Source organism: Pistacia vera, unplaced genomic scaffold (assembly GCF_008641045.1).
Source record: "Pistacia vera cultivar Batoury unplaced genomic scaffold, PisVer_v2 Contig836, whole genome shotgun sequence".
In the NCBI taxonomy this organism is placed as follows: Eukaryota; Viridiplantae; Streptophyta; class Magnoliopsida; order Sapindales; family Anacardiaceae; genus Pistacia; species Pistacia vera.
In genome coordinates, this window is record NW_022196708.1 from 14126 (window position 1) to 83571 (window position 69446).

The window sequence follows — 69446 nt, forward strand, 5'->3', positions numbered from 1 at the left end:
CCCACGCCTAAAACAAGTTTGATCCTCGCAAGCTTGCGAGATGAGTTATGTGCGCCAATCTAGCAATGACCGACGTTTCGATTATAACCAACATCATGAGCAACACACCGACGAGCATGATAGCACCTATCAGCCTAGCCATCATGACTCAACTTCGCACATCAATACGTATAACGAAGGGGGCTCTTAAGCAGCAACTTTAAGAACTTACCTGCTCGAGGTAAGGCTGAACAGAGCCAGCAAGGAGAATCACAACGAAGACATGATCAGGTGCAGAAAATGCTCGACGATCTAAGAGTCTGCCAGAACAATGTAGCGAAAGAAATAGTGAGCTCTCCCTTCACAGAGGAAGGTCACTAGGCCCCCACTTTCCCAAGGATTTAGGACGCCAAAAAGCAAGTTTGATGGGAAAGGAGATTCTAGAGACAACCTTGATACTTTCAATGACCTAATAGAGCTGCACTAGGTCTGTGACTTAGCAAAGTGTTGTTGCTTAGCGGTCACATACATAGGGGATGCCAAAAGGTGGTACAAAAGACTTAAGGCAAACTTTATCAGTTCTTAGCAACAATTCTCCTCACTTTAATTGCAACAATTCCAAGCGAGGAGACACTTCGCAATGTCGCTCAGTTACTTGATTAACATTCGTCAGGAGAGAGACGAAACACTGACTTCATATTTAACAAGGTTTCAAAATGAGCAAGCAAAGGTCGCAGATGCACCCAAAGAGTCAATTCGAACTTTGCTAATTGCAGGCATCAGGCCGCAAACGGAGCTTTGGAAAGAGCTCTAAAGTGAAGCTCATGTGAACCTGGCAAAGTTTTACCAGATGGTTGCAAAGCATTAGCGAGTAGAAAGTTCGCTAGCAGCCTTAGCCAGAAGCTCGCAACGAAGAGCCCTGGATAGGTGATAAGGTTGTCCATCAGACAAGCAGAAGGGCCAAGCTACAATGACAGAGATCAGAATAGGTCCCAAAAGAGATAAAGTACAAATAGCCGCAAGGACAGGCTGCCTTTCCCGCAATATGCAGAATACACTCCCCTCACGCAAGATATAACCCATATATATGAAGTCTCCTGTGGGATGAAGAGACTGCCCGCTCCAGATAGAATACGGGGGGCTCTAGGTAGAAGACATCAACAAAAATACTGCCAATACCATGGGACATTGGGCACAATACCAAAGATTGTCGAGCCTTAAAAAATGTCATCGAAGACCTAATACAAAAGGGCCACTTAAAGGAATTTGTCAAGGAGACATTGGCTAGTGAAAATGCCGGCGAGTAAAATAACTAGGTCTAGCAAGACTTGACCAACGCCAACAACGAAGTCCTCGCGGGGATGATCTAAGGGGGTCCCAACATAGCGGGAGCTTAAGGCATGCTCGTGAGCAATATGCTCGAGAGGCTAAAACAGACTTAGTCCCCTGAGTAATGAACTGTGAACAGTAACCGTCGAAGCGACCCAGACAAGCGAGCAAGGTTGTAGGATTCACAGTCAAAGAATGTGAAGAATCCCCTCACCATAATCATTATGCGATTATAATCGCAGCTAGAATTGATAATGCTAGGGTACTAAGGGTGATGGTCGATAACAGAAGTATAACGAATATCATTTTCTTAGGAGCTTTCTAAGAAATGAGGTTCACGGAGAGAGACTTGAGAGCATGCCTATCGTCACTCTATGAGTTCACTAGGGATATCTTGGTCCCTAAGGGAACGAGCAAGCTGCTCGTGACTTTAGGGGTAGAACCCAAAATCAGGACGGTGACGACATAATTCTTAATGGTGGACTGCTCGACCACATATAATTTCATTCTCAGAAGACCGATCCTGGATGATTTGAGCACAATCACTTCAGTGCGCTCCAAGCAATGAGGTTCCTGACTCTTGGGGGGTCGTGACGATTAGAAGCTGTAGAAAGGAATCTGGGGAATGTTACAATCAGGTCATCAATGCTGCACTTAAATAATCACTCACGAGGACCATGCTCATTGCAGAGTCTGAGCCACACCCTAGACCTCTCGAGGATACAATAGATCCTCGTATCCATAGGGAAGAGCCTGTAGTAGGGCCAACAAAAGAGTTGCGAGAGATATCTATCAGCGAGGAAGATCCAACTTGCGTATTAAATGTCGACAGTAGTTGGGTAATGAAATGCTCAACAATTTGATGGGGTTTCTAAAGAAAAACCTCGACGTATTCGCATGGGTGTATGTTGATATGGTAGGGATTAACCTCGACGTCATGTGTCACAGATTGAACATCGACCGCACAACTCGACCAATAAAACAAAAGAGAAGATCTATAGATGCAAAACGATCTAAAGCGCTCAAAGACGAAGTTGACAAGCTCCTGAATATTAACTTCATAAGAGAAGTGAAGTATCTGGACTGGCTCGCCAACCCAGTTTTGGTTAAGAAGTCAAATGGCCAGTGGCGGACTTGCTTTCCGCTACCTCGGATCGACTTCATAGATTTAAATAAAACTTGCCCCAAAGACAGCTTTCCGCAACCCTAAATCAACCCGTTAGTAGATGCAATAGCCGAGAACACACTACTTAGTTTCATGGATGTATACTCGGGATACAACCAAATCTCGATGTATGAGCTCGATGAAGAATACACCTCCTTTATTATTGACCGGGTACTTATTGTTATAGGGTTATGCCGTTTGGCTTAAAGAATGCTGAGACGACCTACCAACGCTTGGTGAACAAGATGTTTGCTGACCACATTGAGCACTTGGGGGAGATGTTTGATATCCTTAGAAAATACAGAATGAAACTCTACCCTCTGAAGTGTGCTTTTGAAGTAAGTTCAGAAAAGTTCTCGGGGTTCCTCGTAAATCAACGAGGTGTTGAAGCCAACCCAGAGAAGATTCAAGCTCTCCTAGATATGAAAAGCCCAACTAGGATAAAATAGGTACGAAGCTTGACAGGGCGTGTGGCTGCACTTAGCAGGTTTGTTTCCCGAGCTGCGGACAAGTGCTTACCATTCTTTCAGACTCTGAAGGGGAAAAAAAAATTTCAAGTGGACTGAGGAGTGCGAGAAAGCTTTCTAGGAATTGAAGAAACATTTAAGACAACCTCCTTTATTGTCAAAGCCCATCCAAGGTGAGCCACTACTGTATATTTGTTGGTATCTAAGTCTGCAATGAGTACGGCTTTGGTTCGTGAATAAGGGGAAGTGTAGTGGCTAGTGTACTATGTGAGCAAGAGGTTGTTCAACGCAAAAACAAGATACCCCGAGATGGAGAAGCTCTCTTATGCCCTTGTCATTGCTACCAGGAAACTGCGGCCTTACTTCCAGGCGCACTCCATTCATGTGTTGACAAACTTTCTGTTGAGGAAGATAATGCAAAAGCCCGAGGCATCAGACAGATTGATCCAGTGAACAATGGAAATGTTTAGCACGATATCAATGCATCCCGAGGACAACAATTAAAGGTCAGGCTTTGGCGGACTTTATTTCAGAATTCTCCTATCAGCCAGAAGGGGAAATATGCCTGCCAAGGGCAAGTAACTTAGAAGAAAGTAAACAGCAGAAGTCAAAGTTTGACAAACTATGGAAGTGGACTCTATATGTAAAAGGGTCCTCAAATGATAAGGGGGTAGGAGCTAGGCTCTTGCTCAAAAGTTCAGAGGGGAACCCGATCAAGGCCGCAGTCAGATTCGGGTTTGTCACCTCTAACAACAAGGCTGAGTATAAAGTATTACTCGCGAAGATCCACCTTGCCAAGGAGATGGGGGAAGAGTCCATCAAGATCTATAGCGATTCCCAACTCGTAGTCCATCAGATTAGCAGTGAATATCAGGCGAAGGAAATCCGAGCTTGAGTTTTTCAAATCATTCACTGTTCTTCAGATCCCAAGGGAGAAGAATTCAGTAGCCAACGCTCTAGCTCGTCTAGCCTCTACAATGAGCCAAGAGAAGACAATTCAATACCTATTAAGTTCTTTCTAAGTCCAATCATCTCCGCTTCACAAGAACTAGTATTAGTGACAAGTCAGAGGTACAACTGGATGGATGTAATAATTGCCTACCTAAGAGATGGAACAGTACCTGAAGGGAAGAGTGAAGCCAGAACGCTCAACGCAAAGTCAGCTCGATACATGCTCATCAATGACAACTTATATAAGCATGGGTTTAATTCACCATTATTGCGGTGTGTTGACGATAAAGACGCGAACTATATTCTAAGAGAGATCCATGAAGGCATCTATAGGAACCATGCAGGAGGCAGATCTCTAGCATATAAAGTGCTTCGTCAGAGTTATTACTGGCCAATAGTTTTTGACGATGCAACAGACTATGTGCGTAGATGAGACAGATGTCAGAGGTTTGCAGATGTTCTACGAGCTCTATCCTAAGAGTTAAGTACTTTGACAAGCCCCTGGCCATTCGCAATCTGGGGCATTGACCTAATAGGTCCCTTACCTCAAGGAAAAGAGGGCATTAAATTCGCAGTAGTTGTTGTGGACTACTTCACCAAGTTGGTAGAAGCCGCGCCTTTAGCCACCATCACGTCGAATAAGCTAAAGGATTTCGTCTACAAAAACATCATTTGTAGGTTTGAAATCCCCTATACTATAATAACCGACAACAAAAAATAGTTTGACAGTGAAGACTTCAGATATTTTTGTGAATAACTTGATATTAAAAAGAGCTTTGCCGCTGTTTATCGGCCTCAAGCCAATGGTCAAGTAGAGGCTGTGAACAACGTTATCAAACACACCATCAAGAAGAAGCTCGACGCCCTGAAGGGAAGATGGGTCGAAGAATTGCCCGAGGCTTTGTAGTTTTATAGAACGATAGCCAAAAGCTCGATAGAAGAAACTTCGTTCTCTCTAGTGACACAATGGCCCTAGTTGAAGTGGGGATTAGTTTTTTTCAAAGGAAAGTTTTCAACAAGGAAACAAACGAAGATTTTCTCTGCCTAAGGCTAGACCTAATCGAAGAACATTAAGCGAAGTCTCAGTTAAGGCTCACCTCGTATCAGTAGCGAGCCAAACGATACTTCAACACCAAAGTCAAGAACAAAAGTTTTGAAATGAGTGACCTAGTCTTCAGAAAGGTCGTCCAGGGTACTCAAAACCTAAACTTGGGGACACTTGGGCCCAAATGAGAAGGACCATGTTAGGATTTACGAAAAGCTCGCACTAAGAACCTTCCACCTATAACGCCTCAATGGCGAAGCCATATTGCAAGCCTGGAACGTCGAGCATTTGCGAAGGTATTACCAATGAGCAGCTCAGGTTACACTCATGTTTTGTTTCAATCATTTATTGTAAGGTCGTTTATGACCAAAAAGTTCTATTAATAAAAGAGGAATTATTCATAACTTTTCTTTGTTCGTCATATTTATTTACTTGTTGTTTAGTATTTCGCATTTATTGTTTCAAAAATCGCGACCAACATGATCGCATCCAAAAAACTCAGAGTCAAGAGTTCAGAAAAAGGCAGCTTAGCTCGATAAACCATGCAAAAATCCAACTCATTAAGGGTGAAATACACCAAATCGACGAAGTTACATTTGGAAAAGTTCAAGTAAAAACATGTCGAGGGAGATTAGTCATAAGCCGACGACCAAAACTAGAGACGGACAATGAATCCGAAGTCGAAGTTGTGATATAAGATTTTCTTGCATATGTTCGAAAAGTTCCTCAAAAAGTGAGCTACGCATGACTTGTAGTAAATTCGAATTTTTTATTATAAGTCCGATTAGGACGATCGAAACGATTTTGCAGAACTAAAAAATTGCTTGACAGAGACATGCAAAAATATATTTCATTGATTATAAAGTTTGGTTAAAAACTTTACCAAAAAAAAAAAAAAAAAAAAAAGATACAAAAAAAATTCTTCCTAACTAGAAGGAGTGAAGGCATCACTATCAGCCGGACCATAAAGCTTGTCGCCAACTGGAACAGATGGTTCCTCAACGGTAGGAGTGACGGTGGCCTCTTCAAGGTTGGGAGCTGGCACATCTTTCGGAACCTCGCCCGAAAGAAGATCGGCAATAATGGGGGGAAGTGTGGCCAAAGGAGTTGGATCCTTGACCTCTTGTTTAAGGCCAGTTTCCTCCTCGCCTTTCTTGACTTCCTCCTCGCCTTCATTTTTAGGCTTTAAATCATTCGAGTATATATAGGCCATTCCCTGAGCTTCGGTCCCATCCTATCAACCTTTTTTTGATAAGCTCGTGGAAGAAAGGATTCTCACTGTTTTGCACAAGAAAGACCGATGTCTCCCAAGTCCGATTGATGATGGTTTCATTCAGCTCCCTAATCTGAAGCCTGAGCTGCTTAGTCTTAGCCTCGGCATTTTGTCAACCTTTCACTTCTTGGGTAAGGTCAAGCAAGGCTTGTTTGAACTTTGCCTCCCAATTCGAGGTAGTCTTCTATGTTGAGGTGAGCTCGGAGTTCAGCTTATTATTGGCACCTCATTGTTATGTCCAGTTCTTCTCAGCCTCAACCACCTTGGTTTCAGCTTTCGCCCGAGTGGCCACTTACCTTAATCTTGTCAAGGAACTCTCTCTCCTTGACCCCGAAAATCACCACCTCTTCCCTAAGCTGCTCGAGCTCAGTTTGCTTCACTTCTTTCACCTTCTTCGCAACTTGGGCCCTAGCCAAGACATCCTCCTTCAGCGTCTCCGCTAGCTATCATCCCTGATGAGTGCCCTCCAATGTGAGATAACACTCATCATAGAGAAGCCTCCCGGAATCCTTAAGTTGAGTTAAGGCGTATAATCTTTTTTATGCGCCTAAGATCGTTGATATCAATCGAGGATTACGGTTCCTTCCGTGGCATGTGAACTAGAGACCGCCTTGACTGAGCCAACCCCATAGAAGCATGATTAGATGAGCCCGTCACATTAGGATCCGAGCTCCGTGTGACCACCTCCTTTGAAACCTTGGGGATTATGCCCTTAAGGACTGCCGAGCCCGCAGGGGAATCGAACATTCGATCAATCGTGTGGCTACTTGACGAAGACATGACTATAACTTGCCTCTAGGTTCTTGAAACAGAAGCAAACATGTGTTAGAGTTCGAAAAACTCGATGACCTATCCACACTTTGCTTTCAGTTCAGGCCCCCGAAATAGCTCATGTTGGACAATAGACACACGCGACCTACCAGGAATTCTGGCGGCCGTTATGGTAAATCCTCTTTAAACCTAGGATCACTAAAGACACACTTAAAAACCCTAATAAAGCCATAAAAGACTCAATGCAGTCACGACAATGGCCACCCTTAGTCACGAAAATCAAGAAAACAACTAAATGAAGGAAAAAGAAACCTTATAGCAATAACAGAATAGGATGAACTCGTCGGAAAAAGCACCGTGAAGACAAAGAAGTAGCGATGGAATGAGCAAGAACATCTGAGAGTTTTTGTAAGGTGAGTAAGCTTTTTGATGAGTTCGCCCGCCTTTATAATGGTTTCCATGGGAGATGAAATGGTGGGATTTGATCATAGCCGTAAATTTACAGTGAATCTTGACCCTCCATTCGTAGAGTGATTCGGCCCTTGGACGTGGCCATGTGTCAATCATCCGCGAGGGGCGATGAACCATCAGGCTACCATAATAATAACCTTCACCACACGTCGCCTTAACTCCGCACGTGGACAACTATAGTCGCCCATGTGCGACGAAAAATAATTGCCAAAGGCTGCCGCATTTAATGCGATATGACTGTGTGGAATTTACACAATTATCCTTTCTTTTCAAATTCCGAGTTTGTCAAGAATGTCGCATAAGAGAAAAGGTCCTAGTGTGGAGTAAGTCGACTGGGCATGAGTACGACTCTCAAAGCTCGACCGAATCTGCATCCAATGCCCTACTGATGAATGTCGAGCTTGATATCAAATCAAGTAATAGTCTTTGAAGCTCGAAACAAGCATCGAACACTAGGGGGCAGATGTTGTGTGTGATTTTTTCACCAAGCTCGGAGTGCTGCGAGGTTATAGCCAGATCCAGAACCAGCTCGACTCTACTGATTGTCCAACCCATCATAAGCTTGTTGAGTTATAGCTCGACCTAGCACAAACTAGTCGCGACCAATCCTTTTAGTTGTTCAACCAATTCATAGATAACTTCAAATCCCGGATATCTCGGGAAGGATCAGATCGACAATAATCTTTGCGCAATCACAGCATCCAATCGTGAGAATATCGGAGTTGCAATTCAAACTTACTTGTAATCCCTTTATGTTCGCTATTTCCTTTGTACAAACTCTGTATATAAACCCCCTTCAACGATGAGAAAAGGGTTAGCAAATTATTATAGGATTGTCATTGTAAGCTCTCACAGGAAATACAATAACAATGGACGTATGCTCAAGAGTTCAACTCGGCGAACCACTTTAAAAATCTCTTTTCCATTTACTTTACTGTGCTGATTATTTATTTACTGCTGGTTATCCATAATCATATACCTATCAGTTCTGATCACGACTAGGTCGATCATATCACCCAAGTTAGTGTAATTCTTGCAACAACATGTAAAAGCCATTTAAAAGAAACAAAAAACTAATAAAAAATATTTTCTTAATTTTTTTAATCTAATATACATAGTATTGAATTTGAGGTTTAAAAAAACTTGTACAATTACTTAATTTATTGTGATTTATTTATTTTTATTTTGGAATTGGAAAAAATCCAAAAACAAAACTCAATCAACTAAATCTTTGGTTAAAAAAAAAAAAGGTAAAATAGTAGAGTAGGTTGAAGGTGTGTAATGTATGCATAAGTATAANAGGGGATTCTTCTAGGAGAAGCCTCTCAGAACCCTCAAATTGAGTTGAGGCGCATAAGTCTCATTTATGCGCCTAAGATCCTCGGCATCAATCAAGGATTGTAGTTCCTTGTGCAGCCTATGAATCAGAGACTTCTTCGACTGAGCGACCTCCATAGAGGCGTGGTCAGAAGAGCTCGCCACATCGGGGTTCGAGCTTCGCGTAATGACATCCTTGGAAAGCCCATGGACTATGCCCCCAAGGACTGCTAAGCCCGTTGGAGAATCAAACATGTGATCAATGGAATGGCTACTTAATGACATTACAATAGCTCACCTCTGGGTACCTAAAACAGAAGCAAACATGTGTCAAAACTTGAAAAATCAATGACTAATCCACACTTTTACTTTCAGTTCAGACACCCAAGGTAGCTCGCATCGGACAACAGACATACGTGACCTACCAGAACTTTGGTGGCCAGCACCACCATAAATCTTCCTTAAACCTAAAACTGTCAGAAACATACTTTAAAACCCTAGCAAAACCCTGAAAAACCTAATGTGGCCACGGCAATAGCCACCCACAACCACGAAAAGTGGTAAAAACAAGTAAAGAATGGGAAAGAAGTCTTACCGAATTGAAAGATGAGATGAAGTCGCCGAAAAAGCGCAGTGAAGATGAAGAAATAGTGACTAAATAAGTAAGAAAGCCTGATAACTTTTGCAAAGTGTGAAGGCTTTTTGACAAGTTCACCCATTTTTATAGTCATTTGCTTGGGAGACGAAAGGGTGGGGTTCGATCATAGCTGTTGATCTATAGTGAATCGTAGCCCTCCATTCATCGAGCAATCTTGGCCCTTGGATGTGGCCATGTGTCAATCATCCGCGAGGAGAATCAACCATCAAACTGCCATAATCATAACTGTCATTGCACATCGCCAAAACTACGCTCGTGGACAGCTGTAGTCGCCCACGCATGACAAAGAGTAACTGCCAAAGGCTGCCGCATTTAATATGACAAGACCATGTGGAATTTACACAAATACCCTTCCTTTTCAAATTCTGAGTTTGTCAAGAATGTCACAGAAGAGAAAAGATCAAGTGTTAAGTACGCCGACTAGGGATGAGTCCGACGCACGAAGCTCGACCGACTACATTCAGTGCCCTACCAATGAATACTAAACTTGATATCAAATCGAGCGATAGTCTTCGAAGCTCGAAACGAGCACCGAATACTAAGGGCAGATGTTGTGTGTGATTTTTCTTTCAAGCTCGGAGAATTGTAAGGTTATAGCTCGACCTAGAATCAACTCAACTCTACTAATTGTCCGACCCAGCATAATCTCATCAAGTTGTAGCTTGACCTAGCACAAGCGAGTCGCAACCAATCCTTACAGTTGTTCAACCAATTCACAAATAACTTCAGATCCCAAGTATCTCAAAATAGATCAGGTCGACAATAGTCTTTGTGCAATCACAGCGTCCAATTGCGAGAATATCGGAGTTGCATTTTAAACTTATTTGTGATCCCTTTTTTTTTTTTCTCTTTCCTTTGTACAAAATTTGTATATAACCCCCCTCCAACTATGAGAAAGTGGTTAGCAAATTATTTTAGGACTGTCATTGTAAGCTCTCACAACAAATACAAAAACAATGGACGTAGGCTTAAGAGTGCAACTCGCCGAACCACTTTAAAAACTTTCTTGCCATTTATTTTACTGCATTTTCCATTTACATATTGTTGATTACTTGTAATCACGCACATATCAGTTCTGATCCTGAAAAAGGTCGATCGGATCACTCAAATTGGTGTATTTTTGCATCAACAGTCCTATTGACATGTTGAGAGAAGATTTTAAGTTAAGAAAGCATAGTATTAGACAAAGTAATTAAGAACTCGCACTGAAAAGTATGCCTTGATATGTTGTCTTTATCCTTAGCTTCATGAGGTCCTTGGTCTAGAAAAAGTCTCTCATATTTGCCAAATTTAGATTGATCAATAAACCTACAAAATGCCTTATTTGTCTCCCTATTGAAAAAAATGGATAAAAACTGGGCTTGTAGAGTGTTTCATGGCCTTAAGGATTAGGCAAACTCGACTGGCAATTGTGTTTGGATACCTCAGTTAGAAAATATGTAACATTGTTAAAAAATTATTATTAGTACTTAAAAAGAGATTGGGTGGGGCTTAAATAACACCACTCATATATTTAATCAAAATCATGACTCCATCCGTCTTTTATCTTAATCAAATTCTTGCATTGGTTGATCTTTTCAAATTTGAAACTGAAACTTGATCGGCTAATCCTACAACCTTCAAGAGAGGCAAAAAAATAATTCATGCAGCCTTGTTAGTATCTTCAGAAAGTGAAAAATAATGCTCTCTAACCATGTAAGTGTTCATCAGAGACTCAAACCCTAAACCTAATGAAAGCAAACCAAAAGTCAGATAATCTGGTTAACCCCTCATAAATATTATACTAAACTTACTGGTGAGAACTAAGTTCCTCCATCTGTTAAGCTTCAAGTTGTCCCAATCAAAAATTCATTCATGAGCTCCAAATCATGGCTACCTAAGGTTCACTAGTTCTAGGCAGGGAGCTTATATATATTACAAGGAAAAAAGATCAAAAAAAATTAATATACAACGAAATATCTTTCAAAGATTTTCTCACACATTTAAATTGATTGGTGAATGGTTTTATGAGTTATTTTATTTTGAAAATAAAAAGAAGATAAAATGGGTAGTTGGCATAATAGATTTGGAAATCCTATTTGCTGGTTAGTTTTCTCATCCAAATTACCTTATGTTAGTAGAATTACTTTTATAAATAAAAATCAGTTCCCTATTATGATAAGATTCTCCTTACGTTTTCAGGTAGTAGAGATTAGTATAAATAAGGGACAATATTTTATTTTCTTGTCATCTTCATAATACGTTTATTGGTTACAAAACAAACAAGTACAACCAAAAATACGAAGGATGAATTCAATGTTCAGTTTATTTGATGTGTTCTATGCAGGTTACCTGAGCCTAAAGCAAGAGAGAGCCTCATGGAATTGTGCAACCAAGGAGAGTAACAATACGCAAAAGATTATTCAAGTTTAATCCAACCTATAATTCTCAACCACGGTCTACTACATTTAATCCACAAGTTTCTTCTTCAAATGTTGGTGCTGAAGGACTTACAGATTCTGCTCAAGCCTTGTTTGCTTATTTTTTGGGTTTTCATGACTATTCAGTACCTATGGTTTCAAACCACCTCATTATTCAACTAGAAACACATTTTACTCTCCTCCAGGAACTCTTCAAAATTCACCTGGTCCTGTACATCACAATAATCCTAGCATTGATTCTTTTGTTGTTCATCAATCTAGAGTTGGTAATGATAGCTCTCTAGCTTCAATGGCTCCTGGTAAAGTTGTTGCCACACCGCAGACTCTTTAGGATCAGTCTTGGTATATGGACTTTGGGGCATCAAATCATATGACAGCCAATGGGTCTAATTTGGTCCTCAACCTACTCATCCAGTTACACAAATTGTGACACTATTCTAAAGCTTGGGGTTCATTAAGTCTTCCTATTTCAGATCTTCTTTTGCTTTTTGGACATGAAATATGTAAATGAGAGAGGAGGCATAGCAATTCTCGTCCAAATAAACACGGCGTGTTACAAAAATTGTGACACCATTCCTAAAGCTTCAGGTAAACGAGTCAGCTACAACACTGCCACTACATGGTCAATACGTATAACGTCTAGTATCCATTGTTTATGGTTAGGACTATTGGAGTACCTAATTTCATTCGCTCCTCTAGCTTTCGTCTCTCTGTGTCAATGTCGGCCCAATAAAGTGTTTTCACCGTCAATGATTTTGTCAGTCTCTACATATTTCACTGCTCCACTGGAAATTCCCTTTGCCCTTACTGTGCTTCAGCTTGGTAGTTTCCATCACGAGTCTAGAAACACAAAGATTGAGCTAAAAGTGTTAACTATAACACTAACACTGCATAATCAATACGTATAACGTCTAGTATTCATTGTTTATGGCTAGGACTATTAGAGTGTCTAACTCCATTCGTTCCTTGAGCTTCTATCTCTTAGTGTCATTGTCGGCCTAATAGATTACTTTCACCAACCGTTGGTGATTTTGTCAATCTTTACACATTTCATTGCTCCACCAGAAATTCCTTCTACCCTTATTGTACTTCAACTTGGTAGTTTCCATCACTTGTCTAGAATCAGAGTTTTATCAATTGTGACACTATTTCAACAAATTTATTTATTGAAGAAACTCAAACTTATAAATTGATTCGAGCTCTTGTTTGTTATAACATAGAATGTAACAATAAAGCTCTAATATTTCATAATGTTATTGTTTCCTAACATATTGTAAAGTCATTTTAACTTAAATGCAGAACACCAAGACTAATTTGATATCATCTCTAATATTGTGATAAATGTTAATAACCTTTTAGTACACATATCCAAAGATACGGAACTGGGGAAAATAACAATTTAGTTCTTGAGGTTTGGCTTAAGTAACCTTTAGTCCATAACATTATGGTCTTTAATCTTTATTTATAAGTACCGTATTTGGGTTATTAGCAAGTTTTTGAGGAGCAAAATGATATTTAATAGGAATGAAATTGTTATCATCCCGACAGTAACAAAATACTTTTGGTTATGCCACATGTCCATTCTGCTTCTCTTTATGTAAAGTAAAGTAATTGTCTTATGTTTGATTTTGTCTTGTTTTGTTGATTCACATTAAATTTTTATTATTAGATGTTATAAAGACCAAATTAACCTTTGTTAATTCTTTGTGAAAAGCTTATATATTGTGTGGATGCTTAATTTTGATATCAATTATTCGCATGTGAAAAATGTTGAGTAGACTCAAAAGTCACGCATGATTATGGATGGATTTAGTTAATTGAAGGGAAGAACAATATTTAAAGTGGTTCGGATGCTCACAAGGCGAATCCTATGTCTACTAATATTGTATTAATGAGTGAAATTAGGTCGTGCTCAGTGAGCTGAATTATAATTTGGAGAATACAAAATTACAAATGAGAGAGAGAGAGAGAAAGAGTATGCTATTCCAGAGTGAAATTAGCTAATCCCACAAATGAGAGAGAAGTCCTCTATTTATAGTGTGATGAACCAAGGTAATGATTATCAAATCTGCGAGTAGGGTAGATGCAATGCAAATCCATTTTTGCGTCCTATTGTTCACTTGCCCGAGTGATTTCCTCGACTCGTGCATGGATTGGACATTTGGATCGTTTCCCACCATTCGCCAACTTGGCGTACACCTACTACACAGGCAGGAGCATGCCGCTCACGTCATCACGCGACGTGGCCGAATCTGAACGGTCGTAGAACCTTCTTAAGCTCTGACCATTCATGCTGACAAGGCTTTGCGCCAGCCCTACTTTTCTAGGCATAACATGTTGAATCAAGATAAATTTACTAAGTAAAATGACCTCCAAATTTTCTTGAATTATTAATTAACGTGGCTAGACGGTGTTATCTTCTTCATTTCTATTTGCCGTTATTACGGTACAGGTGCGTTTGTTTGTTTGTTTGTTTTTTTTCAAAATACTCTATTCCTATTCTAAAAAAAATACATGTTTGTTTCTTTATTCTCAAAATCATATCTTATAATATTCAACTATTTTAAACCTCCATAGGTTTGTTAATTTAACTAAATACCCTAAATAAAAAGTTTTATAAATTAATAAAAACACTTTACCCATCTACATTTGTTAGATTCCAATAACCATCGTCGAAAGGTGGTCGAAATCTAGCGTAATGGTGCACTATCGACTCGATTTGGCATTTTCCAGTCAGATCCATCACGTGTCTGGCCAGAAAAGGCCAGATCCATGGCCAAAGATCTGGCTGTTGACGGCCAAATCTTTAGCCACATCTGGCCATCAATGATAGCTAATATATGGCCGTCGTTGACTATTAATAATGACCATATCTTTGGCCATGGATCTGACTTTTTCTAGCCAAATTCGTGGTGGATCTAGCTGAAAAATGCCATATCGGCGTATGATCGACCAGATCTGACTAGTCGTGCACAATGACATCAGATTTCGGTGATGATAGCCGAAATCTAATAACTGTTGATAGGTGAAAATATTTTTATCAATTTATAAACTTTTTATTATTAGAGTGTTTAACTAAATTAACAAATTTAGATATTTTTTTAATTTTCAAATCTTAACAGTAATATTAAAAAAATACACTTAAAATAATAAAACAAACACAATATTTACCTGTTGAAATCTGTTAAAATCCGAAAACAAAATAAAGAAAAACGGATCGTCTTCTCCGTGAAGGAGAGCCGGGCAGGAAGAGAAGGAGAAGGGGCCTTCGCTCTAAACAAACAGATAAGAGCAAGAAAATAATTTCGGGCAAGAAAATAATTTCGGGCAAGAAAATAATTTCGGCGGCAAAACAAAATCTTGAGTTTTATAAGATTGTCAGCTGTTTCGGCAACTTAGGTCAGTGAGTTTCTCTTCGTGTTGATTATAATTCTGTTTCAGATCAAAATCCACCTTTAGGTTTTTGGTTTTTTCCAATAAATATAATCTTCTTATTCTTCTCGTAAATAGTGTAGTTTTACTGTTATGCTAGGAAATTTTGAAAAATGAGGAGGATTGATTTATTAGCTATCAATGTAGTTTGGAAAATACGGTCGCTTTATTGATTTTAGGAAGTTAAAAGAGTACAAAGGAAGAGGAGGCTTAGAGGTTACCATAACATGATTAGTTGCACATGTCTATACGGTAGGAAATGAATGTTAGTATACTGAATTAGCTTAAAATAAGGGTCCATTTGGCTTTGAATTCCATTACAATTCCTTGTTTTTGTAAATTAGGGATAAAATTTTTTTTAAGAAAACGATTTTGGTTGAAATGTTTTTAACAATAGTTTTCGAGTAAGAACCCTAAGAATTAGGGTAAACTCTGAAATTTTTGCTTTGTTTTTTAGTTGACCATCGTTTTTAATATTATATCAAACATGTTTTCAAGGGCACCATAGGCTTTTTAATCATCATCTTATTCTTTTTCACAATGGTTTATGTAAATGCTGGTGGCTTCATTTAAATGATTCTACAATAGAGTGGGGTTTCCCTTAGCTTCTTATATTTCTTGTACACCTTTTGCTCATTGGGCATGCTTAGTTATGCTTTAGAGTAGTGCAAAAAGAAAATTGACATGCCTGTCTTCTTTTGACATAGTGCCTTCATACCAAGAAATTTACTTGGTTGTCTTACATGTTTATTCTGGTGTATAAAAAAATTAGGTTAAAGTAGGTGAGTCCCTTTGATTTCTTGTAAGATATTTTGCTTCTCTTGCTATATTCTTTAAATCTAACTTGTGTTGACGTTTGGTTTAATTCAAATTAGGTTCTCAATCTGCTCATATAAATATTGACCATTTGATTATCATTCATTCAAATGATGGTACCTATTTCTGTGGGTGAAATGTGGTTGTTATGTGCAGGACTGCTGTGGCCTTCTCAGTTATGTCAGAAGCTCCTAAAAGTTTTGCTGCATCCAGAGGTCATGGTAAAGTAGGACCAGATTACTTTGGTTACTATACATGTGAAGTAAAAGAGCTCTTATCACAAGATGAAGATTTCCTGCCTTTTACTGTACAAACCCCTGAAATGAGTAAAAGAAAATGTGGCGAGGTCAGAGGCCAGGATACAATTGATGGTAGAGGTAGTGGTGCTAGTTCTTCTTTTAGTGACAGCATTGGAGCTGGGCTTTCAGATTTCAAAAAGGAAAGATTGAAGTCATTACTAAGGCAGGGTGTGTTTGATCTCACACCGGAAGTTGATGAGGTATTTTCAGCTTTCTACTCCTTTTTATACCCACAATTGGATTGTGGAAATATACTTCTAGATTTTGTTTTTGCACTTATGATATTAGTTCAACACTAATACTGATATATTGTATGCAATACTATTAGGTTGCAATGATTTTTACTTTGGTCCATTTGAAATAGAAAGATCAGTGAAGTTTGTGATTTGATTGAGAACCATTATGTAAGTTATTTTGACCAAGAATTATTGATTGAATTATTAGGAATGAACCTTGGCTGTGATTAGATGATGTTTATTGATTGGGGTATACTCCTTGGCTTGGATTGGTTTGATGTCAGTCTAGTCCTTAAAAATGTGTACGTATTTGTAATGATCATTCATGCACATTTGATGAGACCTCAAGGAGACAAAGTTTATTTCCTTTGTAGTGAGCCAGGGTCATGGCTAGCCTGTTAACTAAATATATTCCTTCACAATTTAAAAGTTTCAATAATTGTTTAACATGTTGAATGCAGATGTTGGATCCTGTTATAGCCATGTGTCAGTTACAATCTCAAATCAGAAATAAGAAGTCTTTATCAAGTGATATTGGTACAGCATCCAAGGGTCATGCAGTGGAAGTTCCTTTTAAGAAACATAAGACATCTTCTTCCTTCTCCTCAACCAGCATCCCTGCACATCCCAATCCCCTCAATTCTGAATCTTGTAAAGAGGTTATTTTGCTTCTTGCTTTTTCATGGTGTTTGGTACTAATACTTTTACTGTTTTTACATGGTTGGCATTGTGTTCTTGGTATTATATCTTGAGAAATTCTCGTTGAGGTATCTTGTTTCCATCTTCTTGTCTTCTTTCTAGGTGGATGGTGATTTGCAGTTCCTTCTAGAGAATGACAGCTTGCAGGTTGAGGAGATGTTGAAAAAATATTTTGATGAACTCTCAGCAACAGTAGGCTTCTGAATTTTAATCTAATGTTTTGCAAATAGTATAATATTTCTGTATTTAGCAATGCGTCTATGGCTCAATTTCAGGACTATCTTTTTAACTTTACGGTTCCTATAGTATGAACAGTGAGTCATTTGTACATTATAACTAAACTGAAGTTAAATTATCATTTTCTAGCTAGGGCACATGGAACAACAGCTTGAAGAACTTCTTAATGCTGTGGTGTCAAAGTGCAGGTATTTTTATTTTTATTTTTTTCACGGAATTTGTTTAAATGTAAGTTAATTATGTGTTTTCCAAAACTATATTGGCTCATGGGATCTATTGGTTTCAAGAGTCAAGAATTAAGATAAGATCAGATCAAATTGCAATTTAAATGTATATTTACTTCTAAGATATGGTCACTGATGCTAATGACTTCGTACAAAACTTGTGTGAAGAAATAACACTTAAGGTGCTCATGCACATGCATTCATACCTAATAATAAGATATTTATCTGGTTTCCTTCACCCATGTCATCTAAAAGGCTAAATGTTATGTCTCATGTCTTATGTCAAAGTTTTCGCCGTAGGCGATGTCTATCTATCTGTTATTACCATATCCTTCACATCACATGTCACTCTTACATTGGAAGAGACATCTGGGTAAAAAATTTGGGATAAAACTTAAGATGTGTAACATTACTTCAACTATTAACAGTTAATTGATCAAAGATTCGTTTGGGGAGTAATTAAAACAGGAGCTTAGGACATTCTAACTTTCTCCAAATTTAATTATCCCAGTCTATTTTATATTATACGGAAAACCAGTTTAGGATAATGCTTGTCCTCTCCACTTTTTCTTTTGAGTGCTAGTATCTGAGTTTTTAGTTCCTGCTTAAATTGGTTAATAGTAAAAAAGTGGGTATCTTTTTGTGTTTTATGTACCGTGGTTTTATGTTTAGTGTTTTGCCTTTACTTAGCATGTTAGGGCATTTAGCAATCTTAGCTGTATTGTTGTGCTGTCCTCTTGTTTTCCTGTTGGATACATATAAAATGGCATATTTTAACACCTTTTTCTGCTTGACTCAAATTTTGAATTCCAATCTACAGACCTATGACACTTTCTGAGAAGCACGAGCTTCGGAAAATGATTCAAAAGCTACCGCCGAATAACCTTGACCGTGTCGTTGAAATTGTCCGACATAATAAATCGGCAGAACCCCAATCTTCTGATGAATATTTTGTTGATTTAGAAAAAGAGGTAAAGAACCAACAACATGACATCAATTGTGAGTCTATATAGAATTATTAATCCTTTGCAAAATATTGTTTTTCAGGATAATATAACACTTTGGAGACTGTATTACTATGTTAAAGCAGTTCAGAAAGCTAGGGAGCTCTTAGCGTAGCTAACTCTCTTAATAGCGATGTCATATTATTAACAAGAATGTTGACATAACTTCGCAACACCAGTGCAGTTAGTTGATCAAGACAACATCAGCTTCTCACACTCTTAAAAGTAGCTGTCTGGACTTCACAGGCAATTGTTGTTTTTCTGAATTCTTCAAATGATTTCTCTGGAGAGTCCTAACTAGAGTATACATATTGAGTTCGTGTTTTGAGTAAATACAGAAAAGAGGCGTTACACCTCACCATTATCTGTTACCGAGAGCAAGAACATTCTTTTTGTAGTGCCTACAGCCTTGGTTCGATGATTGATTCTAGCATTATACTCTGGATGGTATAGGTTGAAAATTTGTGTTTTCGTACATTACGTAAATTTTGAAGATGATATACATTTAGTTTTTAGTCTAAATTTGTTTTTCCGTAATGTCAGTACTGATGTTAGGGTTGCTTGTACATCAAGATTACACCTTGAGTTGTATAACATTTACAGCTCCCAACGATTTTCTTTGTCCTGCTGTTAATGGTATGAAGATCACTTAATTTGAGTTCTTGTTATTAACTACTTATCTTTTCATATTCATCTAATTTTAGATGCTGANTGCCCAGGGCAACAGTTGCCATCCAATTTGCTTCTAAATATGTTGACCAGACAAGGACTCTTATCCAGCTTCTTACTATATATTTTCTTCGGAAACCATATATGAGGAGTATGATTTGTAAACAAAGGGCAAGTACAATGAATACTTGAACTTCCAATCTGTACCAATTAGTTTTTAAATCATTTGGATTTGGAGATAGTTCCACCCCAACTTTCCTCTCAAAGATAAAATTATCTGCAAGCAAAAATTAATTAAAAAGGAAGAATCAGTATACCATATTACCATGTACATTTGATTAGTCATTGGAATTTATAGTAGAAATTAAGAATAATATCATCTATATAAAGTATGTATGGAAACTTTTATGAAACTTGGGGTGTGTTGGGATCAGGGGCATATATAATAACGGGGTAATCTTTGTTTATTTTGTAAGATTTCGGTGTTTGATTTTCAAGTAATATAATATTACGAGTATCTTTTATTACAAATAGTGTTTACTTTTAGTAATGTAGAGGGTAGTCAGATACCCTCCCTAGGGGCTATTATTAAGGGTGTGTTTGGATCGGGGACATATAAGATAACAGGGATAATCTTCGTTTACTTTGCAAGATTCCGTGTTTGGTTGCAAGTAATAATATATTATGAGAATCTTTTAATACAAATAGTGTTTACTCTTGGTAATGTGAGGGATAATCTGATACCCTCCCCCACCCTTGGAATTAAAACATTATCGGGTAATCTGATTTTTATACCTATATTGCCCTTAATTAAAAACCATTTTGGACACAATTGCCCTCAAATTTTTATCAAATAACGATTACCCAGCACTCCTATATTTGAGAAATTAGCTAAAACACTCCAGCCACAAAAAAGTTTAAAAGTTAACAAAATACCCTTAATCACCCAAGACCACCGTCGACCGTTACTCACCACCGTCGACCGTTACTCACCACCGTCAGCCACTGACATCAGTCGTCGTAATGGTGTACGACTGTCGAGATCTGGCCAGTCGTGCGTTAGTAAGGTCTTTTCTAGCCAAAGATGACCGTTTTTGTGGCAGTTTCACGGCCAAAGAAGTGGTCGTGAATTGTGTCTCTTTTCTAGTCAAGAAATTGTATTACAATAGCTTGACCCTCAATTAATAATCTCATCCAATTTGTCTCTTTTCTAGTCAAGAAATGGAGCTATATATAATTCCTAATTTCAAAGTTTTTTCTTTTTTTAATTATATGGAGCAATTGATACCATATTATATTTTTAATATAGAACCTTATTGTTATATTGTTATATATAAGTTAAAGAGAATATAGACCAATCTAAGAATTATTTCCTTAATTTTTTTGTCAATTCTGTTGAATATATTTACATTTCCAAGTTGAAACCCCCTAAAGCATCATTTGCCTGGTCGATTCAATCAGTGAAGAAAATCCAAATCCTATGGGGCAATCTTTTGTCTTCATATAGATGTTTATAAGTTGTTATATTAAAATATTATGGTTAATTATATGGGTTGTTCATAAGCTGTTTTCAACTTGTTTTACTTAATGTGTTTATCATATGGTATTATAGTTTCCTTCTTATCCGTTTTACTTTAAATCCTTGAAAAAATATAAAACAGTAACCCAACATTATTATCGACTTTATATATATACTTCATGTTTGGAAACAAGTCACAAGTACCAATTGGGTTACATGTAACATAAAAATAATAGCAAGGTGAAAATTATAACAAACTTAATGAAAAATCTATTGATTGTTAATTGCGTAGGTCTGAATTTTTTTTTTTTTTTTTTTTTTAATTTCCTCTTTTCCTCATCTAACCTTATACATAAATAAACCTCTTTAGAATTTCAAGCCCGTATTAGAAAATGTTACAACATCAAGCATGGTTTTTTTAAGTTCTTGTGAAAAATTGACATTTAATGTTGACTAATAACACACTAATGAAAGACTAGACTTGTAAAATAAAATCTATAACAACGAAACAGACTAAGATGAAAATAATTGAAGAAAATGGTGGAGAAAGTAGAAATGCAGAGCAAAGAGAATAAAATATTGGCAAGAAAGCTCTTGGGCAGTTCTGAATTTTGTTCCACACAGCGTGTTTAGACTAAGCGCTTAGAATATCTAAATTATTCAGAAGTTCTTGATTTTGAGCTTATCATCTTTATTTGTTCATTGTCTTCCAATACAGTTATGATCATTAAAGAAATTGCAGTGGAAGTAGTAAATATTTATAGACCGATGGTGGAAATCAAGGTTTATCGTAGATGTTTATGGTCTGAATTTGATGCAGTAATGGTAAATCTCACCTCTAGAATCATTTCTGTCTTAATGCAAAAAGCTAAGAGTGCGTTTGTTTTGTTATTTTGGATAGAATTTTGAGAATAATATTAGGTAGTTGAATATGGTGAGTGTTACGAGGTAAAATTTAAAAATTAACAAAAAAACTCATAGGTTTGCTAATTTAACTAAACACCCCAACATATAAAATTTTTGTAAAATAACAAAAACACCCCCACCCACCCACAGTGCTAGATTTCGGCTACCACTGTTGGAATCTGACTGAAAAATGGCGTTACGACGCAGACTAGTCAGATTTGGCTGATCGTGCATCCCAGATCTATGGCCAGATCTGGCTGTTGACAGCCATAAAAGGCCAGAACGACGACCATTTCTTTGGCTGTCGCTGACGGCCAAATCTAGCCATTTCCAGCCAGATCTAGTGTGGATATGATCGGAAAAGGCTAGATCAGCGAATTACCGGCCAATTCCGGTCATTTTTACGCCGTTGTGACAGATTCCGGCAACCACTGACGGTGGTTGTCAGAATCTGGCAACTATGGATGGGTGCGGGTGTTTTTGTTAATTTTTAAACTTTTTTTCTAGGGGTGTTTAATTAAATTAATAAATTTAAAGGGTTTAAAATAATTAAACAAAATAGAATAGTATTTCTCAAATAATAAAACAAACAAGTATTTTGGGAATATGATTGAGAATATGGATATGAATAACAAAACAAACTCACCCTAAGTTTTTAGAACTAAAAAGTTGTTCTTAGCAGAGATGTAGTCTAAATGATTATATGTCCCCATTTTAATTCATTTTCTTTTTGATTAGTGAAAAGTAGGCAGCCGGTAGGCAGAATTAGGTAAATGTATGTATTTTCTCCTTGCATTAAATTAATTATGTATTAGGTGGCTAATAACATTTCCAAGTGGAAACCCCCTAACCTAAAGCATCATTCGCCTGGTTGATTCAAACAACAAAGCAAAATCCAAATCCTACATTGTGATAAACTTTATATATTTATATATTTCATTATTAATTTGTTAGAAAAATTGACATTAATGTACTTAATGTTGACTAATAACACAATAATGAAATACTTGTAAAACAAAATCTACAATAACGACACAAACTGAGATAAAATAAAAATAATTGAAAAAACGGTGGAGAAAAATGAAATACAGAGACTAAGAATATCTCCAAATGACTCTTTATATGACTCAAACTCTTTATTATAAAGAGTCTATCCATAAAAATAAGAGTCCAATATGCTCTTTATCTTTAAAATATAAATTAGAGAGTGAGTTTGACTCTCCACATTTAGAGAGTCAAATTTCACTCTCTATCTTAATTTTAATTAATAAATTACAAGCTCTTATGCATTTTATTTATTAATTCTCTCTCCCATTAAGTCTCTTTTTTAGAAATAAAGAACATCTTCATTAAATTTAAAGAGTTTATTAGATTTGAATAAAAATTGTGTTATTTATATTTAAAAATTAATGAAGATACTCTTTATTTATATGAAAGACGCTCTTTAAAATAAAGAGCACCATTGGAGATGCTCTAAGAGAATAACATATTGGCAATAAAGTTCTTAGAAACTTCTCAATTTTGTTCCACACAACGTGTTTAGGCTTTAGACTAAGGGCATAGAATATGTTTGTTTTATTATTTGGAGTAGTATTTTTGAAAAAGTAGACTTAGGTTATTATTACAAGCTAGGGTTTGAAAATTACCAAGGTTTAAAAATTACCAAAACACCCTATAGGTTTGTTAATTTAGCTAAATACCCCCAACAATAAAAATTTTATAAATTAACAAAAACACTCCCATCCATCCACATTTGCTAGATTTCGACTACCATCGTTGTCAGAAGGTGGCCGAAATTTGGCGTAATGGTGCATGACCAGCTAGATTTGGTTGGTAGTGCACCGATATAACCTTTTCCAGACAGATCCACCATAGATCTAACTAGAAAAGATTAGATCTATAACCAGATCTGACTGTCAACGATGGCCATATCTTAGCCGTGGTTGTAGATTTGGCATTTTCGACCAGATCCATAGTGGATCTGGGAAGTTCAGTGCACTACTGATCAGATCCAGTCGGTAGTGAGCTATTACACCAGATTCTGACCACCTTCCGATGGTGATGACCAAAATTTGGTAAATGTGGGTAGATGAAGGTGTTTTTGTCAATTTATAAACTTTTTTATTGGGGTTGTTTAGTTAAATTAACAAACCTATGGGGGTTTAAAAATAGTTGAATATAATATGATTGAATTTTGAGAATAAGAAAACAAATATGCATTTTTGGTAGAATAGGGCAAAAAAAGTAAAACAAACGAGCTAAATTTTTAAGAAGTTCTTGAAATTGAGCTTATTGTTTTTATTTATTTATTGTCTTCCAATAGTTATGATCATTAAAGGAGTTGCAGTGAAAGTAGTAAATATTTATAAACCGATGGTAGAAATCAAGATTTATTGACGATAATATACATTAATAATTTGAGATTTACTAAATATATCGTCATAGAAATATCAAGTAAAGTAAGGTTGTGTTTGGGGACAGTACAAAGTAAGTTTGGACTATTTTAAATAATTTTTGTCCCAACCCTTTTTGGTGTCTTTCTAAGGGATTGGAGTATTGGACTAGCAATCCCAAATCCCAAAATTAACCCTAATGTAGTGGGATTACTACTTCCAGCCATAAGAATGAGTTAGCTTGGGATTGAACTAAAGAACTCTTAAATTAAGCATTGTGACTATATATAATTGACTTGAAATCATTGTTTTTATTTATTTTTTATTTTTTATTTTTGGTTATCTAATGCAAATAAATAAATGTTTTATTTTATTTATAGTATTATTTTATTAATGCACGGAACATTGAATTTTTTTTTTTTTTTTTTTTTTCATTCTCTTTTATCCAGTTGAATATGAAAATCCGAACTTTAAAAATTTGGTTCTATTTTAAGTTGTCATTCCACTTAAAAATTTAAACCAATAGTTAGGTGATGATCTAATATTATATCAGTCCAATACGGTTCTATGTCATATCTCATAGCTTTGTAATACAATTTTTGACTTAATATTATACATAATTTACAGAATCTATTACTACTAAAATCAGAATCACCAAAACCTTTAAGCCTATATACAATTTTCGATTTCAAAAATTTCAATTAATTAGGAGAAGATAATTGCTGACTGTCGAAAGAACATTGAGATCATGAAAAAAGGAAGTTCAGGCTCTTATTCTTGCAAATTTTGTTCTTCAGTATCATTTTGCTTTTATGATGTTAATCTACTGGTTAAGATGTTAGATAACGTTTTTTTTATTATTATTATTTTTTTATAACATAATAAAACTTTTAATTAAACTCATATTTTTCGTGATGATTTGCACGACTTTTAGTTCCACTATTGTATTTTGCTTGTGTAATTAGAAATATTGATTTGAGTCCATAAACTATCGTTAAAATTGAAAAATTGTATCCCGTCGTCCAATCAATGAAGCTATGTAATCTATAAATGATTGGACATATACACATGCAACTATACCCTTAAAAATTCTTATTGGCAAACAAAAAAATTAGTTCTCAAATAATCTATTAACCAATTTCTATATATGCCTTTTTAATTACTTTATAATATCATCATATAAGGCCTAAACTTTAATAAATAATTTTAAAATACGGTATAATTACATGTGAAAATTTTAAAACATTGTCACATATAAAATTAAGTCTGACAATAGTAGGTAAGATATATTATTTTACCAATTTCAAATTTAATATCAATAAAATTAATCATGTTTTTCATCCCATTTAATATTAATTTGATATATATAAATATCGATTGTCATAAAAATAATTTTAATATTTTCTGAATAAAATGAATAAATTATACCAAAGCAAGGGGAAAATGAAATAAATCCGAGGGATTTATGTTGTTTCTAAAATGTTAAAAGAAAAAAATTGTAATTTGATTAAACCTCGGAACGGATTAAGAAAATAAATTAAAATTTGATAAAAAAATTAAAAAAAAAACAAAATTAAAACTTTATTAAATATTCTACTTCAAAACCCTTTCCCGCCTAAACCACCCATCTTCGTCCCACGAACTCCGGCAACGATCTCCTCCTCCTGTTCTCAGTAAACTGTGCATTCGATTCCGATTCCGACTTAGATTTCGATTTCACTTCCGATTTCTATTTCGCATTCGATTTCGCGTTCGAGTTCGACTTACTGCTGGAGTCGTAATAGTGTAGATAGTTCACTCTGCTTCGGGATTAAGAGCTTTAATATCTCCTCTTCGGCGGTTTCTGCTCTGGATTTTGAGGTGAGATTTGAATTTCGAGTTGGTATAGTTCAGTTCTTACTCGGCGTTTTCTGAATTTTTATTGTTCGGAAAACCCTAGGTTCCTAATAATTATGGAGATTAAACTATCGTTTGCTGCCGATAGCCCTCCGCTATCGGTTATTTCTGTTGCGTAACTTGCCGGCGTCTCTTTACTGACTCAGAATTCTGGTTCTGCTCCTACTTTCCACTTCTCTAATGGGTAGTTTTTTTTGTTCTTCTTGATATGTCTCTGTTTGTTTTGGTTCTTCATATGTTGCTTAATCTCCGATTCATGATTGTGATTTATGAAGGAACTATATTAATTTTTGTTTGGTATGGGGTACTCTGTTTAGTAGCTTGATTTTTTTACTGTTTTGTTGTATTGCCTATTGGTGTATGAGTTTGAAAATATTCCCGATTCTAGGTTGAAATTCAATGACAAATATGTTCTTCGTCGATACATTGATTGAGTAGCCAATTTGTATGGGCAGAAGGCATACGAATCTGGCGAGGTAATTATCTTTAGTCTGTTTCTTTACTCCCTCTCTAACCTGGAATTGTATTTGTTATGAAAATTTGAGTTTGACAGTGTAAATTTCTTTTATATTTATGGTTCTTAGCTGGTATCTTTTGTTATGAAAATTCACGTTTAGTTGTATTTGTTATGCAAATTTAAGTTTATCTTTGTAAACTTGAGAATGCATGTAGTTACGTGGACTACTATCTTGAGAAGCTTACTTTGTGGTTGGTGATTGTTTGTCAATAGCAGATATAGCAATCTGGTCCACTCTTGCTGGTAAATGTTTCAGATTTTTCTTTTTAACTTCTAAAGTTTTATATCATGTCTCTTCATAGATGCTTAATTCTTTTATACTTTGCAGGAACTGGGCAAAGATGGGAAAGTTTAAGGAAATCAAAAAAGTACCAGAACCCGGTAAGGTGGTTCAACTCTGTAGCCACAGAATATAGTGACTCCTTGAATGAAGTCACAGCCATGTATGTTGGTAAAAGAGGTGTCAATCAACAATAAGTGAATGCAGATGTTTCTGAGAAGGGAAAAGCTTTGAAGTAGATCTTCCTGATGCTGAAATTGGTAAGGTGCGTTTGTGCTTTGCACCAGAACCAAGTGTTTATCTTCACATTGGGCACTCAAAAGCAGCAATATTAAATCAGTATTTGCCCAGAGGTACCAAGGTCAGGTGATTGTAAGTTTTGATGATACAAACCTCCAAAAGAAAGCAATGAATTTGTTGATAATCTTTTGAAAGACATTGAGACATTGGGAATCAAGTATGAAGAAGTTACCTATGCTTCAGGTTATTTCCCAGAGTTGATGGAAATGGCTGAGAATTTGATTCGACAGGGCAAGGCTTACGTTGATGATACACCACGTGAGCAAATGCAGAAAGAAGGGATGGATGGGATTCGATCAAAATGTAGGAGTGACAATGTTGAGGAATTTTTGAAGGAAATGATTTCGGGATCTGAAAGGGGTTTGCAGTGCTATCTTCGTGGGAAGTTACACATGCAAGACCCTAACAAATCTCTTCGAGATCCAGTCTATTATCGTTGCAATCCACTTTCCCACCATCACATTGGGTCAAAGTACAAGTTATACCCAAAGATATTATTTTGTATGTCTTTTGTTGATGCTAAAGGAGGAATAAAACATGCACCTTGATCTAGCGAGTATCATGACCGCAATGCTCAATATCATAGAATTCGATGGAGCCTCCTGTAAAATAGAACCAAAAAACCAACCGCAATACACACAAGAACAACAGCAAGCAAAATACACACTCTAATAAGAACTGTATCAGTATTAATAAAGAATTGAAATAATAATTGAAGAAGCAAAACACTCAAACAAATAGATTTCCAGCAATTCGAGGAGCTGGGGAGCCTCCCTTAATGACCTATGAAGAATTAACTTGATAATCACCTCACTCTCTCTCTCTCTTTACTATATACTAATTATTCTATACTCACTGACATCAAAACTATCCTCTAAATATCAACCACGTGTATATTCTTTTAACAAACTCACTCACACTCTCCACACTCACTGCCTCTTCACACTCTTTGCCCTTAATGCCTATTCTTACCTTTCAACTTACAAACCTCGCTAATGGGTGGTCTATCAATACCCCCCCTGTTAGTATAAGGAAGTATTTTGTTATTGTTAAGTACTTTGGTTTAAGGGAGAATATTGAGTATAAGAGTGAATGAGAAGAGTGTTTTTGTAAAGATTACAAATAGTGTTAGTGTTAGTAGGGTTTGTTTTGTAAAGTTCAAAAGTTGTGATTAAATGTTGGCGTTTTGTAGACTTTGTAGCTGTTATATAAGAATAGAGTGTTCTATTTTGTAAGTCAGTTATTTAGTTAATAATACTTACTCCTTTCTTCAGCTCTTTAGCTTGAGCTTCTTCCCTCGCAAATACTTTTCTGTTTTGCATTTTATTTTCAATTCTGTACTAAAATCTACATGGTATAAGAGCTATAGACAAGCGTCAATGGCTAAATTGAATCCTGGATCTTCCAATTTTACTTTGAAACCAGAAATGGAACAAGCTGGATGTGCAAATGCAAACAATTCAGCTGTGCATGCAACACTTCCCATGATTTTGGTGAAGCTTGAGGAGAGGAACTACAGTCACTGGCGATCTCAGATTTTTCAAGCTCTAGCATCTCATGAACTTGATGGTTTCATTACCGGTGAGAATATCTGTCCACCTATATTTCAAGTTGGAAAATCTGTTGAATCTGAGGAAGTAGTCAAAGAACCAAACCCTAAGTATTTTAATTGGAAAAAGACAGATCAGTTTTTAGTAAGCTGGCTTTTATCTTCAATTTCTGAATCCATGTTTAGACATGTTGCTAAGTGTACCAGTTCATATGAAATTTGGAACACCTTGGAGTTACATTTTCAATCCTATTCTAAAGCCAGAACCCTACATCTTAGAAATCTATTACAAACCACTAAGAAAGGTGATCTGAGTGTTAATGAGTATGTACTAAAGATGAAAGAGCTAGGAGATGAGTTAGTGGCTAGTTGTGTTAATCTTGGAGATGAGGAATTGTTGTTGTATATTCTGGATGGTTTAGGACCAGAATATGATGTAGTGATCGCAAATCTGACTTACAACAATAGTAATGCAAGCATTCAAGAAGCTCAATTCATGATTCACAAGCATGAAATAAGGTTAGAACGACAACATAATGCTGTGTTACATTTCCACGAGCACTTTAATTCTGCTCTTTTTGCCTCAAAACAAGAGAATGCTAACTCATTTGCATCACCTTTGCTTAATGGTTCACTTGGTCTTAAAATGCTAGTACAAAATTTTCCAGCTCCTTCTCTTGGCTATACTTATCAGAATAACCCTAACATTGGTGTCCCTACTTCTGGTATTGTTCATTCTACAACTGGTAATGTTGATTTTGAAAACAATAGCTATCAAGGAGCAACCTTTAGTAGACCTGGTTACCTGCCTAATACACAACCCTTCAATGCTAGAGAATTTTAGTTTAATAACAGTATGATTAAAGGCAGAGGTAGAGGTCGGGGTTATTTTAAGCCAAGGTTAATTTTCCAAGTGTGTGGCTAACCAGGACACTCAGCCATACAATGTTACCATATATTTGATCAAGAATATTAGGGTTTTGTTCCCTCTTCCTATAATCCTCAAACACAGCCCAATGCCTAGAATTCATAAGCTCCCTTTTCAAATACGTTATCTGAAAGACCTGTTGAATTTGCTTAGGCCTTGTTTGCCAATCACTATACACCAAGTCATAATAACTTTTCCAACCATACACCAAACAGTTCCAATTTCCTTGTTTCAAATAATTCCCTCATTGGTTTCCATGATTACTCTGTTCTTGCAGCACCAAAACACCCTCATTACTCAAGTGCAAGTGTACCCTTTCCTTCTCCAGTAAATCATCAACATCATTCTGGTCCTACTTATCAACACAATCCCACTGTTGATTTTTCTGTTTTTCACTTATCAAGAGCTACCAATGACACATCTCTTACATTAGTAGCCTGTTACCAAGTTGTTGCCACACCTCAAACTCTTTAGGATCAGTCTTGGTATTGGGCTCTGGGGCCTCAAATCATATGACAACTGATGGATCAAATATGGTGCTCAAATCTGCTCATCTAGCAGACTCTAAAGTACAGGTTGGTAATGGGGAATCCATTCCCATCACTCATTAAGGTATGATGCTAATACACTCTTATGATGCAAATAGACTTATTCATCTTAGGGATGTATTATGTGTTCCTAGAATTGCAAAGAATTTGCTTAGTATTTCACAAATTACTAAGGACAATACTGTGATTGTGGAGTTTCATTCCAGTCATTGCTTGGTAAAGGACAAACACATTAGAGATGTTCTGCTTCAAGGCACGGTTAAGGATGGATTCTATTAGCTTGAATTCACACACACTGGTAACTCACCCTTAGATTCTATCTTTTGTCCCTCTACTACACTATTGTCATTAGAAAAATCTACTTCTCCTGCCACAGAAGTTGCTACTACTGGTTTTTCTATTGATTGTCACTTTTCTAGGAATTTAAATAAAGCTGCAAATGCAGATTTGTTCATGCTATGGCATTCAAGATTAGGACACCCAAATGTTAGAACTCTTAATGTTGTTTTGAACAGAATGAATGTAAAACATTCCTTGATTGGAAATAAAAATTTATTTTGTGAAACATGTCAATATGGTAAACTGCAACAATATCAATTTCCCGCTTCTATTTCTAGTGCCAAAGTCTTTTTAGAGCTGGTGTATTCAGATCTGTGGGGTCCAGCTCTAGTTAATTATAGGGAAGGTTTTAGATATGATATCATTTTTGTGGATGATTTTAGTAGATTTGCTTGGATCTACCCATCGAAACTTAAATTCGAGGCTTATTCAACATTTGTCCAGTTCCATTGCTTTGTAGAAAAACAGTTAGGATATAAATTGAAATGTCTACAAATCGATTGAGGAGGAGAATATATGACTTTTACTGGTTATCTACAGTATAATGGAGTTATGTTTAGGTATTCATGTCCCTATTTGCACCAACAAAATGGGAGGGTTGAGAAAAAAAACATAGGTCCATTATAGAGTTTGGATTGTCCCTCTTGGCTCATGCTCATATGCCTTTAAAACATTAGTGGGTAGTCTTTAGTACAACAACTTATTTGTTCAATAGACTACCTACTTCAGTCCTTGAGTTTGCACTCACCTTACTTCACATTGTTTAATCAAGAACCTGATTACTCTAATTTGAAATTCTTTGGATGTAGCTGCTACCTCTACCTAAGACCTTACAACAAACATAAACTTACTTATCACACTGAAAAATGTGCTTTCCTTGGCTATAGTCTTTCCCATAAGGGGTACATCTGTCTTGCTTCTATAGGCAGAATTTACATTATTAGGCAAGTTAGGTTTAATGAGGCAAAATTTCCCTTTAAAACTGGTTTTACCTTCCCTACATCTATTGACTTTACCTCACAAAATGACCCTTCTATGAATACATCTGCTACCCCTTGGACTTTACCACAACTAGCCTCTACATTCTCAACATTAACAACCCTTTTGATTTTGTTCCAGAACATCCATGGCCTGTTGATTCCCCAAAGACATTACTAATTACTAATTTTGATTTAAAATCTCCAAGACATGATGTCTCACATGGTGTTTCGCCTACAAATGTTGTTTCACCAGCTGTGTTAGATTCTTCTAAGTCCTCAAGAAAAGAACAATCTAATTGTAGTTTGTCATCTCTGTTTGATACACATCATCAATCAGCATCTTCACATAGAACTTTCCCTGGTATTCAATTAGAAGTTGTACTACCTTGTACTTCTAATTCAACACTGAATACTCATCCCATGCTCACTGGGTCTAAGATTGGTAGTTCTAGGCCAAACCTTGATTTTACTGCCTATCAAGTTGCTGTGACTAACACTGTCATTCTTCCAGAACCTAAATCTATCATAGAAGCCCTACTTAGTCTTGAGTGGAAGCAAGCTATGGACCCTTAAAATCAGGCTTTATTGAAGAATAATACATGGGAACTTATTCCCTACGAAGAAGGAATTAATGTGGTAGGTTGCAAATGAGTTTTTAAAACCAAATTGAATTCAGATGGTACTCATTCAGAAGTACAGAGCTAGGTTATTGCCAAAGGCTTCCAATAGACTCCTGGTGTAGATTATTTTGATACTTTCTCACCGGTAGTCAAAGTAGTAACAATCAGAGTTATGTTGTCCTTAGCAGTGCATTGAAATTAGACCATTTAGCAGTTGGATGTTAATAACGCTTTCTTGAATGGAGACTTGATAGAGAAAGTGTTTATGTTACCCCTTGAAAGCTACTCTGGTTTTGCAGTAAATAAGAAAAATCCTCAGCAGGTTTTTCGATTAAATAAAGCTTTGTATAGACTCAAACAAGCTTCTAGAGCTTGGTTTCATAAACTGAAATCTACATTTATTGATTGGTGTTTTGAGAATTCAGTTTCAAATGTGATTTTTTTTTTTATATAGAAAAGAATCTACACTAATGTATCTATTAGTTTATGTAAATGATATCCTTTTGACAGGAAATAATGCTAAACTCATTTCTACTTTCGTTGCTGATTTGGATAGTAAATTTGCTCTTAAAGCTCTTGGGGTAGTGAAATACTTTATAGGATTTGAAGTTAAACAAAATGCTACTGGTCTACTTCTGACTTAGACCAAATATACTCAGGATCTTCTAATAAAAACGGGAATGGTAGAGTCTAAACCATGCTCTACTCCTATGGCTATTGGACTCAAGCTTGGGAAAGAAGGTAATAAAGTTTTTTATCAGCCTACTCTCTACAGAAGCATCATTGGTGGCCTACAGTACTCAACCTTGTCTAGACTAGATTTAGCCTTTGCCGTGAACAAGTTTAATCAATTCTTACAGTAGCCTACTGAGGTTCACTAGGCAGCCTGTACAATGGTCCTAAGGTATGTTAAAGGCACTCTACAACATGGTATTCTTTTTACCAAGAAGCAGCCTTTTACCTTAGAAGCTTTTGTCGACACTAATTGGGCTGGAGATGAAACAGTTAGGAGATCAACCAGTGGTTACAATGTGTTCCTTGGTGGTAATTTGGTTTAGTGGTCTTCTAAAAAACAAAAGGTAGTATCATTGTCTTCCATAAAAGCTGAGTATAGATCACTCAATCAAGCTACCATTGAGCTGGTATGAATTCAAAATTTGTTCACAAAATTGGGCATTCATATTAGTCACACTCCAATTATTCGGTGTGATAACATGAGTGCTGGAGCACTCTCTTCCAATCATGTGTTCCATGCCCGAACAAAGCACATTGAGATTGATGTGCACTTTGTTTGGGAATTAGTTACCAAAAAGTTGTTACATGAACAATATATTGCTTCTGAATATCAAGTTGCAGATGTCTTAACCAAGGCTCTTCCTAGTTCTAGATTTACTATGTTACAAGAGAAGCTAAATGTTACATATGAACTTCCCACTAATGAGGGTGTTGAGTGTGTTAATAATGCCCAAAATGAGTAGTTTATTATTGCTATACTCCTGGTTATTGCAAGCATGATTTACTGATCAATGCTACATTTAGTTGTTTGCAGGTCTGTTATGCATAAATGTTGTGAGCAAGACAAGTCCTAGTTTACTTCTCAGTATTACATATTGTTGATTTGTAGTTGACCTGCTGAGTAATTGGAAATTTGCCGAATATTGACAAATGTGTGTAAAGTTGGTTAGCAATTGGACATTATGATGAAGGTAGCAGTAAAGTTGCTAAGCAACTAAGAATTGAAGCAGTTTTAGGAGCTTTGTTAGTTGAAGTGAAGTACAATAAAGTGTTGAGGATTCTAAAAATCTAGAAAAATGAAAATAGATGAAGATGAAAATAGCTGACGAATGTTTGGTTTAAGGTGGAATGTTAGTATAAGGAAGTATTTTGTCATTGTTAAGTACTTTAGTTTAATGGAGAATATTGAGTATAAGAGTGAATGAGAAGGGTGTTGTTGTAAAGGTTAAAAATAGTGTTAGTGTTAGTGTTAGTAGGACTGTTTTGTAAAGTTCAAAAGTTGTGATTAAATGGTGGTGTTTTGTAGACTTTGTAGCTGCTATATAAGAACAGAGTGTTTTGTTTTGTAAGTCAGTTATTTAGTTAATAATAGTTACTTTTTTCTTCAGCTCGAGCTTCTTCTCTCTCAAATACTTTTCTGTTTTACATTTTATTTTCAATTCTGTACTGAAATCTACACCCCCTTTGAAGAGCCACCTTGTCCTCAAGGTGGAAGTGAGGAAATTGGGTGTTGATGACCTCAAAAGGTTCCCACGTAACGTCAAATGAGGGTAGATCTTGCCAACTGATGAAGACCTCCTTGGAACCATCAAGAAGGGTCTGCATAGCTAGGGCCTCGACTGGTTGAACCTGGAGTTCTAGGTCTTCCATGAGAAAAAAAGGTAGAGGTTCAATGGGCATTGAACTTGCAGGTTGCACCTCAGTTGTGAAACGTGAAAAACGGGATTAATACAGGTTGTAAGGGGTAGTTCCAGCTTGTAGGCCAGCTGATTGATTTTTTTCAGCATTGGAAAGGGCCTATAAAACCTTGGACTAAGTTTTTTATTCAAGTTCTTGGCCAAAGACTTAAATTTGTAGGGTTGGAACTTAAGGTAAACATGATTACTTGGAGAAAATTGGATATCCCATTGGTGGTGGTCTGCATGTTCTTTCATGTGGACTTGTGCAACTTTCAGGTTATGTTTGAGTTCTTGGATGATGGCATTGCGTTCAATAATCTGGTGGTTCACATCCTCCAATGGAGAGGGCAATTGCTGAGCTTAAGGAGGATCAGTGGGTCACGATCATGTAAAGCCTTGAAGGGGGTCATCTTGGTCGAACGATGATATGTCGTGTTGTACCAAAACTCAGCCCAAGACAACCAATTTGGCCACTGACGTGGTTGTAAATTGCAAAAACAGTACATATATGCTTTCAACCATCTATTCACCACTTCGGATTGGCTATCCGTTTAGGGGTGGTATGCAGAGCTAAATTTCAAAGCTGTTTCAAAAACTTTGAAAATCTCTTACCAAAATTGGCTCATAAAAAGTTTGTCTCGGTCAGAAATTATAGAGGAAAGCCATAAATTTTCACAATCTCCTTCGTAAAAACCAAGGCCACTTCCTTGGCATTGTAAGGGTGGGATAGGAGAAGGAAATGGTTGTACTTGGTGAGTCTATCCATTACCACCAAAATGCTATCAAACCCCTTAGCCCTTGAAAGGCCGCCAATGAAGTCCATCATCAAATCATCGAACACTTGAGATGGAATGGGAGGAGGTTGAAGTAGCCCCACAGGTTTCAGAGTTGAATGCTTGTTGACTTGACATATGGAACAAGTTTTCACAAAATTCTGAACATAATGCTTCATACCTATCCAATAAGTCATGTTTGCCACCCTTTTGTATGTCCGAAAGAATTTGGAGTGACCTTCTGCTGGACTAGAATGAAACTCAATCAGTAATTTAGGAATAAATAGTAAGCTTTTAGGCAAAAATAACCTGCTCCTGTACAATAAACAGCCATGGCAGAGCTTTAATTGGGTCGGCTATTTGGATCCACATTAGGTCCTGAATAATGTGTTGAAGCTTGGGATCTTATTAAGCTCCATTAGTCAAGTCCTCAAATTCTACGAACTGGATAACTAATAGAGAATTTAGTTCTAGTCCCTCCTCCCTTCTTGATAAGGCATTAGCCACCTTATTGGTGATTCCTGATCAATAATGGATGTCAAACAAAAAACCCATCAGCTTGGACAACCATTTTTGCTGCTCTAGAGTCTTAATCCATTGATCCTTGAGGAATTGTAGACTTCTCTAATCAATTTTGATAATGAACTTCCTTCCTAACAAGTAAGGACTCCATTTGTGCACCACAAAGATGACGACCATTAACTCTCTCTCATAATCTGATTTTTGTTTAGCTTGGGGTGAAAATGCGTGAAAATGCCTTACTCAAGTAAGCTATCGGGCATGATTGTTGGACTAAAATTGCCCCCATGCCTTGGCCCGACGCATCTGTTTGCACTCAAAAGGAATCTCGAAATTAGGGGCTGCCAAAACTAGAATAGAGGTCATAGCCTCCTTAAACTTTTCAAAGGCATGTTGTGCCCTACCACTCCAACTAAAGGAGTCTTTCTTGAGCAACACAGTGAGAGGTTGGGCTATACTCCCATACCAAACCTTTGGTAGTACCTCGTAAGCCCCAAAAATCCACGTAAACGTTTCACCCTTGTTGGAATTGACCAAGAAACCATAGCTGCAATTTTCTGGGAGTTGACCTTTACACCCTTAGCCGAGATTAAGTGGCCCAAGTACTCTAGTTTTTGCTGCCCAAATAAATATTTCTTCTTATTTACTACCAAGTTGTTCTCCTCCAAAATCCGAAGGGCCTATCGGAGGTGTGTTAAGTGGGACTCTAAATCAGGGTTGTGGATGAGAATATCATTTAAAAAAAAAAAAAAAAAAAAAAACCAACACAAATTTCTGCATGACTGGCTTAAAGATGGTGTTCATTAGTGAGTGAAATGTGAAAAGGGCATTAGTCAAGCCAAAAGGCATGATGAGGAACTCATAGTGCCCTTCATCATTTCGTAATGTTGTTTTGGGAATGTGACCCTCATTGACTCTAATTTGGTGGTACCTCGGTCTAAGATCCAACTTAGAGAATATGGTTGCCCTTGCGAATTCATCCAACAACTCTTCGATGGTGGGGTTGGGAAATTTGCCAAGGATGGTTACTTCATTTAGGGGCCTATAGTCTACACAAAACCTCCAACTTCCATATTTTTTCTTAACTAACAACACTAGGCTAGTGAACGGGCTAGTACTAGGCTGGATAATTATTGATGTTAACATCTCTTCCACCAACTTTTCAATTTCATTTTTTTGGAAATAGGGGTACTTATAGGGTCTAATGTTGGGGGGTTGGGCTATCTCTTTAAGGGTTATGGCATGGTCTTGAGGACGTTGTGGGGGTAGTTTGGATGGCTGATCGAATAGGTAGGTATAGTGATCCAAAATTGTTGTAACTCTAGGATCTATATCTTTTCCTTTTGGTACCACCAAGTATCCTCCCTCGGTGTTATTAATTGACTGTAACATGGATTTAAGGGAAACCATTGTCTTCACCAAAGAGGGATCTCCCTGTAGGCTAACTCTTGCACCATCCACCTCAAACTTCATTGTCAACTTCTTCCAATTGGCACACACATCACCTAATGAACTCAACCATGTAACAACCAACACAACATCAATACCTCCTAACTCAAAAGGGAAAAAATCTTGCACAATTTTGACCCTTTGTACCTCCAATTGAACCCTCTTACACACCCTTTCACCTTTCACTATGACCCCATTGCCAATCATTACACCAAACAACTTACCTTTTTCAACTGGAATTCCCAACCTATGCACCAAATCATGGGAAATAAAATTATGGAAGGCCCCACTTGCAACCAGCACCACCATATCAGTGTTCCCGATTCCCCCCTAACCTTCACGGTTTTGTCAAAAGTTATACCCACAATAGAATTCATAGATAGGGCCAAAGCATTACCTTCCAAGTTGGGTATCTCATTGCCGTCAGGTTGGGTTCACCTTTCTCAGAGTTGTCATCTTCCCACGCCTAAAGAATTTGTAATTACTTGCTTTTACAACGATGACTGAGACCAAATTTTCATCACATCGAAAACAAAGTCCCTTTCCCCTCTTATACTAGATATTGGCCTCTAAAAGATGCCATAAATTTTCTCAACTAAAGCTCGAAGCCCCTGTCTCTGGCATTCTATCTCTTCTTTCTAGTGGTTGAGTCGATATAAAGTAGGGATGGGCACGAGCACGGGTCGGGGTTGGGACCCCTGTCTCCAACCTCGGCTCGAAAGCTCAAGGGGATTCCCCGTTCTCGGCCCGTAGCCTATTCAAGGAATTCGAGGAATCCCCGAATGAAGCCCAATTCCCAGACGGGGAAATTCGGGGATTCCCCGAATTCCCCGTTTGGGGGTTTTATGTTTATTCTCTCCTTGAACTTGCCTTATTACCATTTTCTCCAAATTACAATGTACCATCTAAAAAGAAATTAAATCTATAATGTAAATATTAAACATAAAGACTATCATACTAAATTGATAATATATTACAATATATGACATATTTATAATCAAAATATTCAAAACATTAGCTGCTAAAAAGACCCCCACAATCTACATAAGTAGAATCAATACATCACACTATCAAGATTCAACATTCAAGAGTAACACCTAGATGGCTAAACCATAGTAGACAGAACCTAATATTCCATTTCCATGTCCAGCCCACAAATAACGTGCAGACAAATTTTAGATTATTACAAACCTAAAAAAAATCTAAACCATATTAAATTCCATACAATTAAAATATGGAGAACTAAACCTGTCACTTATGAAATCCAAAACTTTTCACCAAAAGTATCCATATCATCAAAATTATACCACTTCGATTTCCTCCTGAACAAGTGAAAAATATAAATTAGATGATACTTAAGTAACATGTACACAATTTTTAACTATCATACAAATGAATAAAGAAGAGGAAAGAAAAAGAATATATTACAAAATACAAATCTATAATACCTAATTGTCTGCATCACTATCATCATAAACTAATGAACCATATCCTAGCCCTGGGCCTAACATAGTAATAATAATAAACATTAACAACTAGCATATGTTTATAGGTTTTTTAATTTTTAATGTAGAAGAAGCAAAAATTTCTTTTTGATTACCTTTGATGTGTAGTGCAGTTTGCAGTTTGCACATGCAAACTACACAGCAAATGCAAAAGCAAACTACATTTGCTTGTGCAATCTGCAGTGCAATTTGCTTGGCAATTTGCAGCGTTGTTTGCTGTTTTCACAAGCAAACTGCACAGCAAGTGCAAACATAAACTACACTACAGTTTGCTTGTGCGAACTATAGTGCAGTTTGCACTTTGTACACTACACAATAGATGCAAACATAAACTGCAAATACAAAATCTTCAAGCACATAAAATTTTCAATCACACGAACCAATCTAAACCCTTAAACCCCACATAAAATCTTCAAGCATAACTATGGTGCATAACTCACTCAATCAATCTAAATGGCACATAAAATCTTCACTCATACGAACCACAACTGATGAAAGCCCGAAACTTTAAAGGAAAACAAACCTCTTTTTCTTGAATCTTGATGCAAAGGGCATGGAGAAAGAAGAGGCGAAGAACCACCGATGAAATGTAGAGGCCAGAATTGGCAAAGAGGCGATGATATTCCGATGAAGGCTTGACGATGAAGAGGCGGACCAGGCGACAGCGTTTTAACTAGTTAAGGGATTTAGGGTTTCAACTTTCAAACTTTGAATCCATTATTCCATTGTGAGTTGAGTTGAGTTGTGCATTTGGGCATAATTTGTGTTTATAAATGAAGGGCAAAACTGTTATTATGAAAACATAACAAGGACAAATGGTAATTACGTAATGGAAATATGGAATTGAAAATTTGAAATAATGATTAAATCATTTAATTTAAATGAACGACAAGGTCCACAAAGACTTTATTTATAATGATTAAAAAAAAATTATAATGATTTATGAATTTATCATAATCAATAGCGGATCCAGAAATTTCTGTTAGGATAGACCAAAATAAAAACTAATTATACATTAATATTTTTGACCATTAATATTTCTGTTAGGGTAGGCCAAAATCTAGAAATTGTACATATTAGTATTTTTTTTGTTAAGATGCCCACCCTCAACAAGTATTGGATCCACCCTTGGTTAATGATTATAATGAATTCAAATATCAAAATGATAATTATGATACATTATACATATTTATAAATATATTATATATTAACAATATAATAAAAAATGTATAATGTATAATTTTTGTTTTATAACATATTTTGTATAATGTATAATGTATATTGTATTATAATAAATTCTATATAAAGATTACGATATATATTATAACGTCTCATTAATATTCTAAATAATACATACATACATACATACATACATACATACATACATATATATATATATATATATATATATATCTATATATATATATATATATATATATATATATATATAATATATATATATATATATATATATATATATATAATATATATAAGTATTATAGTAAATTCTAAATAAAAACTACCATATATATTATATAAATTCTCAATAAATGGCTATTCTAATATAACAAGGCAATTAGACAATAGAATTGAAATAATGATCAATGAGGGACAAAAAAAAAAAAAAAAAAAAAAAAAAAAATTGTAATGATTTTTGATTTATTATAATCAATCAAAGTACCAGATTATCTATTATACATATATAACATATATATTATGTATTAACATATGATTATAGATAATATCATATTATGTATAATATATAACATATATATGTTATATAGATTATATTTATATACCATAATGTACAATGTATAACTTTTGTTTCATAGCATTAACATATTATATATATATATATATATATGTTGGGCTGGGGATTTTGAGGCGGGGACAAAATGGGGCCAGGCCGGGGCAGGTCCCTGCCCCGACCTGTCCTTGAATTCCAAGACTAATTTTGGGCCTGGCCTCGGTCTAAATCTTGAAGATTTGGGTAAACTCCGCCCCATTTGGGCCGAGTCGAGGCAGTTCACTGTGGGGTTGGGTTTTATGCCCCTCCCTAACGTAGAGTGGAAGGATTCTGGGTTTTTTGATGAGTTGGGCTACCAAACAAGTCGAGTTAAATCTGGGCTGCTGGATACTCTAAAATAAGGCTCTCTTATACCTTGGGCTAACATTTTTCTAGAACCCAATTTTTTTTCCTCCACCCTATGGGCCTGCTCAATAACCTCTTGAAGTGAATTGGGCCTCATCAATCGCAACTCAACTCTAATCTCTTTCGTAAGCCCATTGACAAAAACTCCCATTAACATTTCCTCACCCAACTCTTTCAACGACGTCGTATGAGCTTCAAATTCTTCCCTATACTCAGTCACCGTTGATGTTTGCTTCAGTGCCACTAGAGTTTCATGCATAGAACCTTGGAATGACGGTCGAAATCTGGAGATTAAAGCTGCCTTAAATCCTTCCACGACCTGAATGGTTCTCGCGATTCTTCTCATTGGTACCAATTCAATGCTCTTCCCTTCATACACACGACGGCAGCTTCTACCATCTTCGACGCTTCATACCGATTAATGGAAAAATAACTATCTACCTAAAATGTCCACCCAAATGGATCCTTTCCATTGAAAATTGGAAGCTCAAGCTTCCTGAATTTCTTATCCTCTTTTCCGGTATCTCCTTTATTTTCTCACCCCTGTTCTCGGTCGACTCTGGAATTGTGATTCTCCAAGGACGATGAGGACTTCTCCATCTCTCGATATCGTTTTTCATCCCTATCTTCCCTCATCCGCATTAACTCTCGCATCTTCGTCAAATACTCCTTAATGCTACCCAAATCGGTCTTCATTAAACTCATGTCCTCCTTCACCGATTTCATTTCTTTCTCCACATTATCCATTCTGTTCTCCATCTTAGATTTTACCATTCCCCAGCCAAGCTCTAAAACCAATTTGATGGAGCCTCCTATAAAATAGAACCAAAAAATCAATCAGAATACACACAAGAACAACAAAAGGCAAAACACACTCTGATAAGAATTGTATTAGTATTAATAAAGGATTGAAATAACAATTGAAGAAGCAAAATACTCAAATAGATAGATTCCCAACAATTTGAGGAGTGGGGAGCCTCCCTTAATGACCTGTGAAGAATTTACTTGATAATCACCTCTCTCTCTCTCTCTTTACTATATACTAATTATTCTATACTCACTGACATGAAAACCATCCTCTAAATATCAGCCACATGTATATTCTTTTAACAAACTCACTCACACTCTCCATACTCACTGCCTCTTCACACTCCTTACCCTTAACGCCTATTCTTGCCTTTCAACTTATAGACCTTACTAATGGGTGGTTTATCAGAATTCAAGAGGATATGGGAGTAAAGAAGTTCACAGTTATGAGTTTAGCTAGTTGAATATGGTTTATACACTTCTCAGCAAGCGTAAACTTTTGTGGTTTGTTCAAAATGGAAAGGTTGATGGGTGGTATGATCCTTGTTTTCTAATTGTTCAAAAATTATGTGAAGGGGTCTGAAAGTTGAGGCGTTGATACAATTATACTTGAACGGGTAAAACTTTATGTTATACTTTAATGTAATGCTCATAGATGATTATAGTTTGTTTAATACGAACATTAACTTCTTTGTCCTTCTCTTTTTTAAGAGGCTTAAAAAATCCAAATCTCATGGAATGGGACAAACTTTGGACTATAAATACAAAGATTATTGATCCTGTGTGTCCTAGATTTGGCCCTTAACAATGTTCTTGATGAACCATTTATTTGTATCATTCCATGGCATAAGAAATATGAAGGTGTTGGAGAGAAAGCTACAACATACACAAATAAGATATGGATAGACAAAGCTGATGCCATATCCATCTCAGTAAATGAGAAATTTACCTTATGGATTGGAGGAATGCCATAGTGAAGTAAATAAGTACAGGTCAAAATGGGAAAATTACACAATTAACAGGTATTCTGCATTTGAAGGATCCATCAAGACCACAAAGTTGAAGCTTACCTGGCTACCTGAAGCAAATGAATTAGTTAACCTTAGATTGATGGGATTTGAGTAATTAATCATGGAGAAGAAGGTACACTTAATAAACTGATAATCGAAACTTTTTATTTTGTTATTTTTGTTGTTATAAACTCTACAACCTCGTAGTATTTTTGCATTGATGTGAACTTATTTGTTACTCTTATTATCTGTATTATTTGTCATATAATCCATAAACAGATTTGTTTTAGCTAGTGTACTGAAAATGATTTGACATAGTGATTGGTACTTGTGACCATTTTGGATGCAACTCGAAGAAGCAGAAGACTTCCTTGATGTGCTCAATCCATGCACAAAAATCAAGACTTAAGCAGTTGGAGATTCTAACATGTGGAATCTGAAACATGGAGACATTTTACAACAGTAGAGGAAGTGCTACTACAGATGTGATCCCGCTCACAAGACCTTCAAAGCCATCAAACAGTGTTGAAGTGAGACCTTTCACATTTGAGGTGTTCAATACTCTAGATCCTGAAAATCCTGTTGATTTTTGTATTCAATGAAACCATGATTTGGAAGTTTTTCACATTTGAGGTGTTTAATACTCTAGATCCTAAAAATCTTGTTGATTTTTGTATTCAATGAACCATGATTTGGAAGTTTGGAACTCTCTCTCTCCCTGTTTTTATGTCTTGTATTTGGTTACAGATACATTGTTGACTTAATTTATTGATTTACTTTTCTCTAGACATCGTGGATTGAACTTTTAATTTGCCTTTTTTTTTTTTGGGGTCTAAATTTATTGAAATTACTTTTTTCTAATCTGGTGATGTTTACTAAGTTTTCAGTAACAATCTCTATTACAAATCTCTTTGATCCTTCTATCCGAAAATAGTTTTTGAACTATCAAAATCATTTCTAGATTTTAAAAATATGAATTATATCCTAGTTTTTGAAAATGGTTTTCTGATTGCAAACAGATAAATTTAACTGTCCTCAAATGTCTACTGTTCTTTCTAGTCTTTGCTATTGGTGAACAATGGTTAGAAGGAAGATATTTAGTTTGTTGTTAATTGGGATAAGCTATGCTCTTGTACTCCATTTTCCATAAACAGATATGAATGCCCACCTATTAATTGAAACCCCAAATATTTCATACCTAGATCTTAATGTTATTTAAATGTGTTACGTATAAAAGGAAGGGAAAGGCGGTAAAGACAAATTAGTTATGCTTTTTGGGCTGCTATGTTTTCATAATTTCTAAAAGAGTTTGTTATACTTCTTTAGACCCTTAGGCATTGCTAGCTGTAGTTGGTTAGAGATGGTCACTAACAAACCACCATATATTCACAATAAATGTAATGAGGGATTATCAATGAATTAATACAAAAACTCTCTAGACTTCTCTCAATTTTTCTTTCCCTTCTCTTTCTCTTCCCTTCTACTTTCTTTTTCTCTTAATTTCCCAGGACTGGTTTCAGTCATAACAATTTGGTATTAAAGCAAAACGAACCTTGGGCTTCGACTCTACAGATGAGTAAAAACATGAGGAACACTAAGGCCACTTCGATAGAAGAGTTGGTGATGCAAGGTTTGGAGGATCAATTAAATTTGATAAAAAACAGTTTGAAAGAGGTTAATGACACTAGGCTCCAATGATTGAAGGCAATTTAGCGAGAGAACCTTCGACAGTTCGAAGATATGAGACTGGAGCAATTAGCACTAACGAAGGACTAACAAAAATCTGAGTCGCTGTATGAAGAGTTGCAATTTGAACAACAAAACATGAGGAATGAAATGCAAAAGGCATTTGTTGAAAATCAAACGATCCTCACCAACCTCACATAGATAGTCCAAAATTTACATTGAGGTAAGAAATCTAACTCTAGGGTCGAATCATCCAGGGGAATTTTACCAACTCCTAAGGGATACAGTGATATTAATAGTAATGACACAACTCAAACATCTTCTTATTGGAGAAAATTATTGCCCAAAGTAAATCTTTCTATGTTTGAGGGAGATGATCCTAGGACTTGGGTTATTAAATGTAGGAGGTATTTCCATATTTATGAGGTAGGTGATAGTAAGAAGGTTGATTTAGCTTCTCTATTTTTATCTAGAAAAACAGAGATGTGGTTTCAAAATTGGGGTAAGGAAAAAGGAGTGACAGAATGGGAGGAATTTGAGAAAGCCCTGTATGATAGGTTTGGGGATAATTTGATAGAGGACATAGTTGAGACGTTTAACTCATTACAACATGAAGGCAGTGTGGAGGAGTTTCAAATCAAATTTGAAGAACTTAAACCTTATATGGAGAGACTGAACCTTAACTTAACTGAACTGAGTCCTATTTCCTATCTAGCTTCATTGGGGGCCTCAAAAGTGAAATAGAGCCCATGGTGAGGCTCCTAAGGCCCACCAATTCGTACCAAACCATTAAACAGGCCAAGATTCAAGAAATACTCATTTAGGAGAATGCTAAGGCCCTAAACCATAACCACAAGCAAAATCCCTATTTTAGTACCAAAGCAAACACCCACAGTCCTACCAACTCAAACAACCAGCCTTATCTAAAATCCAATTACTCAAATTCTACAAAATTAGATTCCATTCTCCTAGCAACTCTACCTCACAATACAGAATCCAAACCAATTCCACAAACACAAACCCCATAAAATCTACTCATTCAAGCCAAAAATCCTCCTTCATGGAATTTAGTGGGTCTAACACAAATAAAATCCAACTAAAGAAAAACCCTAGAAGCTGTTACAGATGTGGGGACAGGTATTTTCCAAGGCACCAATGTCGATTGAAGAAATCGATGGCCTTACAAGAAGAACCAGAAGAATTGATAGTAGAAGAAGAAGAGGGGGTGATGGAAGAGGGCTATGAATAGGAAGGGATTGATTGTCATGACGAAAAAGAAGGGTGAATGGAGTTATCTATGAATGCTATCGATGGGGGAGTAAGTGATAATACCATCAAGCTCAAAGGGCAAATGAAAAGAAAGACGATTTTGATACTGATTGATAGTAGGAGTACCCATAGCTTCGTCAATGGCAAGACTGTGAAGGAGCTTAAGCTAGAGATGATGCAAGTTTCTCTAATGACTGTTGCAGTAGTAGCTGATGGCAGAAAACTAATGGTGAAGGACAAATGTTTGGGTTGTACATGGGCTATGTAGGGGCATAAATTCCAGTTTGATGAAAGGGTATTAGATTTAGGAGACTATATGATATTGGGTGTAGATTAGATGAAGACTTGCACACAAATAATATTTGATTTTGAGGAAAATCATTTGATAGTTTAGAAAGACGGGAAATTGGTGGAATTCAAAGGTATAACAAAGGAACTCTCCTTAAAGATAATGAGTTGCAAAGGGTTACAGAAGCTGGTAAAAAACAAATGGAATGGAATAACAATGAGGCCGTTTTCACTAACCATCAGAGAACCTAAAGTCACAAGAAGGTTACAGTAGGACAATGAGTTCCAATGGGGATTGAGGAAGTTACTTCACAGATTCCAGTGTGTATTCTCAAAACCAAAAGGGTTACCCCCCTTAAGGAGACACAACCATCAAATATTGTTAAAAGCAGGAGCCTAACTCGTCAATGTCAAGCCATATCGATATCCTTACTTCCAAAAGATAGAGATTGAGAAACTCACCAAGGAAATGCTGAATTATGAAATAGTCTAACCTAGTTACAGCCCCTACGCATCTTCAGTTCTCTTAGTTAAGAAGAAGGATGGCAGTTGGAGATTTTGCAATAGATTATCGATAATTTAATGAGAGGACTGTGAAGAACAAGTTCGCAATTCTTCCGACAATTGAAGACTTATTGGATGAGCTTCATGGGGCAGCCATTTTTTCTAAACTAAATCTCAGGGCTGGTTACCATCAGATACAGATGGAACCTGTTGACATCCCTAAGATAACATTTAGGACGCACATAGGCCATTTTGAATTTTTAGTTATGTCTTTTGGCATAGCTAATGCCCCTGCCACCTTCCAAGCCCTCATGAACCAAATATTTCAGCCTTATCTGAGAAAATTTGTTCTAGTTTTCTTTGATGACATCTTAATCTACAGTCTAGACACTAAATCCCACCTGAGGCATCTAGAACAAGCCCTTCAAATATTGGTGGAGTAGCAGCTATTTGCCAAGATGTCAAAGTGCAAATTTGGAAAGACAGAAATAGCTTATCTTGCACACCTTATATTTAGCAAGGGGGTAACAACAAATCCATCCAAAGTTGAGACAATGAGTTCATGGCCAGTACCGGTTACATTGAAAGAACTAAGAGGATTCCTGGGACCAACTGGTTACTATAGAAGGTTCATTAAGAATTATGGAGCAATCAGCAAACCCTTAATGGATTTATTGAGGAAAGATGCTTTTATATGGGGTTCTGAGGCTCTAGAAGCTTTTGAAAGCCTCAAAGTTGCAATGGTTTCAGCTCTAGTCCTGGCTCTACCAAATTTTACTCAAGGGTTTACACTAGAATGTGACGCTAGTGGTTGTGGAATTGGCGCAGTCCTTATGCAGAAGGGAATGCCTATTGCTTTCCTCTTAAAACTACTCAACACAAGAAACCAGCAGCTATCAACATATGAAAGAGAATTGTTAGCAATCTTATTTGTAGTTTCTAAATGGAGGCACTATTTAGAGCAAGGCCAATTTATTATAAGGACTGATCAGGAAAGCATAAAACATCTTCTAGAACAAAGGTTACATACTTATGTTCAACAAAAAGGGGTCATTAAATTGTTGGGGTTAGACTATAGAATTCAATACAAAAAAAAGGCTGAGAACAAGGCTACAGATGCTCTATCCCGCAGGCCAAATATGGAGTATCTATGCTACCTTGCTTCTTCTATTATTCCAACATGGATAGAAAAAGCCTGGGAATCATATCAAGGCGACGAGGAAGCTGTCAACCTACTACAAGCTCTATCAGTTAAACCTAACTCTATAGCTAACTGTATTCTCAAAGATGGACTTATATATTATAAAGGTAAGTTATATTGGGGAGTAGTAGAGATTTAAGATCCAAATTAATGGAGACTTTTCATGAATCACCTCTTAGAGGACATTTAGGAATCTAGAACACTTACTAGAGGTTGAGACAGGTATTTTACTAGCCTGGGATACAAAAATCAGTAATGGAATGGGTTTTGACTTGTGATGTTTGTTGAAGATGCAAGTTAGAGTCCTGCGCCTACCTAGGATTACTTCAGTCGTTGCCTATCCCGTTGCAAGCCTGGCATTCCATATCAATGGATTTCATCGACAAACTACCTAAGTCCTAAGGGTTCGATTCCATACTAGTAGTGGTGGACAGATTCACCAAGTGTAGCCATTTTTTTGCTCTATCTCATCCTTATTCGATTGTTAAGGTAACTAAGGTATTCACGGAAGGGATGGGCTGCCTAAAAATATTATTTCTGATAAAGATCGACTGTTCACTGGTCAATTTTGGTAAGAACTCTTCAAGCTATTGGGCACTAAAATACAACTTAGTACCGCCTATCACCCTTAGACGGACGGTCAACCGAAAAGGGTAAATCATTGCCTAAAGCTTATCTGCGATGCATGTGTTTTGCATAACCTAGACATTGGGCAAAATGGTTGTATTTGGCAGAGTGGTAGAACAACACCACTTTTTACAATTCTCTGAAGATGACACCATTTCAAGCCCTATATGGGTACCCTCCTCCTTTACTAGTTTTGCCTAATCGTTCCATTTCGATGGCAGCTGTTGAAGAATTCCCAACTTAGAGGGCTTAGATGTTGGAACAACTGAAGGAACAATTGACAATTGAAAGCAATAAAATGAATAAATATGCAGATAGAAACAGGTCAGAAAGAGAGTTTAAAGTTGGGGATTGGGTATATTTAAAACTATAGTCGTATCGAAAATTAAGCATCGCACTCAGGAAGTTACTCAAACTAACAGCATGATACTATGGTCCCTTCCAAGTGTCAGAGAAGATTGGACCTATGGCTTACAAACTGAAACTACCAGAGAATAGTTTCATCCACCTTGTTTTTCATTTTTCATTATTAAAAAAGAAAATTGGAGATAGAACTGTGCCAATCAATATTCTACTAGAGTTGAAGGAAGATGAGTTCATAGTACAACCAGAAAAAATCCTCAATCAAAGGACAATTTTGAGAAATGACCAACATATTTCTCAAGTGCTTATCAAGTGGAGCAACTTGCCATCTGTAGACTGCACTTGGGAGGACCTCACTTTTATTCAGGCTCAGCTCCTAGACTTCATGTGTTCTTGGGGACATGAATACACTCAAGGGGGAGGAATTGTTTCATATAAAAGGAAGGGAAAGGCGGCAAAGGCAAATTAGTTATGCTTTTTGGGCTATTGTGTTTTCATAATTTCTAAAAGAGTTTGTTATACTTCTTTAGATCTTTAGGCACTACCAACTATAGTTGGTTAGAGATGGTCACTAACAAACCACCATATATACTCAATAATTTTAATGAGGGATTATCAATGAATTAATACAAAAACTCTCCAAACTTCTCCTCTCTATTTTTCTTTCCCTTCTCTTTCTCTTCCCTTCTACTTTTTTTCTCTTAATTTCTCAGAACTGGTTTTAATCATAACAAAATGCATTCTATAGTTTTGGCTTTAGTTATGGCGTATATGATGCTTAGATTTTGGTGCAGTACAGGATGGAAAATTATGGGTTTTAAAGTGGCCTAGCATGGAAATTATTCTTAATGAGTCAAAAGCTCATACATCTATCAAGGATTTATCTTTCAAGTTTGTACTAGTGATGGAATGAATTAGAGTGTTGATGCCTTAATCTGCAAGCTCGATGAAAAGATAATGAATTCATTGCTTTGTTATCATTTATCCAGTTCTACTGATGGTTTGGCTTGATTCTCTTGCAGCCCTGATGGAAATTCTTGTCTCCTTGGCAAATCATGGCCCCGGTAGCTTCTCTACATATAATTAATCAGTAATACTATACTCACAAACTCTTCTCACTAACTTTCTCTCACAAACGCGATGTGTCAGCTCATAATTGGTTAGCTCGCAATGGATCCCGCCTGCCCAAATGTGAGCTGACTAATTGCGAGCTGCCACGTCAGCGTTTGTAAGAGAAGTTTATGAGAACTGTTTGTTAGCTTATCTTTTTTTCATAATTAATAGTTGCTCCTATCTGAACAACAACAAGAAGCACATCATGAACTTGTTTACTTCTCATAAAAGATTCTTTTTTATGAATTTGATCGAAGAAGCAACATGGTGGTTAAGCAGCACGATAGTAAAATTAATATTTATCCCACCAATATGACAACTTGCTTATGCTATTTGGTTCTTGTGCTTAAAATTATGAATGTAACACTTCCTGATCATGATTTATAAACCCCGTCACTTGGCTCCGACCATCCACAGGCTATAACTTTTAACAAAAATATAACTTCATTTATTTAGGGCATGTTTAACATGTGATATAACATAATATTAAATAAATTGCATAATATTGCATTGTATAATATAATGATATGTTAAATGTTGTATGATTTTTGTTTTTGGTATCTAGGTGTATCCGGACCAGTTTGCGCGCACCTCAACTATTCCCTCAGAGCCTTAAAGTTAATGGTCAAGTAAGCCTCCGGTGGCTATCCTTTATTAGTAGTTGTGGGGATTCAAACTCATGACTTCTTGAGTAATAATGTTGTATGATGTTGGGTAGAACATTGCATTGTATTAATGGGTAGAACATTGCACTGTATTAAATTTTATATTATGCTATATTTGGTGTATGAATTATATTGTATAATTTTAATTTTGTTCTTTAACAAAAATTCATTTATTAAAAACTAATATATTTTTTAATTATTATTTAACTAATAATTAAGAAAAAAAAGTCAAAAGATGAACGGGTTTGGTCAATGCCGGTCAATGGAAGTCAAAGCAATGGTCAAACACTGGTCAATAGTGGTAAATGTCATTGATCTGTGTTGACCATAGTTTGACCAGCCATTGCAAAATTAAATTTATAAATTCTAAACTAATAGGCAATATTTATTTACTTAAAATTAATGTTGAGTAAATTACAATAACTTATACCATAATTTTACTTGACATTATTTTATGTAGAGTATATTGCATTATTTTAGACTTGACATTATTTAACAATAACAATTTACCTACAATTGAGTTATACAACCAGCAAAAAATTGCACAAAATTTATGTGAAATGACTACTCTGTCCTTTGTTTTTTGGTTGGTTGTATGACTCAGTTGTAAGTATAACATTTGACACCAACAATAAAACTACATTTACAACTTTTTCATACAACTGTTTTATATAACCCTGAGGTGACCGCTAGCGATTGGTCAATTTGCATTTGGACAGACGGAATCCACTACGAGCCAACCAATTGCGAGTTGTTATATTAGGGTTGTATGAAAAAATTGTAAGTGTAGTGTTGCTCTTAATATTATGTGAGATTGTGATATATTTATTTCATGGTTTAAAAATTGGCATATCCAAAAAAAAATTGAAAGAGTTTTTTTATTTTTATTAAACTACTCTATTAAATGGATTTGTCTATCACCCTAATTTAATATCTATTTTTGTGTATAATCTTTCACTTATTTCATCAACTATCAATCCCCTATATAAAGCAATAAAAAAAAAAAAAAAAAAGTTGCCCACTTAGATATTGTTCTTCTTAATTCAATTACCAAAAGATTCATCAGTTTTTCTGAAGAAAATTTGCAACATTGAGCCACTAATTAAGCAAGAAACAAGTAATTAATTGTCTTAAACCACCCCTAGATGTCCGGATAGTGTGATATGGACTTTTGAGTGTATTACTCAGGAAGTCTTGAGTTCAATTCCTCTCAGTTGTTAATAAGGGTGGCCACTGGATACCCAGTCGTTAATTTCAAGGTCTTGGGGGACTAGTTGAGATGTGTACAAGCTGACCCAGATATCCCTGGTTACCAAAAAAAAAAAAAATTAATTGTCTTAATTAGCTTAATTAAGCGTCTTTCTCACACACGATTACTCACACTTACAGGCAACAAAATTTCAAACAAAACACACGACAAATCTTACCAGTTAGAAGCTCCACTCAAACAAATTAAAAATTTGGTGAACCAGGAATCCTGCATGATTCAACTGTCAATTTTCCCAGCAAACAAACAACTCCCATTACTTGTATATCCCTCTTATTAGATATTAGATACGTCGCTAAAAGCTCTTAAACCCGCCCCTATATATATATATATATATATATATATATATATATTATCCTTCTATATCAAGTATTATTAACATTTTTATGCTCTCTCTAGGGGTGGCCCTGGCAGCTTGAGAACGAGCCTAGAAAGATGAGTGGAAAAGAACTTTCAGGAAAAGTGATTATTGTTCTCTTCATAGCTTGCTTCCTTGCAGGATCAGTTGTTAGGTCATGGACAAGTTCTCATCACGCATTTCAGAAGAATGATCATCAACAAGAAGAGCGAGAATTCCCGATTATTCGCCATCGTATTTCGAAGCAGCTTGCAGAAGTTAGAAGTGAGGTTGACCCCGAGAATCCTTTGGTAGTTCAAAATTCTACAGTTGCTCCTGACAATTGCCTGTGTTTTTGTTTTTGTCTCTAGAAGTGCTTCGGAAATAAGCTGCTGAAATAAGGATGTGATTCAGAAAATATTTATAATGTTAATTCCTGTATAATAAACTGAGTTGTTCTTAATTATACAACTGATGTTGTTATTAATTTAAGCTCAACTCAAGTTTCAATTAATTTCTCTCTCTATATATGAATTAATAAGCTCAAGTACTACTTGTTGGTGTAATTTAATTTTTTTGTTATTTTATTGAATTTCAACAGTAATAAATATTACAAAATTAAGCATATTAATTTTGGTATTGAAAGTAATAAATTTTTTTTTTTTTTAACCTATTTAAAGAAGAAATTGGTTGAAGGAAAATTCAGTAGATATCATGGAAGAGGTCACAAGGACTCACCAAGCTATCCAGTAAGCTAATTAATCTTTTCTATTATTGATAAATTTAAGATTACGGGCCATTCTATCTTAACTGTTTATCTTCATTGAATGAGTGAAATATACTCAGAATTTTTCCATGTCGATGTTCTTTATATTGCTCTTATCCACTTCACTGTTTTATGAGCTATTAACTTTATTTTCACATAGACAAGGGCGGAAGTATTGTGACATGGAATACTAGCTCTTGGAAGGTGATACGCTAAAAGCAAGTTTTCTGTCTTCAATGTTTTAGCCGATGGGAACCACCTCGCCATGTATAAACTTGTTTCTGCATTAATGAGATGTTAGAATACAGGGCTTGAATGCCCAAAGTATTATGTTTATTTCACATTTCATTACATTCTTCATATTACTAGCGATTGCCGGGGACTTCATCAAGGAACAAGGTATCGTTCCTTAGCTTGATGCCCCTCTCGCCGCTGTTTAAATGTGAAATATGTTTTGTTCATTCATTATTTTTTGGACGACCCGACCACATGCTCAAGACCCACCTGTAATAGCCTTAGGTTTTGAGTTTATACATATTTTATATCCACGCTTGTAATTTTTAAGTCCGTCTTCTATTATAAATATTTGTTCTTATATGGGTTGAAAGAGAGAGCCCAAATCTAGGTTTAATCAATAATTTTCATAAATGCCCTTCATTATATTTTTTTTTTAATTTAAAAAAAGTTAATATTACATTTTCTTCATCAATAATACTAACCTAACAAACCTCTCTCACTAACCCCATGTCGAAGTTTGTGATGAGCATAGTTAGGCGGAACCCATTATTAGATAGGCGAGACCCATGTGAACTGACGAATTGTGAGTTAACGCATGACGTTTGTGAAAGAAAGTTAGTGAGAAGTATTTGTGAGTGTAGTGTTACTCTTTCTTCATTTATGCTATATACCTCATTTATCGTTATTTCTTAAATAAAATTTTAGATAATTGAATTGAAAGTTTTGAAATTAAAGCTAAAAAAATTGCTTACAAATAATCCCTAGAACATAATACAGTTAAACAACACAATATATTGATTAAAAGTTCTAAGAATGATTTGAATAGCATTAAAAAAAAAAAAAAAAAATTAGGGTTTATGAGATAATAGTGAGGTGTTAAAAGTATTTTTAAAGAACAGGAAATTAAAACTAACTTCTAAATTAATATAATGATAAATTTGTTATTATAAAATTTATTGAAAAGTGGAGTTTCTTTAGTCGATTAGTGGGATGCCGTTAGATCCACTCTTTTCTTAGTTACAAGATGTATTTATTATATGGTTTAAGCATTAACATATAATAAATATTAAAAATAAAAGATATTACTTGACCAAAAAGCTTATAATAGTTCAACATTAGTATTTATGTCCAACAAGGTATCACATGAAACGTGGATTTGATTTAAAAACTAATAAACTCAGTAACTAGCTTTAAATTGGGGTGATTAAATATATTTAGAGCCTGTTTGATTAGCTTATCTATTCGTTGAAAGAGTTTGACTGGTGCTAAGTGATGGGAGAAATTATTTTACAGTTCATGGAAAAAGTTCAAATTTTGAGCTTCCCTAAGCTCAAAATTTTTTAAAAATTTCCCTATTCTATTTTATATTATAAATTTGGCATAATCTATTCTTGTGTATGAAAACCCTTTTTGATAAATTTATATTGGAACGTTTCTATGGTGTTATTACAATTGTTGACAATATCATAATTAGAATATTTATACACATTAATTTAATTGTTTTCTAATCAAATACAATGTTATTTTAATTGAGACATTTATGGTTTTAATTGTTAAAATTATCAGATTAAGAATATTTATGTTATTTTAATTGTTTTGAAAGGGAAATCAGCCATGAATTTTGATATTAACGTTCTCTTAAAATTGAGATATATCTATTCTATAGTTAAAAATTGATATTAAATTAGAATTAAAGCTGTCTATAAGAGTCTAACGCTATTATTTAAGTTCAACAAACCTTTCATGTGAAAATATTAATATGATTTTAAAGTTTAAGCGAACGGGGCCCGAGCTTATGCGATTGAATTGTTATAACAAATAAATGAATAATAATAATAATAATAAATTGTTAATTCCCATACTAGTGTATATTAAATTAACCTTGACTTAAAAGTTAAATTAATAAATAGGTCTAACATCGATATTTAAGTCTAACAAAAAAAAAAAAAAAGAAACCAATTTTATTATTATTTAACTATTATACCTTCGTGATTTCCTATTAAATGGATTTGTCTATCACCCTAGTTTAATATCTCTTTTTGAGTATAATCTGACTTATTTCATCACAATATCAATCCCTATAAGAAGCAATATTCCCCATCAATTAAAAATAATAAATAAATAAATAAATTGCCACTTAGATATTATCTTTTAATTCAATTACCAAAAGATTCATCAAATTTTCTGAAGGAAATTTGCAACAGTGAGCCTCTAATTAAGCAAGAAACAAGATTAAATTTGTCTTAATTAGCTTAATTAAGCGTCTTTCTCACACGATTATAGGCAACAAAATTTCAAATAAAACACAACGCAAATCTTACCAGTTAGAAGCTCCACTCAAAGAAAAAAAAATCTGGTGAAGCTAGAATATTGCATGATTGAACTGACCCAATTTTCTCAGCAACCAAACAACTCCCATTACTATATATCTCTCTAATTAGATATAATTAGATACGTCGAAAAATGCTCTGAACCCACCCCTAATATATATATATATCATTCTTCTATATCAAGAATTTATCATCGAAAACCACCGCAATTAACATCTTTATGCTCTTCTCAAGGTATATTACTTAAAGTTATATATTTTTTTTAAGCTTGTTATGTAAATTTTGTTTTTCCATTTAGGAAATTTGCATTAAAATTTGCCAACCTTTTCAACATTACATATGATGAAAATTTCTTGGAATTAATTTTGAAAACATGGAGAATATGAAGCTGGAGTATTCAATTTTGCTTCTCGATAATTAATTTGAGTGAGATTTGTCAATTAATACTTTGATTTTTTAATCGATTTAGCCATCATATCCTTCTTCATGACATGTTATATTAAACATTAATCTTCCTGTTTGACGTATATTAGGCTAGAAATTATGTGACTGATTCAATTTCTTCTCATTTTTTCTGTTTTGCTTTCATGGAGTTTGCCAAGGGCAAAAACCCTAGGCTTTTGGCTGCCAAAAAGACGAAGCTGACCGTGGGATTGCGGCGACTGATGCCACACGGCAGGGGGGTGGCCTTGGCAGCTTGAGAACAGCCTAGAAAGATGAGGGGAAAAGCACTTTCAGGAAAAGTGATTATTGTTCTCTGCATAGCTTGCTTCTTGCAGGATCATTGTTAGGTCATGGACAAGTACTCATCACACACTTCAGAAGAATGATATGAACAAGAAGAGCGAGAATTTCCGATCATTCGCCATCATGTTCGAAGCAGCTTGCAGAATTTAGAAGTGATTTTGACCCCAAGAATCCTTCGGTAGTTCTTAATTCTACAGCTACTCGCTGACAATTGCATGTGTCTTTGTTTTTGTCTCTAGAAGTGCTTCTGAAATAAGCCGCTGAAAATAGATGCGACTAAGAAATATTAATAATGTTAAGTATTGTATATAAATTGAGTTGGTTCTTAATTATAAAATAATATAAGCTCAACTCAAGTTTCAGTTAATTTCTCTCTAAATTAATAGCTCCAAGTACTTCTTGTGGGTGTAATTGAATTTTTTGTTATTTTATTGAATTGCAACAGTAATAAATGTTACAAAATTAAGAATATTAATATTTTTTTTTCCTCTATTTTAGACAGAATTTTGTGAAGGAAAATCATATAATATCATGGAAGAGGTCACAAGGACTCACCAAGCTATCCAGTAAGCTAATTAATCTTTTCTACTATTGATAAAATTATCGATTACAAGTTATTTTATCTGAACTGTTTTATCCTCGTTGAATGATTGAATATACTTGGAATTTTCCACGTCGATGTTATATTTTGAGTTAACTATTATAAATCTTTGTTCTTGTTCAATGATTGAAATATACTCGATATCCATACCATCTTCACTCGTCACTAGAAAATTTGTGGTCTGTGTTATTATGATGTTGTTTAATTTTTATATGAATTAATCTTTTTTTTTTTTTTTAATTTTTTATAAATGTATGAATAATATAGGTCACTTGAAACAAAACATTTCAGCACTGGAAATGGAACTAGCATGGCTAGACCAAGGAATATTGATGGCCAAAATTCAGTAGAAAGAGCAGTACTAATCACATTTTTACAGAAGGCGTGGGTCATTGGAATTAATACAGCTTTCACAGCAAGAAAAGGAGAGACCGGTGTCAGAGAAACATGGATGCCTACAGGTTTCTATTTACCCATATAAATGAAAACTTACAACTTTGGTCAAAGCATATTAAATGAAATTTGGCAATGGATTAATTAGGGGCAAAGTTGAAGAAATTGGAGGAAGAAAAAGGGAGTAGTGATAAGGTTTGTGATAGGGCACAGTGCCACACCAGGAGTGTGCTTGACAAGCCATTGATGAGGAAAAGCTGAGTTTCATGATTTTCTGAGGCTCAAACATGTTGAAGGCTACCATGAATTATCCACTAAGACTCGCTTATATTTCTCCACTGCATTACCATTTGGGATGCTGAGTTCTACTTGAAGGTTGATATGATGTTCATGTGTCAATTTAGGTTTGTTCTATATGATTTCTTTTATTTCTTGTATGAATGTTTTATCAAGAATAATCGATGAAAAGAAATTTTCAAAAATAAGAACGATTAGGAATTTTTTGTTACATCCTTCGTCAAGAACAGACGGGTTTTTTTTTTTTTTTTCAATCTTTTTTATATATTTCAAATAATAGCCTTTTAAAGTTAAATTGTGAAAAAATTATACTTGAGAAAAAGGGTTTTCGATATAATTTCAAATACGAATTATTTTGAAGAATGAAATTTTCAGAATTATGATACGATGAGAAAGCTTTTTTTTTTTTTTTTTTTTTTTTTACATTCTTCTTCTCCTACGTATTAATCATAATATAATTAATTAATGATGTATTAATGATTAATTAATAATTAATTAATTATAATATCCATTAATAATTAAGGAATTTCTAATTTTGTGCTGTTTTAGGAATGCTAATGAATACACTTGGAAGGCACCGGTCCAAACCGAGAATCTATATTGGTTGCATGAAGTCCGGTCCGGTTCTCTCTCAAGAGTGAGTGCTCTTTTGTTTTTCCAATTCTGAATTATTTCCAATATATTTAATATTAAAAATATATTTGATCTAACTTATAACTGTCTGTCAAGTAAAAATTTTAAATAATAAAATAAAACGATTTTTTTAAATTTAATAATAATTTTTATAATTACATTCAAGAACAGTTTTTGAAAACATTTATCAAATTGAATTTATATTATGTATCAAACACGTCCATATTTTTAACACTTTAAAATCCTAAAATATTGAATAATGTAAATGAATAATGATGAGTTTTCTTGAATGCAGGGGTGAAATATCATAGCCAGAGTATTGGAAATTTGGGGAAGAAGGGAACAAATATTTCAGGCATGCAACTGGCCAAATCTATGCCATTTCCAAGGATCTTGCTGCCTATATCTCCATCAATTCGTTAGTTCACCATCCCTTTCAGCTCTAAACCCTACATTCAATAAGATTGATTTAGAATAATACAATTCATTTGAGATTTCATCGTTATTAATTGGTAACGTTATCAAATTGATAAAGGGTATTATCAGTTTAGAGACACTATTTTCCACAATATACTGATAAGTTTTAAAATACAGTAAAAAGCCTAGAAACTCGTTAGTTACAATTAAATTTTACGGAATATTAAAAGACAAAATACCCCTAATTGCATAAGGGGTGTATCCATTTAACTATTAGTTTAAGGGCATTTATGCTTTTACTTTTTTCCACACTAGGTTTCTTTGTAAGTTTATGAAAAACAAAATGTTGTCTCTAAACTATAATAACCTATTAGTAATTATCATTGGATTATAATCAAATCTTTGAATTATAGTATACAACAATTCAAGATTTTTATTTCAACGATGATATAATTTGATAAATTACGAGTTTACCTCTATCAAGAACGTCGATTTATGATATCATTAAATGTGAATTTTTGATTGGATGATTGGCAGGCCCATATTGCATAGATATGCGAATGAAGATGTTTCATTGGGGGCATGTTCATAGGATTAAGTTGAGCATGTTGATGATCGTTCAATGTTGTGGGACTCCTCCAGGTAATTTTATTAATTAAAGCTATTTAATCACCTAAATTATTGAATTATACAAGATCGATGAATCAATAGATACAAATCCATCTCAACCTACTCGAAAAATTTTCAGTGAAATGAACATATTTACATTCATCTAATCATTGTGTTAAAACACGTTATCATTCTCCTGTTGTAGAATTTCCGACCATCGATTGTTATTGTAGATAAGATTTTGTATTGTTTGTGTGTATTTTGTAGATTGTGAATGAAAGCAAGAGCTGGAATGTTTGCGTGGCCTCATTTGATTGGTCTTGCAGTGGAATATGCAAATCAGTGGAAAGAATGAAAGAAGTTCATCTATCTTGTGGTGAAGGAGATGATGCCTTTGGAATGTTGATTTTTGAGAGGGATTCCACATCTTTCCCCCTTTTTTTAATTTTTAATTTTTATTTTGGGTTATTTAGTTTTTAGTAGCCAAAATATGTATGGAGAGAAAAAAAGAGATGCTAAGAAATTGAACACTTTTTTATCTTAAAAGAAAACCACTATGACGAGGAATAAATTTGAGATTTATGCTTGATAAACTCGCTCAACATCAATTTATCAAATAATGAAGGAACAAATTTCAATTGGTTTAGATAAACTTAGAAGAGTAATACTACACTTACAAAGAAATGTTACAAAGATCTCTCCATACAACTGATGTGTCAAAATAAATGAAGAGTAAATTAATGAGTTTGATTTTTTGTTTCACTCTTTCATTTTTTTACCATCTCATTTTGTATAAAATCTTATAAGATTTCGTGTTAAATTATAGTATTATTGAACTTAGAAATAGAATAATCGACCTAAAAAAGAATAGTAGAATTCTGCGAATTAATACAAATTCTTTCATTTTTCTAAGTTGTATTGCGCACACGTTACAGCGATAAAAGAAGACAAAATATCTACTTATTCGATATATTTATTATAAAAAAATGAAAGAAAATGATTTCAATACATCCAATACTAAATTTTTTGTCATCTAGTATACTTAACGTGTGCCCTCCTTGACCTTCAAGGACACAAGTTAAGACAAATCTTGTAAGGATAGATTTCTATGTATCCAAATCAATGGATTTTTCTGCTAATTCAAACTTACATTTGTTAAACAATGTTCAAAAGCATGATTCCCTTTGCATTTACCAGTAAAACTTCATACATGAGATCAATACTTCACTCAAATAGAAAAATATGACCCCATATAGAACAACAGGTGTACAAAATTAGGTACAATAACAGGTTTGAAAGACCTGTCAAAGGTAATTCTGATTTTGCATAAGATTAAGATTAGTCGGTGTTGATGATTGTAGCTACTCTATATTGTCATTGATGTTTCTCAACTTCGGGCCGATTCCTTTTGTACTCATCATTGGCTGATCTTGGACTCCCAGGCAATCCCTTTTCTAGATCGTCGTTGGCTGTACCTGGAGGTCCTGGACTCCCAGGTAATCCCTTTTCCGAACCTGCGTGCAAATCAAAGATTATGAGTTGAATTTACCTGATATTTAGTGGAACTATAAAGCTGAACAAAAGCAATGTCTATTTTTTGGTTTTTCAAGACATCAGATGAGTAATCAACATGTCTAAAACATCTGTATGAATCCCTTGCTTCAAGAAAATGTGAACACACTTGTGGAACAAAGAAGAATGAGATCAATGAAATAACTAAAATTCTCGGCTTCAAATCAATTATGCAGTCAGATGCTGAGTTGAAATCCAGATGCAATCCCCAACATTTGCCTCCACAAAATCTGTAATCGAAACCATGAGAATCTAATAATGTTCTGATTTTAGGGGGGAAGCTAACATGGTTCTCTACGCCATGAATTTAAGAGGTGAAGCATTGGTGATCATCACTATAAATCAAGGTGCCAGACTTGATTGACTACGAGATAAGTATGCTTTTAGGGAAAGGTTTTCTACATTTGGTTACTTTTAATAAGGTTTTCAAGTCATGACAAACTTTAAAGAGTGTACCTTGATTGTCAGAGACGACTTTCCTCTCAGAAAAGAACAACAAAATGAAAAGAAACTTATTATCAAGTTACCACACTTAGTATTCAAAAGTAGGCTAGCCAAGTGATTTCTTTTCGTTTACATGAGTTTGAGCGAGCAAGCGACAGACATGAACAAGTTTGAACAAAGCAAACTGAACTGGAAAACAATTACACAGAAAGAGATCAATTACCTCTGTCATCTTCTCTTTTCTCATCAATGCTGGTACTTTTTTTCCGGTAGGATGTGTTAACAAGACGTTTTTTTCCTTCTGAACCCGAATGGAGGGAACTGTCTTGGTCAGTGAAATGTGTCAACTGATCACAGAGACTTTATATTTTGATACCACATCCTGTACACTCTCAGCAATCTCTCCACATCTCCAACTGTTAATCATCAGCCTCAGCTTCCATAAAAGGATATTATATCCACCTGATTTGGTCACAGATGAATCATTATATAGAAATAATCCTAACATTGTTGCACTATTAGAAATAATAAATGATATATTATTTAACTAACGAAAAAGATCTGCACTGTGAATACCTATACCGTTGATATAATATATCTACTTGATAGACAGATAGATACACTGTTATTCTATATAATGTATAGAGTCCTCTGATAAATCCACATTTTTTACAATCCAGACCACTGTCTACTATTACTGGTTAACTATTCACCACCACCAGTTACCGTAAAGACAAATTATACAATCTTTGACTTGAGAGAATTTGACCAAATTATATCTTTTACCTGTTTATTGACGGAGTAGACACCAGTCTCAATTGTAAAAAAAAGTCAAACATCCGCATTAGAGATGACTCTATATATATATACAAACTTATTAAAAGATAATCCAAATTCATGACACTGCTTATACAGTATATTACTAGAAAGATACATAAATAGATGCCAGATGAAAAAATCTCCCAAAGTACTTCGATGTGATCTTAAAACAGTGTAAGATAGATAATAGTAATCAACATGTTAGAATTGCAGACAAACAGCATCCAACCATTCATGTATAACAGATAGATACTTCAGTAGTACAAGCTCACCACTTGTATGTATTCCGTCGCCATGAATTCTTCCTTGATGGTCCAGGACCTCTCACATCTCCCAAGGCTTTAAAGTCGTTTGAGGAGGAGTGACCTTCTACTTTGGGACTTTGTTGGCTATCTTGCGGCTTGCATATTTTCCTCAAATTCAATTTCCTCAATAGAAAGAGATTTAGCATTTAAATCGACAACAAAGGTCTTGGCTGAGACAAGATTTGTGAAATATAAGCTGCTTCTGAAACAAGCTTTGTCTGCCTCCGGTACAGCTGGATGAATTTAAGGTTAGAGTGCAGCTGCGAGGATTGGCCTAACACACAACTCGAACCCGTAAGAACTTCATTTTAGAACCATCACTCTGCGCCTCGCAAGCAGCAGATAATCAATAAACAACTTAGAAATACAGTAGCCTTTCAAAATCAAATTTGTATTCTCCAAATCATGTTTGCCAAGTATAAATATAAATGGAACCAAAGATAAAAAATCTCAAAAAATAAGAAAGAGAGGCTAAGAAATTAAACACTTTTTATCTTTATCTTAAAAGAAAACCACCATGACGAGAATAAATTTGAGAATTATGTTTGATAAACTTGTTCAACTCAAATTTGTCAATAATAAGGAACAAATTTCAATTGGTTTAGATAAACTTAGAAATGAATAAAGCGACCCAAAAAGAATAGTACAATTCTATGAAATTAATACAAATTCTTTCACTTTCTCGTACGGTTGTCTTACGCACACGTTACAATAATAAGGACAAATATTTACTTATTTCGATATATAAAAATACAAAAGAAAATGATTTCAATACATCAAAATACTAAATATTTTGCCATCTAGTATACTTAACTGTGTCCCTTCAAGGACAAACGTTACGATAATAATGTGCATAATTGAAATATTTGGGTCTTACAATAAGATTTCCACGTATCCAAATCAATGATTTTTTTCTGCTAATTCAAACTACATTTGTTACTCAAACAATGTCCAAAACCAATGAATTCCCTTTTGCAGTTACTAGTATAACTTCATACATGAGAAATCAAAACTTGGCTCAATAGAAAATATACCCATATAAAACAACAAGGTGTACAAAACTAGGTACAAATAGGAGTCTTGAAAGACTCGTCAAAAAGGGTAATTCTGATTTTGTATAGATTAAGATTAGTCGTGTGTTGATGATTGTAGCTACTCTATATTGTCATTGGATGTTTCTTCAACTTCCGGCCGATTCCTTTTTATATCATCATTGCCTGATCTTGGACAACTAATTCAACAATCAATATTCAACATCTAGATACAAAGTGTGTTTGTAAATGCAAATGCAAGGACTATCAAACTCAATCCAAGTTTGACCGTTCATAGAAATTTCAAAGCCATCTAATCCAAATAAAAAAGGTAGAGTCGAGTTCAAGTCAACAGAAAATTAAGTCGACCAAATTTCAAGACAATCTAACCTAATTTAGTCCAAATAAAGTGAGCAAATATGCACAAGACTGAGCTAACTTTAGATTGAAGAACTCAATTAACATCTATTTCTTCAGTTTTCTTTTGACTGAACATTTTTAACAGCATATGCTAATCGAACATGTTGAATCGTTTTTGAAAATTTGGATCAAATCCATCCATCAAATTCATCAATCCTAATCAAAATGAAGTTGCCATGTATTGAATTGATCAGTTTGGATAGATTAATTTTGATTTTGAACCACCCTATCCACTCTTAAGTCACAGTTCTTGAGAGCCAACTAATGACTTAATAAATATGCAGGACACAGGAACCATGATTCCAAACTGAGAATTGACATAGGCAGAACGACTTATTACCAAGGAGAGCTTGCCTTGATCATAACATAATAAGGACAGAAGGAAGTCATCAGCCCCTGCTAGTACCATATTCTCCGACATTGATGCATTTAGAAGTAAATTGCTGATCACTCTGCAACAATTCATAATACAGAGAAGCTTCTCTCAGAGGAGCTTTTACAGTATTCATCTTCTGTAATTCTTTCCCGCAAGCTGGGAAAGGAACAAATATGAATAAGTACACGATATATAACTAATATATTCAGTCCATAAAAATGAAAATCTAAATTAGAAATAAAATATAAAGATGTAAATGGTAAAGGTAGCTGCAGTCACTGAATAAATGGCCCTCTTCACGATGATGGTGAAGAGTAACTATATACACATCTATGAACATATCATCCATTGGAAGATTGAATAATCAATCATAAGATCAAAGGTCCAGCAATTGTTGCTAGATCATTTCATAAGCTAATTAATAATCATCAAGCCTTAATCCCCTAATTTAGTTTACATGATATTTATCTAAGAACACACAGCATTTAAGCAGTTGCAATATTTTTGCAACTGCAAATCCAGCAAGAATACATTATAATAAAAATAAATACAGAAACAAAATTTTATAAGATTTCCCCTCATACCATCGAGGTTTGCCGAAAAAAAAATCATTATTTAAACTCAAAATAAGATGACATAGAAAATGCATGCAGCTAGACTTTCCCTTTTTTTTTTGGAGCCAAAGTAATGCTGCATCTAATGTCTAATAATAATAGTCAGATAACTGCGTGAATTTAAGCATATGCCCCATCTTTGTAAGTTCATCTAGTGTTTTCAAAACTCGGCCTATTCTAACAAAATCATTTTGTTTATCAAGTTTTGAGGCCAGGGTTTGGAAATCTAAAATTAGAACTATAAAGAACAGGGGAGCGGTCTTCCCTAAATGGTTTTTCTTTTAATTCTAGAACCCATATTTCACTTGTCGAGCAATAATCAAAAAACTTTATGTTACGATGATACATCAACTATTCAGTTCACATTCTATAATATTTATTTATTGAAGTTCACAATTTAAATGGAACAAAAGGCAATCATAACATAAGCATTAAAAATGCTCAATTACAGCACCACCATCACATCAACAACACTTAGAAAGTTATACCTAGTCCTACAATAAGCAGTGTAAGATTAATTTCAATCCAGACAAAATAAACTTCCCACAACAAAAGAAGGTCAGTAACCATACCAGCCATGAAGCTTCATTTTGAAGTACCACTGGTATATCCAAATGCTCAGGCCTCAAGAAGGTTTGCAGCAGGCATATCTTCTCATAGATTTCCTGATCAATCTTCACATCCTCAGGAGTTGAAGAAAATGTCCGAGAAAACAGCTTTGTCATGACATACTTCTCCAATCCCTGCAGAATATGGAAAAAGTGATTAAACACTAGCATAATTGTGTATGAGATGGTAAATTTCTAGAAAATTTTATAAAAACATAACTTTGAAAGAGGTTCATGACTATTTTCAGAAACTTTTGAGAAGGTCAATTAAATTTTCAAATCGTTAGCATTATTTGAATTTTCCACAGTTATAATTTACACAGCCAGTCATGGTAACTCATTTCATATAGATTACTAAAGTACTATGGCGTTAGAATTCATATTTCATTACACTGGTTTCATGTTAAATTTTCCCATGGTTATACATTAACAGCTAATTATTTTGTCACATGCTAAATACTACAAAAATAAATTTGAATTATATTCATCATGAACCTCGATAAATCTATAAAGTCTATCATTACCCAATGGTACCAAAATTACAAAAAACTAGCCAACTTAGTTACTGTGTCACATCTCATTACACTTAATTGGTTACTCTTGGACCCAAGAACATACTTAAATTTCATGGTCATTCAATATTTTCAAAAACTATTAAAAACTGAACAGCCTAGTTATTTTGTCACACGTGATATATTACTAAAACACACTTGAGTTATACTTTATATCTCATACTGAAAAAAATGTCAAAAACCTGAGCAAAGTTTGTAAGTTAAACCAGTACCTCCAATACAGAGTCAATTCTTCCCCCCCCCCCCCCCCGGTGCACCAACCAAGGGATGATATATAATAGCACCTTCCATTGTGAGTAGAACATCCTGTTACTCTCTTCCCATCATATAAAGGATTTGCGTATAAAACGACAACCGGAAACTATGAGCTGAAATAAACATAACCAAACCCCAAATAGAAAACCAAACCTATTAATCACATGGGGCAAGTGTGCAACGGTTGTTGTCTTTGCAACGGTATTGAGTCTATAATAATATACGTGTACCTATGTTGTCGGTACTACATGTAACATCGTTATAACTTAAGTAATCAAAAACAATTTCTCCAATACCATTTATTTTACACGAAAACATCAGTTTAGTAAATAATGCTAGCCACAGGGTCTGCTCCGGTACTGGACCTGTAATGTTACTACAACTAAATTATGGTTAAGACTATCATGATTTAGTATCCCAAAAAACGATATTTTTCAGTCCAATTATTAATTAAAATTGCTCAACCAAAAACTCAACTTAGTAGCGTTACTAAAAAAAATCTTTTCAAACGGGGAATTGCACAGTATCGGGGTTTGGTAAACGTTACCATTTCTAGTTTCATTTCCGGTGCACCCGTGTTCTAGAAACCCCAAAAAACGATTTTCTTCCATCATATCAAAAACATTGTACACAAAAATCAGATTCGTAACCTGACCGTGCAAAAACATCTCTCAAACCAAGGGTTTGCTACGCCACTGGACGGATCCTTACCGCATCGTATGTTTCGAAAATTATCAGTAGGGCAGCAACAAATTTGGTACAAAGACCACACCAGAACGTGTTAACTATTTCAATTCTTTGTACTGCCTGATCCGGTATCCGTACGTATCTAAACTTTGGAAAATTTCAGTGGTGTAGAAAACAAAATTGACTTAGCACCACCAAAATGTACTTACTAACGAAACGATCACCTCGTTAACAGCGACGCCACAGGGGTACCGGACCCCATTCCACAAGAAATAAACAAATAAACTAAAGTAAACAAAAAACAAACCCACATAAATAAACAATAAAAACAAAAAAAAAAAAAAAAAGTAAATGAAAATGAAATGAAATAAGCGAGACCTTGATGGATCGAAACGGAGATCGAGGAAGCTGGGTTTCGCAGCATTGCGACGAGGAAAGTCGTAGAAGGGACGGATTGAACAGAGGATGGCGATGAAGGGTCCATTGCGAAGAGTGAGGGTACAAGTGGGCTGGGAGTATTGGTGGAATAGAAGAAAGAAGCCTTAAAAAGGAAAAAGGAAAGTAATTTATTAAGTATGATGGGTGAGTTTAGATCGTTTCAAGAATCTAAGATTTTGATTTTTTTTTTTTTTTTTTTTTTTTTTTTTTAAGAGAGAAGACTGTTAGGTTGCGCACGTGATGTGATTACTCCCTCCAGCAACAGAGTCAAATTTCGGGTTGACATGAAACGGGTCGGGTTTTGTTTGAATGACATAAAAATGATGCCGATATGTTTTTGTTATTATTTGGGGAGTAAACCACTTTTTCTCATCCAAATAATGGTTTAGAGACACTTTTTTCACTTAAAAAATTTTAAAATACAATTTTATTACCCAAAACATGATTTTATTAATAAATTTCATTGTAAAGAAGGATAGATAGTCAAAAATCCGTTATAAATAAGGATAAAATGGTCAATTAATATATGTGTCATCGAAGAATCAACTCCCAAGTTTCAATTTCAACCTTCCCCTGCCCCAGCTGACTCTTTTTGGACAATTTTGGTAGAAAACATGCCAGTTTCCCATGACTCACGCCCATTGGCCATCGTTTTTAGGCCGAAATCGAAAATACTCCCTATCACTTCCTCACCAAAACCCCTCAAACTCTCGTCCGTCTAACCCCTCCATTCGTCGACCACCGCACATGGTTGGTTCTCACGATTCTTTCCCTTTTTCGATCGCTTCCAACTTTGGAAATCCCTCTCGAGACCACCAATCAACTCACCAGCCTCCCACCTCCAAAACCCCCAACATTTCTATCGCCAATTGCACGTCGTTCACCGCTCTCCATCACCTAGGGTTTCGCATATTTGAAGACGTGGGGTTAAAACAAATTGAGTGGGGAGAGTGACCGGAAAACCAACAATCAACCGATAAACACACAAAACACTTCCAATAATCCAATCTCCTATAAAAAAAAACAACTTCAGATCAATCTCCAATCAAACCCAAATTCGACAAACAAAGAACGTAAAATTTTCGAAAACATAATAAATCATTGAAATCATGCAAGGAGAAAAAATACAGGGAAACAGAGTAAGGCAAAAGAAGGGTTAACAAATAAGTTGAATGAAACATTGGGTTAAGCAAGAATTACATTAATAAGAAGAAGAAGAAGAAGAAGAAGAACGACAACAAAAGCAACTCTTATCTTTCATTACTTGATTCTTGTTTGGGTCAACTTACGCGCATTTCAATTAGTCTTTCGAACCCGAACAAAGCTTCTGAAATAAGACAAGTCGTACACAATTCGTGGCCAACAATATTAGTAACTGTTCTTGTAATTCGAACCTGAGACCACAGGGGGAGCAAATCCCTTGACCCCAAGTCTTTATCACTTGGCCAACCCATTTGTTTTTCATGGAGTTTGCCAAGGGCAAAAACCCTAGGCTTTTGGCTCCAAAAGACGAAGCTGACGGTGGGATTGCGGCGACTGATGCACACGGCAGGGGTGGCCTTGGCAGCTTGAGAACGAGCCTAGAAGATGAGAGGAAAAGCACTTTCAGGAAAAGTGATATTGTTCTCTGCATAGCTTGCTTTCTTGCAGGATCAGTTGTTAGGTCATGGACAAGTACTCATCACACACTTCAGAAGAAGTGTGAACAAGAAGAGCGAGAATTTCCGATCATTCGCCATCATGTTTCGAAGCAGCTTGCAGAAGTTAGAAGTGATTTTGAACCCAAGAATCCTTCGGTAGTTCTTAATTCTACAGCTACTCCTGACATTGCGTGTGCCTTTGTTTTTGTCTCTAGAAGTGCTTCTGAAATAAGCCGCTGAAAATAAGAATGCGACTAAGAAAATATTTATAATTTAAGTATTGTATAATAAATTGAGTTGGTTCTTAATTATAAAATAAATATAAGCTCAACTCAAGTTTCAGTTAATTTCTCTCTAGAATTAATAGCTCACTACTCTTGTGTGGTGTATTGAATTTTTTGTTATTTTATTGAATTGCAACAGTATAAATGTTACAAAATTAAGATATT

At 35.3% G+C, this 69446-nt stretch overlaps 2 protein-coding genes and 1 pseudogene across 2 annotated transcripts; all 3 read left to right on the forward strand.

The window, feature by feature from the left end:
• Positions 1 to 2664: 2664 nt before the first annotated feature.
• LOC116118070 lies at positions 2665 to 3835 on the forward strand. The gene is made up of 3 exons (XM_031404052.1): positions 2665 to 2811; positions 3288 to 3404; positions 3488 to 3835. The coding sequence occupies exons 1-3, from the start codon at positions 2665 to 2667 to the stop codon at positions 3833 to 3835; spliced, it is 612 nt and encodes a 203-aa protein (XP_031259912.1).
• An 11395-nt stretch (positions 3836 to 15230) lies between these two features.
• On the forward strand, positions 15231 to 18933 carry LOC116118076. Its single transcript, XM_031404054.1, has 7 exons — positions 15231 to 15245; positions 16251 to 16593; positions 17091 to 17288; positions 17431 to 17520; positions 17695 to 17753; positions 18610 to 18760; positions 18837 to 18933. Exons 2-7 carry the CDS (start codon positions 16273 to 16275, stop codon positions 18906 to 18908), a joined length of 891 nt encoding a protein of 296 aa, XP_031259914.1. The 5' UTR covers positions 15231 to 15245; positions 16251 to 16272; the 3' UTR covers positions 18909 to 18933.
• Positions 18934 to 21749: 2816 nt separating this feature from the next.
• LOC116118071 lies at positions 21750 to 43468 on the forward strand (annotated as a pseudogene).
• Positions 43469 to 69446: the final 25978 nt, after the last annotated feature.

Excerpts from the sequence above, each read along its gene's own strand:
- LOC116118076 (XM_031404054.1), top strand. The coding sequence starts at position 16,273 with ATGTCAGAAGCTCCTAAAAGTTTTGCTGCATCCAGAGGTCATGGTAAA. Across the intron at positions 17,521-17,694 it reads TTGATGAACTCTCAGCAACA|CTAGGGCACATGGAACAACA; the intron begins GTAGGCTTCTGA and ends ATCATTTTCTAG. Across the intron at positions 17,754-18,609 it reads GCTGTGGTGTCAAAGTGCAG|ACCTATGACACTTTCTGAGA; the intron begins GTATTTTTATTT and ends TCCAATCTACAG.
- LOC116118070 (XM_031404052.1), top strand. The coding sequence starts at position 2,665 with ATGCCGTTTGGCTTAAAGAATGCTGAGACGACCTACCAACGCTTGGTG. Across the intron at positions 2,812-3,287 it reads CTCTGAAGTGTGCTTTTGAA|GAAACTGCGGCCTTACTTCC; the intron begins GTAAGTTCAGAA and ends CATTGCTACCAG. Across the intron at positions 3,405-3,487 it reads ATCCAGTGAACAATGGAAAT|CCAGAAGGGGAAATATGCCT; the intron begins GTTTAGCACGAT and ends TTCTCCTATCAG.